Below are 72,089 nucleotides of genomic sequence, written 5' to 3' on the forward strand. Positions count from 1 at the left end.
TCCCCTGTTCTTGATGAAGAGTCTTTTTTTTAAATTCTAATATTACTCCACTTTTATTCACTCTGTAATTCTGAAAATTCTAATGTTTTAAACAATAACCCAAAATTGCTATATGCTTATAAAATATAAAAGCTATCTGACATCTAGGCTACTAGTCATCAAACTCATTTAATAGCAGAATCACATTTTAAAATTTGCTTTCTAATATGGGGAAGGAGGTGGGAGAGGAGTTCAGGATGGGGAACACATGTACACCCGTGGCAGATTCATGTTGATGTATGGCAAAACCAATACAATATTGTAAAGTAATTAGCCTCCAATTAAAATAAATAAATTTAAATTAAAAAAATAAAAATAAAATTTGCTTTCTGTTTATAATTGATATTTTCTTGAATACATACTTGAGAATAGTAAGATGATAACATTTACCTACTGTAAATACCAAATTTGAAAACCATGCAATTGTTGCTTGCATCAAATGTATTATTTGAAACAAGGAATAGTAAATGACATTTTATATCAAAATCAATTTATTTCTTCAATTTTACTCAGTTAAAAGAATCACAATGTAAGAATTTATTTAAACAAATATTTGTGACTGTTAGGATATGAAAATGACTCCCCTAAAATCCTATATAAATTTCATTAAAAATTGATAGGAACGCTTGGAAGAAGAATGGTTCACTTTTGATTGTATATTTGTTTAAAAATTGTATCACCATCAAACTCTAACAACTTACTAATTTATTTTTGAATGCTCATTTTAAGGTAGTAGCTAAATATGCTACTCAATCAATCTGAATTTTCACTATTTATCATAGTACTTCTTAAAACCTTAGTGGATATTTAAAAGTGTCTTTTAAAATATGTCAGACTTTAATAAGTATGCTTTTCATTCAAGTTTAAAAATATCTATCCTGTTTTTTAGTTTTAAAATGTTTTTCCATATAATATTTATATAATATTTTATCATGTATGAGCTTGATAACATATTGTATAGGTTATCAATAGGTTATTGATAACCTGTTGGCACATAAGCAATTTACTAAAGTAGCACAACAATCATATACACCAAGTTAAGAAAATTAGAGAGCAAAAGAAGTCAAAGCCACAACCAATGGCCAGCTTCTAATTCTGTCTTTCTTACTTAATCCAAGTAAGTAAAGAAATTACTGAAGCAATTTGAATAAATAATAATTGAATTAATGAATAAAAATAGGTCATGCTCTGATTTTCTTAAAAGACATTTATTTTATGGCCACAATTTAAAATAAGAGACAATTGCTGCAATCTGTTGAAAGATTATCACAGTTTGGGTTAGGAGTGCTATGGAGGAAATGGAGGAAACAGAATAGATACTGGATATGTTTCTGATGTAAAAAGTGAAAGTCAATCAGTCGTGTCCGACTCTTCACAACAGTATGGACTACACAGTCCATGGGATTCTCCAGGCCAGAATGATGGAGTGACTAGTCTTTCTCTTTTCCAGGGGATTCTTCCCGACCTAGGGATCGAATCCATGTCTCCCCCGTTGCAGGCGGATTCTTTTTTTTTTTTCCCTGCCGATATTTATTTATTTTTAATTGGAGGCTAATTACTTTACAGTATCATGGTGGTTTTTGCCATACATTGACATGAATTGGCCATGGGTATACATATGTTCCCCATCCTGAACCCCCCCCTTCTCTTCCCTCCCCATCCCATCCCTCAGGGTCATCCTGGTGCACCAGGCAGGTGGATTCTTTACCAGCTGAGCCACGAGGGAAGCCCTTCTGAGGTAGAAACCACCCCTTACAAATGATTTGAATCTAGAGAGATAAAAGTCAAAGATGTCTCCAGAGTTTTGCACTGGGGGCTGGACTCAGGGGGAGTTGACAACCCTTGAGATAGAGATGTCTAGGGGAGGCACATTCTAAAATGTGTGAAAAGTGGGTTTTAGAAGTTTGAGATTCAGATACTTTTAACACATTCATGGTTAGGTGATACCTTGAACATTAGGCTTGGAATCTAGGGGAAAGTTCTGGGGTAGTGTTACTTCATAGTTGTAGCATCACAGATGTCTGAATTATCAAAACAGATGCACAAAGATAATAGATCTAACTCAGCATCAAACTTCCCAAATGCTTAGTGCAAGATACAAGCAATAAGTAGGGAGAATTGTAGCCTCACACTACTAGTCTCTCAGATAGCCACCAACTCAACAGATGCAGCCTCCAAGACAAAATAATACCAAAAGCAAAGCAAAACAAAACCAGGCAAAACCAGGCATGCTTCCCACCCTGTGATGAGTTTTGATTTTGAAGGAAGAAACAGGTACTATCTATGTGTACTGGACAATTTAGCTCCAAGGAAGCAGTTTTAGTATGAGGTTTCCTGGTTTCTGTACTCCATTTAATCACACAGGTACAGTCTGCAGTTAACTTCCATTCTCCAACCAGTTTTGTCCTATACATCTCTTAATTTCATGTTTATTTTGAATGATAATTGTAGAGAAATGGTATACCCTCCTTTAAAAAATTCTTAGGTAAAAATTCCTCAGTAATCTTGAGACTATAAATCCTACTGGAATATTTACTGGTAGATTTTGTCGAGATCAGATCGCCACTTGCATGCCCAGAAGGGAGGGAAAGACCTACAGACCCGCTGTTAACTCTTTTGTTCCGGGAGTCATCAGCTTGGAGACAACATTTTAAACAATGAAATTGTAGCTACTCCCATAAAAATGTTTTCTGTCAGAGCAAGAAAGTAGGTGTTGCAGTATTCTCTTTCAGCTACTCTCATCCATGTGCAGAGTAGAGGAAGCTTTGGATTCAACAGGGTTTGGGTTTTGCAAGGTTAATGCAATAGGGGAAAAAAGAAAGGTTATTGCAATGTGGGTGTTTTTGGTGGTAATTGTCCAGTTGCTAAGCCATGTCAAACTCTTTGCAACCCCATGGACTGCAGCACGCTGGTCTCCCTTTCTTTTCCTACACCCTGGCGTTTGCTCAGATTCATGTCCACTGAGTCAGTGATGCTGTCTAACCATCTTATCCTCTGTGTCCCCCTTCTCCTTTTGGCTTCAATCTTTACCAGCATCAGCGTCTTTTCCAATTAGTTGGCTCTTTGCATCAGGTAGGCAAAGTATTGGAGCTTCAGCTTTAGCATCAATCCTTCCAATGAATTTCAGGATTGATTTCCTTTAGGATTCATTGGTTTGATCTTCTTGCAGCCCAAGGGACTCTCAAGAGTTTTTGGTGGAGGGGGTGAAAAAAATATATCAAGCAATAAAAACTTGCTTGTCACATGTCCTGAATATCTGAGACTCAAAACACAGGGGCCTTTAGTAAGAAATGACAAGAGACCTCAAACAATAACTGAAGTCTAACTATATGGGTCCTCAAAAAGAATGATAGGAAAACTTGAATAATTGAACAATAAACAAAAGTAAACTGCATTTATACTGCCAGTCAGGTTGGTTGGTAATCTCTTATTTCATGAGATATACCTGTGAAGACCACAATTCTTTAGTGCTATTGACAAAAAAGTTTAATTCACTACATTCTATAAGGAGCTTCACTGCCATTCTTGGTTTGCAGTAATGCTATGAATTATCTTTTTATATGAAAAATATATATCTAATATAAATATGATATATGTCTATACATATACAGTAGAGAAGGAAATGGCAACCCACTCCAGCATTCTTGCCTGGAGAATCCCATGGACAGAGGAGCCTGGTGGGCTACAGTCTATGGGGTCACAAAGAGCTGGACACGACTGAAGTGACTGAACACCATACATATACAGTGTGCATATTTCTGTAAGGACATGACAGAATTTACTTCATAAGATTTGCTTGCTTCCAAATTCAAACAAACATCCTCCTTTTGAAATTTCATAATGTAAAATTCTGCTACTGTAAAAATCAGTTCATCTGAATAGAAATAGCCTTAGTCAATATATCTTTTCTGACAGATATTGTGAATTTTGTTATTCCCAGTCTGTGTGGCTAAATTTAAAGGCAAAAGTAAGGTTAGTATACCAAGTCCACTTATCTCAATCGTAAATACAGAGTTCACTGGACTTCATGAAGATTATATTTACTAAGAAAGGAAGTTTTGCTATTGGGGATGAGAACAATACCTATTTAATTTCAATACTATGTTAGGCATAACTATATGCAAATATGAGAAATTGTATTATAGTCACCATCTGTTAAGTGCACCCACCCAAAACCTCATCTTGGTATTTCTCTACATTATCATACCTTCCGTAGGTAGAATCAGAGTGATGTTCCCTGGAAGCTGTGCCATAAGACAAGGACAAGTTTGAAAATTGGAGTAAAGACAGAGTATGCCTTCAGCTCTCTTAGCTTTGCTCACTGTGGAGGCTATTGCTTTGTCCACAGCATCTTTGGCAAAGATCCTTGCTGTCTGGTATCTGGCCCCTGGCCTTTTGAATGCCTAGGGTTATGCAGTGGATCAAATTATTTTGCTTAAGAAATTGTGGTGTTTGGACACAAGTAAGTCCTGGCGGTGTGTCACAAAATGTGATTTCCTGGCTCTTCCAAAAACTGTCCGCCAACAAATAGCCTATAATAAGTCCCTTTCCATGTAAGCTAGATGAAGTAGATTCTGTAACTGCATCTTGGCAAAGACAAAATAGTCATATCTATTCAGTGCTAAGCGACTGGCAAAAATACTTAGCCATATGTGGCAGAGGTAATTGTCTTTGTTTTTGCCTAGTGTGACTTCATAAACTGTGTCCAAAGAATTAGAGCTGCTAATTCACTCTTGCGCATCCTTAGATGTACTTGCCTTCCATTTATATGCGCCAGGGTGATCTTTCCTCATCATGGTCCCTTGAGTTTGTTTACATTCACTTTAAATGTCCCAAATTTATTAACTATTTACCTATGATGTGCCTCTTCTTTGCTCTGTAAAATGTTTGTTACCAAACCCCTAACTTGTCAAGATGGTTCTCCATTTGCACAAGGCTTCAGCTCATCTCACAGAACTGGGTGATCTCTGGACAACTGGCAGGTGGGTCCATGTTTTTAGCCACTTTTCTTTGTGGTAAATACATGCTGCTCATTAGACTTCCAAAATTTATGTACTCGTTTCAAGTTTATACGTTTGACCAGATTCTCTCAACCCCCAGCCCCATGTAACCACCATTGTACTCTTTTTTTTTTTTAAAGTTAAGTTTTTTTAGACTCCACATATAAGTCATATCATCCAGTACTTTTCACTTTATGTCTAACTTATCTCACTTAGCACAGTGCCCTCAAGGTTCATCTATACTGTAGCAAATGGCAGGATTTCCTTATTTCTCATGGCTCAATAATATCACATTTACAAATATGCCATAACTTCTTTATTTATCAACTATTGTTTTGAAAAAAATGTACGAGCTACTAAATATGAGCAAAGATATGGAGCTAACGTGAGTGAAAGAAGCAAGCTAGAATACTGGGAGTGACGGCAATTTGGAGGAATTACTTTTAATAGACACAAGTCTAAATTATTGATTTAGCTAAAATTAGTGGATTAGCTTAGGGTACCAGAGTTTTCCTCTATGAAGTTAAAGCACACTTTCTTAGTTGAAGAAACTGTATCATAAAAGCTGAGTTATATGGTGCCAATGAGAAGGGAACCGGGGTAATATGTTAATATTGAAAGTGAAAGTGAAGTCGCTCAGTCGTGTCTGATTCTTTGCGACTCCATGGACTGTAGCCTACTAGGCTCCTCAGCCCATGGAGTTTTCCAGGCAAGAGTACTGGAGTGGGTTGCCATTTCCTTCTCCAGTGTTAATATTCAGTTCAGTTCAGTTCGGTTGCTCAGTCGTGTCTGACTCTTTGTGACCCCATAAAGCGCAGCACGCCACGCCTCCCTGTCCATCACCAACTCCCAGAGTTCACACAGACTCACGTCCATCGTGTCAGTCATGCTATCCAGCCATCTCATCCTCTGTCGTCCCCTTCTCCTCCTTCCCCCAGTCCCTCCCAGCATCAGAGTCTTTTCCAATGAGTCAACTCTTCACATGAGGTGGCCAAAGTACTGGCGTTTCAGCTTTAGCATCATTCCTTCCAAAGAACACCCAGGGCTGATCTCCTTCAGAATGGACTGGTTGGATATCCTTTCAGTCCAAGGGACTCTCAAGAGTCTTCTCCAACACCACTGTTTAAAAGCATCAATTCTTTGGCACTCAGCCTTTTTCACAGTCCAACTCTCACATCCATACATGACCACTGGAAAAACCATGGCCTTGACTAGATGGACCTTTGTTGGCAAAGTAATGTCTCTGCTCTTCAATATGCTATCTAGGTTGGTCATAACTTTCCTTACAAGGAGTAAGCATCTTTTTAATTTCATGGCTGCAGTCACCATCTGCAGTGATTTTGGAGCCCCCCAAAATAAAGTCTGCCACTGTTTCCACTGTTTCCCCATCTATTTCCCATGAAGTGATGGGACCAGATGCCATGATCTTCATTTTCTGAATGTTGAGCTTTAAGCCAAAATTTTCACTACATAAATCTATAAATACTACATGGTACCCAAATGTTGTTGCTTTGGCTTTTTTTTTTTTTTTTCCTTAACAGACCAGAGACTGATGCACGTCATTGATTTCTGGTATTTACAATAATGTGAAATATATAGTAAAAGTTATAAAAATAGTAAAGTTATATAATTCCCTGATGTTTTGGACAAGATTAAGACATTCTCAGATAATAACTGATATGCAAATCATTTTAAATAGAAAAATCCCAAATATCCCTTTATTGAAAACATGAATCTAAGATCCACTTATGTTGAATAAGATTTAGTTGCTGTTGCAAAGTATGCATGAAAGTTTGGTTCATTTTTTTCTGCATAAAACCGTTCAATTAATCTAGAACCATTTGTCTAAAACACTATAATTCTCCCATTGAGTTTCCTTGGTATCTTGGTCATAAACCAATTGGTCACATATATTTATCTTTGTCTCTTGATTTCATGCATAGGTCAACACAGTGGCTCTAAAGGAATGTCTTATTTGTTCTGTCTACAAGGCCAACCTTATTGTAAATCAGTCAAATAATTTAATTATGTGGATTTCAGAGTTACAAGATAATTTGTTAAGTCTCTCATGTGAATGTTAAGGAAAGAATATGGCCTTAAAATTATAAATCAAAATTCTAAAAATCTACGGTTTGCTAGAGTTAAGAATGTATTCTTCTGAAGACAGGAAAATTGAAAGAAGTTGTGCATTTTTCATTGATTCAAAATATTACACACAGGTAAGAGATAACATAATTGAGTAGACTTTTTTCCAAAAAGAAATGATGCAATTGATTGTCAATTCTTTACTGTATTTGGAATAGAATTCTGCCTTTCCTAGACTCTTTCCTTAACATAAGGAGCCTGGTTGCTCTTTGGGGTTGAAAAATCAGTCATATACGAGTCTAGCAAATACAGAGAAAACATTGTTCATAAAGAGATAAAGATTAAGGCCAAATATCCTGCAAAATAGGACTTAGAAGACCCAGAGAACTGAAATCTACACCTGATTGCTGATGATTATTTCATCCTTCCTAAAGAATTAAAACATATTTAGACTTGATCACTCTATGAAATATCTCTGACACCACCACACCGCAAAATCTATTAAATGTGGCCTAATCAAGAGATCAAATTGTCAATATCCATTGGATCACAGAAAAGGCAAGAAAATTCCAGGAAAAGATCTACTTCTACTTCACTGACTATGCTAAAGCCTTTAACTATGTGGATCACAACAAACTGTGGAAAATTCTGAAAGAGATGGGAATACCAGACCACCTTACCTGCCTTCTGAGAAATCTGTATGCAGGTCAAGAAGCAACAGTTAGAACTGGGCATGGAACAATGGACTGGTTCCAAATAGGAAAAGGAGTACATCAAGGCTGTATATTATCACCCTGGTTATTTAACTTATATGCAGAGTATATCATGTGAAATGCTAGGCTGGATGAAGCCCAAGCTGGAATCAAGATTGCCAGGAAAAATATCAATAACCACAGATATGCAGATGACACCATCCTTATGGCAGAAAGAGAAGAACTGAAGAGCCTCTTGATGAAAGTGAAAGAGGCGAGTGAAAAAGCTGGCTTAAAATTCACCATTCAAAAACAAAGATTATAGCATCTGATTGCAACATTTCATGGCAAACAGATGGGGAAACAATGGAAATAGTGATATACTTTATTTTCTTGGTCTCCAAAATCACTGCAGATGGTGATTGCAGCCATGAAATTAAAAGATGTTTGCTCCCTTGAAGAAAAGCTATGACCAACCTGGACAGCATATTAAAAAGCAGAGACATTACTTTGCTGATAAAGGTCCATCTAGTCTAAGTTATGGTTTTTTCAGTAGTCCCGTATGGATGTCAGAGTTGGACCATAAAGAAAGCTGAGCGCCGAAGAGTTGATGCTTTTGAACTGTGGTGTTAGAGAAGACTTTTGAGAGTCCCTTGAGCGACTGATCTGATCTGATCTGATCTGGACTGCAAGGAGATCAAACCAGTCAATCCTAAAGGAAATTAATCTGGAATAGTCATTGGAAGGACTGATGCTGAAGCTGGAAGCTCCAATAATTTGGCCACCTGATGAAGAGCCAACTCATTAGAAAGTCCGTGATGTTGGGGAATATTGCAGGAGGAGAAGGGGAAGACAGTGGCCAAAGTGGTTGGATGGCATCACTGACTCAACGGACATGAGTTTGAGCAAGTTCTGGGAGATGGTGTAGAACAAGAAGCCTGCCATAATGCAGTCCATACGTCACAAAGAGTTGGACACAACTGAGTGACTGAACAACAACAATCAAGACAAGGAAAAAGAACGAGATAAACAAAAAATACCTAAAGTGTAAGGAAGGATTGGTTATAAATGGCAGTGATCATAGCTATTAAAATAGATTTTACAGGGAAGTCATATCAGCACTAGAGTTTCGTCTTGGTACAAGATGGCTTTACTTTTGTTTATTCCTGAATTTGCTAATGATCAATTGAAAATATATGTACAATGTAAACATATAGGCGTGTGATTGATATGCTTCGATGATTTCCTCTTTTCTGATAGAAGGGCACCCAATGATGCCCTTAGATTACAATAGAGGAAATACCTGTGCTCCCCCAGAACCTAATCTAATGTGTATTTTCCAGTCTCAAGTTTTCTACTTAACATTTTCTGTTGCTGTCAGCACCGGGGTAAGTTCTCCTTAATTATGCCTGTGAGGCAGGTCTATGAAGCTTTCACTTCTATCTACTTATTTTTTGAGCATGCCTACCAATAAGCAATGATGTGGGTAAGAGTAGAGATGGCGAGAAATTGACCCAAGTACATTGGAAGAGAAAGAAATAGTAAAAACAGAAGAAAAACCTTCTGTTGTTGAAGGGCAGAGATCATTCAATATATACTGTCAGAAAAGAAAAGAGTTTTATTATCCACCCTAGAACAGAGAAGTCTAATTTAATAATTAAAGCAAAAGAGAAAGCGCACATTAAAAGTTTTCTGAATTACAAATGTAATTTGAACATTTTGACAAAGAATGTATGATAATTTTTCCCTAATAAACTTCCAAATTTCATACTTGATAATAGGCAAACATCCCTAAAAATGTTTTCTATCTCCTCTGGTGAAAGTGCAATTACAAAATAGAAATCAAACCTGAAGTGAATTGCGTTGCTTTAAGGAATACACTTTCTATTGTGTGTACTGACATTGCTCTTTTGTGTAGGAGGTAGGAGGAGTAATTATCTCAGACTAATTTCAATGCACGATAGTTCAACTAACCAGAGAATATATGAATTATGGTATTAATATCCGTGGGAAAAAAACAAAGTAAAAAATGAACAGTCTTATTGTTGAAAAACCAAAAGAAATACCTCTTTGTGAGAATGCAGGTGGTATAAAATGGCAGACAATCAGATTTTTACTGTACAACATTTTGGAACAAAATTGAATTCTGTCACATATGGTAGTTCATTGTATTATGATCTGCTACTCTCTACGGTGTAGGTAAACCACATTTCCAGATGGCAGGAGTAAATATGGACTCCCCATGATGAAAAAACACAAGGCAATTTTAGTTTTGGCATACTACATAATTGTCGAACAGCAAACAAAGACGAGAACAAAGAGAAATTTTGGAAAGCTTATTGATTGCTTTTATTATTTCCTGCCTCAATAAGTAACACATGCTCATGTGGGATATTTTGGGAAATGGAAATATTTGGAATTCTCAGAAACATAGTAGACATAAAAGAGAAAATTAAAAATGACCTCTAGTCACACAATACAGAATGTATTGTGAGGCATTCAGGTGTCTGTGAGTGTGGCCTGCATGTTACATCCAACTCCTTTGTATGTATTTATCAAATATTTGGGACATAATGAATGCAGAGTTTTATACTGCAAATATTTGTTAAATATCATGCCATACAGTGTCTGAAAATATAATTCAATAGGTAAGTTCCATATGATATTTTTGGTAGTGTGACAGTGAAGTATATTAAGCAATCCAATAAGGTATTAATAAATAAAACTATTATCTCTACTTTATTGATGTCAAAATGGAATAAACAAGTTATATAATATCACACAGCTAGATGGTGAGAGTCTAGCAGAGCTAGCTTCCTTAATAAATAGACTATAATATATCACATAAGCTGCTGATGCTAAGTCGCTTCAGTCATGTCCGACTCTGTGCGACTCCATAGACGGCAGCCCACTAGGTTCCTCTGTCCCTGGGATTCTCCAGGCAAAAATACTGGAGTGGGTTGCCATTTCCTACTCCAATGCATGAAAGTGAAAAGTGAAAGTGAAGTTGCTCAATTGTGGCTGACTCTTAGCGACCCCATGGACTGCAGCCTACCAGGCTCCTCCCTCCAAGAGATTTCCCAGGCAAGAGTACTGGAGTGAGTTGCCATTGCCTTCTCCGATATCATGTATAAAGTTGTATAACTAGCTCAAATAATATAAAAATTCTTGAACTAGGTCTCAAAGGATTATGAGTACATTTTATGTAACCAGTTACAATAAAGTTAAAAATATCACAAACAATTTGAAGAAGTTTAAATTTTATTTAGTTCAACCAGCCATTTTTATACTTGCTTTAGAGAGAGGGAAAAAAATTCTTTACTTAATTATTTATTCATTTATTATATACTACAAGTGCCAAGAGCTATTTACATAATAAAAATGCTTCTTTTTTTTCTGTTTTGGCTGTGACAGTTATCTAATCTTAATATTTCATTTAAATGTACATTGTATTTTGTTTTTTTCTCACATAATCGGAAAATTTACTAATTATCCCTGTTGAATTTCCTTATTGTTCTTATATTTAAAATAATTCCTTTTAAAAAATGTCATTATGTTATATTTCTGGGGGAGATATGAATTAAAATATCTTTTCAAAATTAAAAAAAAGAATTTCTTTTATATTTCAAGATCTTGCTACAATCTCCTTAATTTTTCCCTAGTTCTTCACATTCATAGTTGACCATTATTGACCTCAAAACTATTTAGCTCTGAAGCAAAATCTAATTGTCATATTTTTCTAAATATTAATCATTTTTTCACGTAATTAATTGAAAAATAATTTATCCAATAATTTCTACTACTGTATATTTATTTAAATATAGAGAGAATGTTTTTCTGAGCTGTGTTTCCTGTTCTATCATTTGCCTGCTATTTAATCTGGCACAAGTAATCGTTTATTGAATATCCAGGGTTTATTTCTTTTAAGATTGACTGGTTTGATCTCTTTGCAGTCAAGGGACTTTCAAGAGTCTTCTCTAGCACCCTAATTTGAAAGCATCAATTCTTCATTGCTCAGCCTTCTTCATGGTCCAACTCTCACATCTGTATGTGTGTATACACACACACACACACACACACACACACAGAGTATCATATAAGTGCAGAAAAAAAAACACTCTAAGTTGAAAAGGATATTAAAAAAAAAAAATCCTGTCTTGGAAAACTGTCAACTGAACAACATCAGGGCAATAGCATCTCTGGGCTTCCTTTCTGCCTCATGTATCCCAGATTTAGAGCTTGAAGAAGCCAGCATACCAGCACAGACAAAATAAATTTAAAATAAATAAAAGCCTACTCTCTGTAGCCAAAGGACCAGGAAAGGGAAAATCTATCAAGGCAGGAAATCTTCAGACAATAACAGCCTGACCCCGACCAATACCAGGAAAAAGTGTGCTGAAAACCGGGCCTCTGCCAGCCGGGGCTGAATGAGGAAGGCAGACTCCCACCATTTCCCAGCTGTAACGAGGCATACCTCCTGTGGTATCAGATACATCCCAGTGGGACCTGGAAATGTCTTCCCTGCCCAGTAGTAATGAGATTCCCCCCAGCAAGACACAGACACACACACACACACACACACACACACACACACACACACACGAGAACAGTTAAGGAGCCTGACTTTCATCCAACCAATTGCACCAAGAAACCTCTCCACCTAACTCCCTCTCATAGTGTCAAGGAGCCTGGGTGGAAATCAGAACAGTCACCACTGCCCAGAGGTCACTAAACCCTCAATCACCATGCTGTTAGTGGAAGCCACAAAGGGAGTGGCAATTGGATGACCTTCCTCCTCACAACTGGGGTGCCCTGGTGGTGGATTAATGGAAAACATAGAATTTTACCCCTTGAACAGCAAATAAGAAGTGCCCCAAGGGTGGGAGGTGAGAGAGGGGTTCAAGAGGGAGAGAACGTGTGTACACCTATGGTTAATTCCTGTTGATGTACAGCAGATATCAAACTAATACTGTAAAGCAAATGACAATTAATTTAAAAGAAATACATATGATTATCAACATCCAGGAAAATATCAGCTTGGATGATGAAAAGACAATTAGCAGATGCCAGCATCATGAAGACACAGACCCTGGAATTATCTGACAAAGATATAATGAAATGCTCCAGTGAACATGCTTGAAACAAATGAAAAGTAGAAAGTCTTAGCAAACTAATAAATATAAAAAAGAAGAGCCAAAATGGACATTTTAAAAGTGAGAAATACAATTATAGAGAAAAAAAAAAAAAAAACTCCAGTGGTTGGGCTCATAAACACAATAGAGATACGAAAGAAAAACTCATTGCACTAGGAAATAGAAGTTACTCAACTTGAAAAGTAGAGAAGAAATAAACTGAAAAAAAAATAAACATACAGATCTCAATAACATATAAAAATAGAAAAGGATCTAGCATTCATGTCCTGGAGCCTTAGAGGGACCAAAAAAGGGTTGGGGCATGAGTTTAAAAAAGTGTTTGATAAAATAAAGATTGTAATTGTTTCCAACACTTACATGTTCATAAAAGTGAGTGAAATTTTAACAAGAAAAGAAAAAAAAATCTACCCTACAGCACATCATAATCAAGTCACTGAAAACTCTCAGAGAAAAACTAGTCAACAGACATATGATTTCTCATCAAAAAACACAGAGGACAGGGAGACTTTTTTTTTTTTTTGAGTGGTATTGAAAAAACAGAAATCAAACAGTTCTTAGATGAAGGATAATTGAGGCTTATTGCCAGAAACAACTCTAAAAGAATGGTTAAATCACATTTTCTAAAAAGAAAGGATATAATAGAAGAAATACAGGAGCATTATCAAGTTTGAAACTACAACAGAGTAAAACTCTGAATACATACAACAGATATTTCTCTTGATTTTTCTAAATTACACTCAACATTTGAAACACAAATTATAACATTGTTTAATGTAGTTTCCAGTACATGTAAAGGAAATATTTGAGAAAATATTATAAGTGGGAGTGAGTAAAGGGATCTAAAGTCATGTTTTATGTATTTCACTGGTAAAACACAACACCAGTAGACACTGATATCTATATTAACTGCTAGAAATACAAAGAAATACAAAGATACATACCAAAAAACACTATCAATACTTCAAAATGAAATTCTGAAAATGTTCTGTAGCCCTCAGGAGGCAGAAAAATACATAAGCAGAGAAATACAAGAGAGAGTACAAACAGAAAACATAAAACAACAAAGAAAATGCCAGTTATATGTAAGTTTTAAAAGTCTTATTAATAACATTGGAGGCAAAACACTAAATACACTTTTGATGAAACAGAGTATGGAAGAGTACATAAAAAATTACCTGTCTCAATTATAAGCTGCCTGTAAGAAGTACATTTCAAATATTACAATGGAGAGGCTTAGTAAACTAATTGAAAGGTTTAACTTGCATATATTAATCAAGAAAAGCAGGAGATTACATTACAATCAAACTTCAAAGCAAAGAGAATCACCACAAGGAACATTATGTACTAATAAAGTCCTGTGAGGAGACACATAATCCTAAAAGCATGTGTATCTAACAATAAAACTGTTATATGTAGAAACAGACTTCCATAAATAAATAAATATATATATATATATTCCCACAATTTTAATTTGAGAATGCCTTAGCATTTTCCAGAACAATTGGTAGAACTATCAGACAGCTCATAGTACACAGGTAGAAATAGAAACCTGAACATTATCAAGAAATAATACCTAACTCCACCTAACAATAGGAGAATGCACATTCTTTTCACGTTTCTAAGGATCATTTGTTAAAACAGCCCAAATCTCTCACCTAAAAAATATTATCAACAGACATAAGGTATATAAAATAATGTGGAGAGTATTCTTTGAGAACAATGGGAAAAAGGCTAGAAATCAGTGGAAAAGTGACAGAAAAATCTCCTAGGAACTAAACAAAACAATGTTGATAAAAAATTGTCAATGAGGAAGTGTCAAGGGAAATTTAAAAATGTATTAAACTAAACATAAGTGAGAATGGATCATATTAAAATGTATTAGATGCAGCTAATGCAGTGCTGAAAAAGAAATTAATAGTATTTAAAACATAGATTTTATAAAGGCAAAAATCACAAAATAATAATACAATCTCACACCACAGGAAACTAAAGAAGAGCAAAATAAACCTAAAGCAAACAGGAAAAAGAAATAATAAAGATAAGAGTAGAAATCAATAACATAAATAGAGAAAAAACTATACCGAAAAATAAATGAAACACAAAGCAGTTTCTTTGAAAGGATCAATAAAATTGACAAAAAACACAAAGCAGTTTCTTTGAAAGGATCAATAAAATTGACAAAATTCTAGAAAGACTGACACATGGAGGGAAAAAAAGGACAGTAGTAACAAATTACTAATATCAGGAAAGAAACACAGTATATCATTATATTCCTGCTAAGTCACTTCAGTCATGTCGGACTCTGTGCGACCTCATACACGGCAGCCCACCAGGCTCCGCCATCCCTGGGACTCTCCGGGCAAGAACACTGGAGTGGGTTGCCATTTCCTTCTCCAGTGCATGAAAGGGAAAAGTGAAAGTGAAGTCTCTCAGTTGTGTCTGACTCTTAGTGACTCCATGGACTGCAGCCCACCAGGCTCCTCTGTTCATGGGATTTTTCCAGGCAAGAATACTGGAGTGGGTGGCCATTGACTTCTCCATTATATTCCTGGATATATCAAAAAGCTTCATAAGAAAATCTTATGAATCCTGCATTGCAGGTAAATGCTTTACTGTCTGAGCCACCAAGGAAGCTCCTGTAAGAGAATACTATGACCAAAGTACTGAAATACACTTGACAGACGAGATGAAATACACCAAATCCCCTCAAAGCACAAGCTACTACAACTCAATACTTTAAATAGCCTTATAACTATTATAAAAATTGATTTGAAATTTTAAAAAAATTAAAAAAGAAGTACCTGTGTTTAGATGGTTACACTGAAGAATTCCATCAAACATTTAATGCAGAATTGATAATGAAACTATAGTCTCTTTTGCTGCTGCTAAGTCGCTTCAGTCATGTTTGACTCTGTGCGACCCCATACATGGCAGCCCACCAGGCTCCCCCATCCCTGGGATTCTCCAGCCAAGAACACTGGAGTGGGTTGCCATTTCCTTCTCCAATGCATGAAAGTGAAAAGTGAAAGTGAAGTCGCTCAGTCATGTCTGACTCTGTGCGACCCCATAGACAGCATCCCACCAGGCTCCCCGGTCCATGGGATTTTCCAGGCAAGAGTACTGGAATGGGGTGCCATTGCCTTCTCCGATAGTCTCTTCTAGAAAATATAAAAGAAGAGAATGTTTCTTGTCATTTTCTGTGGCTAATTTCTGATTCCATAACCAGGCAAAAAGAACAAGAAAAAAAATCCATGGAGCAGTATACTTCATGGATATAGACATAAAAAGTTTAACAAAATACTATCAAATCAAATTCAGTAATATATAAAAAATAATTATCCATCACAATCATTTGGGTATCATTCCAGAAATGCAAGACTGATGTAATTTTATAAAATCAATCAGTGTAATCCATGATAAAAAAAAAAAAAAGGCTGAAGAAAAAAAATACTATGGTCCTATCAATTGATGCAAAAACAGTTAACAAAATTCAATACACATTCATGATAAAAATTTTCAGAAAACTAGGAATAGAAGGAAACGATCTCAACTTCCTAAATAACATCTACATAAAACCAACAGCCATCATTACTTAATGGTGATAGACTTCCCCCTAATTTGCAGAATCAGATAAGGATATTCATTTTCATGCTTCAAATTCAACAGAACACTGGAAGTACTAACTAGATAAAAAGGCAAGAAAAGGAAGTAGGAGCATACAGATTAAAGAGAAAAAAAAAAAAACATGCTCCTCTTTGCTGATGATAGCCATAAAACTTTAGAAAGATTTTAGGAGAAAAATTTTTAAGAACTAGCACTTGGTAAAGTTCTTAGACGTACCAAAAACATGATTTATAAAAGGAAAAGAAATGGACTTCACTATAATCTAACAAAGGTCTGTCTAGTCAAAGCTATGGTTTTTCCAGTAGTCATGTATGGATGGGAGAGTTGGAGTATAAAGGAAGCTGAGCACCGAAGAATTGATGCTTTTGAACTGTGGTGTTGGAGAAGACTCTTGAGAGTCCCTTGGACTGCAAGGAAATCCAACCAGTCCATCCTAAAGGAAATCAGTCCTGAATATTCATCAGAAGGACTGATGCTGAAGCTGAAACTCCAATACTTTGGCCACCTGATGCGAAGAACTGATTCATTGGGACAGATCCTGATCCTGGGAAAGATTGAAGGTGGGAGGAGAAGGGGACAACAGAGGATGAGATGATTGGATGGCATCATGGACTCAATGGACATGAGTTTGAGCAGGCTCCAGGAGCTGGTGATGGACAGGGAAACCTGGCGTGCTGCAGTCCATGAGGCCACAAAGAGTCAGACATGACTGAGCGGCTGAACTGAACTGATAATCTAAAATATTTAAACTAAAATGCTATTAAGAGAAAGAAGTAAGGCAAAATAAAGAGCAGGAAATAATATTTGCAAACCATATATTGGCAAAGGACTCATATATAGAATGTATGTTATCAAAAATCAACATTGAAAAGGAAACAAATTAGAAAATGAGCAAAAGCTATGAAGGGACATTTCAACCAAGGAGGATATGTGCCTGATGAAATAGCACATGAAATGATGTTCAGTTCATGCTTCCTTAGGAACATGAAAATAAAACTATGATATCAATTGGGAAATGCAAAATGTACGGCCAGTCTTGAAAATAATTTGTAAGTTCCCTTGAAATTTAAATAGGGCTCATCAATTACACCCATGGGTTTCAACACCACCACCCGCCCTGCCCCCTCCGCCCCCGCGACCCCGGACAATTGACTTTTATCTTAGAAGAAACTTATATCCAACTTATACAAAAAATCTGAGTTTGTTGATGGAGATGAAATTCTTCTAAAATAATTAGTTATTTTTCTTAGATGTCTTAGTAGTGAGGTAAGACAGGCATTCATTAAATTATCACACAAATATATTAACAACATTTGTAGCATATTCTGTGAGGCAGAAATACATTATTCATAAGGTAATACAACAGGATTAACTGACAAAACCCAGAAAGTAAGAGAATTGTTCCTGAGGAAGAGGTGATTGAATCGATATCTGAAGGAATGTTTAAGAATTAATGTGGCAAAGAAAAGGTATCAGGGCAAAATCAAGCCCATGGAGAGATAATTGTTCCCTATAATCTAAGTGTATGAAGCAGGAGGTATCTGTGTGTGTGTGTGTGTGTGTGTGTGTGTGTGTGTGTGTGTGTACTATATCATACCTCACATGATTAGATAAGAGATCAGTTAAGGTAGGAAATAATAATGATATCATGGATAAGGCAAGGTTGATGGATATTAATGAGAAAAGTAGAGGTATTTCAAAAGACAGGAAGTGAAGAGGAAGACTGATCCAGAATCCAGAATTCTCAGTGAATGACTTTGGGTGTTGTGTTGATTTCTTGATATGTAGGATGTTTCCTGTTTCATCTGAAAAGAAGAAAAAAAATCACTGAAAATGGGAGGCACCTGCACTTCAGAGAACACTGAAGTATAAAGGGTTGAGGAATGCTACAAAGTAACCTAAGAGCTGTTAATGAAGCAACTTGTCTTTAATTTTACTTTGTCTTTTAGCTTTCAGTCATCCATGTCACTCTAAAAATAAAGCAAAAATGAGTATCAATATAACAACTAATACTACTACTTCCTGTTTAAATTTCTCTCTAGGAACTCAGGGTATTATATACATATTATTCCATCAATCTTCATAACATTGCAAATAAGACATTGACATTCCAGGAGCACTGGGAAAAAAGAATGAGTATTATAAGTGCAATAATGGTCAATTGAATCTTAGATTAGTTCTAGTAGCTCAGTGCAAGCTCATTAGGCAAAGGTTTGGTTTAAAAACTATATTTTACCAACTTTGTTATGAGTTGAACATTCATATCTATTAATTCACACTCTCTTTAGTTTCCCTGCCTCACCACTGATCACAGAGAAGATTTCTGATATAGGGCATATATTAAAGAATGGATTTCTCTTGGGGAAGAAAAACATTAATTGATTATTTTCCATGTGTTATTTTCTCCCCTTTTGATGAGTTCTTTAAGACATTCTAGTGTCTAGAACACAGAAAAGGACAAATATCGTACAGAAGTAAGGAATTATAAGTTTAATTTGGGTTTTCCTGAAGCATGCATTAGGATGAGGTGCTCCACACAAATGATTTATTATAGGAGAATTTTTGAAAGCAGCCAGAAAAGGCAAAGGGTAGAAATCCAAGCCAGAAGGAGGTGTCAGGGAAAGGTCCTTCAGAGGGCAGACATGAGCTTGATCACAGAAGAGCCAAATGTAGAATGTAAATTACACCTCTTGGTTTCCAAGGAAGAGGAGCTAGGATCTCACAGGAGGGCAGTGCCATCATTGGTTAACTGCTGCCCAGGGAGCAGGTGTAGCTATGAAAGAGGGGCAGAGATGTAAACTCCAATATATATTAGCTCCCTGTGGCTTCTGGCAAAATATCCCCAGGGGCCCAAGCCAGTCTTCTGAAAATGAAGCTGAGAAGCTGGCTTCCTAAGGAATTCGGAAGCACTGGAGATTACAGAAACGGTGAAATGATTAAATCTCCAGGAATGTGGGCAGAGTAATGATATGGTCTGCCACATGTAAACCTAGATTAGGTGGAATAAGGAAATGTAAGAGAATCACCTTGAGAATAATTGGGATTTCTGGAGAAGTAAGCAGAACAAATAAAATAGAAAAATAAAAACAGGAAAGAAAAGTACAATATAAATACAAAGACTCTCAAATCTGTAGACACAAAACACATATCTATTCAAAATAATAGAAATAATCATGATTGAAATATTCCAACAAATAACATTTATAAACTTACAGTAACCAAGTGTAAGAAGTAGGTCAAATTCATAGGAAAAGTAAAATATTTTACATTAATTTTTGAAATCTTTGTAATATTAAGTGACAAAAACAATGGAGTAATATACCAGATAGCATCCACATATCAAAACAGAAGAAAGCATTTTCAATTATCTAACATAACATAAACATTTAATACTTAACAAAATCTTTTTGAAAAAAGTATCTGAAGATAAAATCTTGCCAACTGAAAAACAAACAGAACTCAAAAATCACAAAAAAGAGTTTTGAAATGAAATGATTAATGGACTTAGGGTCTAAGATAAAAAGAAAACCATGTATTTTTATCGAAAGTATAACTATATGAAAATGTGATTGTTAACCGGTGTATTTTGGCAGAAAAATTATATGATTAAAAGTATCATAAAAGATTCAAACATGTTATATGATCCATGAAGAACTTCAATCTGTTAATAAACCCTGTGCCACAAAAATAGCCCACAGGACCCCAGATCTAGATGGCTACCCAGCTGAATCCTAAGAAGCATTTAATAAGAAAACAGTATCAAACCTATGCAAACTCTCAGTAAAAGGGGATAGAAGCTACACTCCTGAATTCAGTTTTTGTGGCTTTTGCAAACTAATTAAAAAACTGATCAAGTATGTGACAAGAAATAAATGGTATATGGGGGTTTTATAATGAATGCAGATGCCCCAAGAAGCAGAGCATGCAGATGGATTTTTGGATCATGTTTCTCATGAATTTTATGAGCACATGGAAGTCTTTTGTTCCCAGTATAAATGTGACACTAGCAATCTGTATCAAACAGTGTGGTCAGAATCCCTTATGCTCACCTTCGTAGTGGAATAGCATATTACTAGTTTACTAGAAAGAAGTGTATTGGAAGACTAAGGGAGAAAGGAAAAAACATATAGTGACTTGAACTCTCAACTATGAACACTACTGAAAAAAAAAAAAAAAAATCTTGTATGTGTTCATGTGTATGCAGACCTGAGATTACTCACCATGATTAGATCCAGTATCTGAAAGTTTGGCTTCTTGACTCATATAACCTGTTAAAGACACACCCTAGCAGCAACCCACTCCAGTACTCTTGCCTGGGAAATCCCATGGATGGAGGAGCCTGGTGGGCTACAGTCCATGGGGTAGCAAAGAGTCCGATACGACTGACTGACTTCACTTTCACTTTTCACTTTCATGCACTGGAGAAGGAAACGGCAACCCACTCCAGTGTTCTTGCCTGGAGAATCCCAGGCACAGGAGCCTGGTGGGCTGCCGTCTATGGGGTCGCACAGAGTCGGACACGACTGAAGTGACAGCAGCAGCAGCAGCAGCCGCCATGTGTAGTCACCTGATAAAATCAAATAGGCCCCTAATTTGGGGGATGGGCCTTTTTCGATACAAAGAAACAAATCGAAAAACCTTGAAAACCCAAGCTTAAAAATTAATGTCCGTCAGAGCAAGACATCTTCTAAACTAAAGACTATCATTTTGATGGGGAAAAAATAGCATGTATCTATTTTTATAAAGACCCACCACCAACATATCACATTGTTCCTAGAACCAAAACACAATCTCAGCAGAGACCAGAGAAATAAAACAACTTTCATATTACTAAGCCACAGTTGGAAAATTACCTTGTGAAAAATCAAATAAAAATCACAATAACAAGTTTAGAAAAGTTTCATTGCTTCAAAACTGGCAAAACAGTAGTTAAAACACTGCAACATTAAATTGATATTTACAAATACTGGTGTATATTTTCTTTTTTTTTGTTTTGTTTTGTTTTTAAATTTTATTTTATTTTTAAACTTTACAAATTGTATTAGTTTTGCCAAATATCAAAATGAATCCGCCACAGGTATACATGTGTTCCCCATCCTGAACCCTCCTCCCTCCTCCCTCCCCATACCATCCCTCTGGGTCGTCCCAATGCACCAGCCCCAAGCATCCAGTATCGTGCATTGAACCTGGACGGGAGACTCGTTTCATACGTGATATTATACATGTTTCAATGCCATTCTCCCAAATCTTCCCACCCTCTCCTTCTGCAGCAGAGTCCATAAGACTGTTCTATACCTCAGTGTCTCTTTTTCTTAATACATGTAATTATAATGTGGGGTTTTTTGGTGTTTCCTATAGTTTAAAATACTAATGCTAATGTACTTAGAAACTTTGGATCCATAAAAAGCTGTTTTAAACAAGATCATATTTTTGATTACTAAAGATAATCACTAATAATATCATTAAACAAGAAAAAGAAGAGCTTTAAAGAGTGCATCGTCATTCTAAAATGAATATTAGAATGACTAGCAAGGAGTAAGAAACATAAAAATTTGATGAAAAATTGTAGTTAGTATTAGAAATAAGGAGGAAATGAAGTAACTATTATAATAGAGAAGATCAAGGAGAAATCTATTCTGTACAAATTCTTCCTAGGGAAAAATAGCAGTTTTCAGGGCAAAGCAGAAATTAGAAAATGAGTCTATGGACTCCTGCTTGACCTTCTTGCCTCTTCTGATGTTGAATCTAAAGTTCACGTATCATGTCTCAAAGTCCCTGTGTGGATTAAATGGGCAAGAACATAGTACCTTGACGTTGTATGTTAGAGTGCATAGCTCTCACGATGACTCATAAATCAGAACCAGCACAGACGCATTTACACAGAGACAGCGCTAAAGCAAGGGCAAAGTTAAGCTCTACTCTCAGGGAAATCAGGAAGAATTTGAGAAAAAATTGTATATGTCAGTTAACTTATTTAGTTTTTTGCTGTTGATACTAATAATTGATACATTCTAAAAGAACTTAGACTATTTGGATTTCTAAACAGTCATAAATATGTAAATGGAACTTCTATTTTTAATATACTTTCCTAGCTTAATGGTGATCATTGGCTCAATGGATGATTCATGTGAATGTATGGCAAAAACCACCATAACATTGTAAAGTAATTAGCCTCCAATTAAAATAAATAAATAAATAAATAAAAGAAAAAAATTATTGCTATTCTTTTATTAAGGGAAACTTATCAATACATAAATCTATTTTGTCAATTAACAAAAACATTGAGACTTCCGTTTGACTGAAATATATAATAAGCAAAATGTTGCAGGTTTTAAGCTAAATACAATAAATACAGACTTTTCTTCTCTCAGAGCTGTTAATATATTAAATAACTTCTCAGGCTTTTGAAATTCTTTGATCTGTTTTTAATCTTTTATATTATTTTCATTTAATATTTATTGCACTTTCATATATCAGCTACTTTAGGAACAGTCCGCTCCATTCCAGTTTGGTTTTGATATAAGCTAAAAATGAAAAAATAAAAGAAAAGAGATACAGCAGTTTGTTAGATTATACATGGCTATATAACCTAGCTATATGAGAAAATCAGGCAGGTTTTAGTTTTTGTATCTTTAATCTCTGGTGGGTAGGAGTGTGTGACTTTTTTGGCTCACATTAAATTATATTTTGAGTTTTTGCTACTTGAGATAAAATATATACCTTTTGGGTTTTTTTTATTATTTTATTTATTTATTTTTTTACTTTACAATATTGTATTGGTTTTGCCATACATCAACATGCATCCGCCATGGGTGTACATGTGTTCCCCATCCTGAATATATACCTTTTGAAAACCAATAGGTTACAGTTTGCAAACTGAGTTTTCTTTCTGTTGATTGTATCTAAATATGTTTACAAGAGACCTACAATGGAATATTTTCCCTGGCAGATAACATATTAAATGGAGTCCAATATTTAGGACGTTTTTAACACCTGTTAACATTTGGATTGGTTCTAACTGATAAAAAAAATAGCTAAAATATTTAATTAATTTAACTCTGACTGTAGTGATTCCTGGCATTGCATCATATAATTTACTCAATACAGTTAAAATTAGGTTAGTTTTTTAATAAAGTCTATAGAAATATATCAGCCTTATTATTAAAACAGATTTACCACAGTTCATGTAAATGTTAATGTTTCCTTCTGATTTTGCAATGGAAGCATCAGAACATAATTCAGGATTGTTCTACTTCCTGCTAATTTTGAAAACATTTTAAATATGTTAATATAATATGTCCCTCGTTGTTTATAAAGAACCAGTCTTAAAATGTGTACTATGTAATGCAGGTATTTAGTGTATTACTCCAGCTACGATCAGAAACACATAACCTCAGTTGCCTTCTCAATATTCTCTTGACAGTTTCATGTAACTTTGAGTACATCTCAGCTTTTAAAGAAAAATGTCTCATTTGTATGCAACAGAGAATAAAACAGAAATAAGGAATGCAAATAATGTCTGGACTTTAAAACTTTTGTAAAATATAAAAATAATAATTAACTCATATTTAGCTTGTTAAAAACTGTGGATAACATAGATGATTAATGTGTGAGTAGATGATAGATGGACAGCCAGATAAATGAGGATCATCAGTATGTACTATAGATAATCAAGCATAGGGATAGAAGAGAGGCTTTGAGGATTAACAGGCCCAGGGTTTATTTGAAATCAAAGTGGTTGCTTTGATATTCACACTACAGAGGCAACTTTAATTAGTTATATTAAATATATTAAATGACCTTTTTCATGAAAGTTAATGGAAAAATCTTGTTAAACAGAATGAAGAAACAGACTCAAAGGTGAACAAATGTTTTGTATTGAGGATAGAAATATCCAAAATTAGCATATATGTCTATAATAATAAATAATGGAAAATATTGGTATTATAAACAGGAAATCTTCAGCAAGGTGATATTAAATATGGCATTTGTGATATGAGACAAACATGATCCCAAACTTCAAAAAAACATTTAACAGATATTTTTACTTGATCTTCTGGCTCTTCCCACAGTAGCTAGTGTCTATATATATTCTTTGAAAGTGAAAGTGAAAGTTGCTCAGTCATGTCCAACTCTTTGTGACTCCATGGACTATACAGTCCATGGAATTCTCCAGGCCAGAATACTGGAGTGGGTAGCTGTTCCCTTCTCCAGGGGATCTTCCCAACTCAGGGATCAAACCCAGGTCTCCTGCATTGCAGGTGGATTCTTTACCAGCTGAACTACCAGTGTATCCCTTCTCTGACACAAATTATTTTTATTCAGTGAGTCATATAATTTTTATTTAATATGGATTCTGAGCCAGGCACTTTACTAGGTACTGATCATGGGGGAAAAATTTAAAAAAAGAAGAAAGAAAAGAAAAAAAATATATATATTTCTTAGTTTTGGGAAACCCACATCTTTGTTAAGGAGATAGACTCCCTTTGCCTTATTAATGAACATAGAAAAATGTACTTGAATCCGTTAGCAATTGGGTAACTAAAATTAAAATTACAATGTGATAGAGAGTGTGATACTTCACATCCATCAGTATGGTTAAATTATTTTCAAGTCATTAAAAAATGCCAAGCTTTAGTATGGATACAGAGCTGATGAAATTGTGAATTGGTAAAACCACTTTGGAAAACTGTTTGGCAAAATCTTTTAAAGCTGAGCAGAACACTATAGAGCATATCATCACATCATTGGACCATTCTTTTCAATTTATATTTGGTATTAAAAATAATCAGAAGTTACTCTTTGTATACTTACATAAATTCTATTAAAACAGCAGTCTGCATTTTTACAATATACTGAAAGTCAGGAAATAAGTTACATTCAGATGTTTGCTTTATGCAGTCCTAATCATTCTTTAAAATTTATTTTTTGAATATTCCTTTTTGACAACTGTTGCTGCTTTTGCCTTCCTAAGACTTTCTCTTTGCCATTTTAAGTGCATAAAACTCATGTTCTTTTACAGTCATTAAGCTTAGAGTTTTATCTGGTTCTTCTATTTCAAAGAAATCCATTTATTGATTATAGAGCCATTATGTCTCATTTTAATAAATACATAGATTTGGGGAATTAACTAGTGAGAGTTTCAGGTGGAAATGGTATAAAATGCTACAATAGTTACATTTTTTAGAAAACATGCTGTATTCAAACAGAGCTGCTGCTCATGTATAAAAAGCAGAGATCTAATTTTCATGAATATATATATGATTATACAGGTATCAATGTACATATATAAGAATTGCATTTAAGAAGTTTATATACACATATTTTGTGTGTGTCTGTGTGTGTGTACTCATTTCATTTATGAACATGCAGAAAAAAAGAGTCAATAAAATCCTCGCCATATACTCTTACTCATCATGAAATTAACATGCTGGACAAATATTTTACCTGAGGAATTTCAAAGTGATAAAACATTAAAATATTCACTAATTAAATTTTCTGAATTATTGGTAAAGAGAACAATGGCATGGCCATTTCAAAAAATGTAGAAAAAGCTTTCAATAAAATTCTACACTAAATCTCCTAGCAACGTAACAAAATAGAGTCCTTTCTATATCATCACAAAATATTTACCACCAAGGTCAGTGCTTTATTGACTATAAAATCAAGAAGTGATGAAACATAACAAGTTCAAACAGATTTCACCCCATGTGCAAAGCTTTAATAAGAAATGTAATTATCTGGGACAACGTTGAGCTGTATAAATTATTAAATTTATACATAACTTATATGCAGAGTACATTATGTGAAATGCTGGGCTGGATGAAGCACAAACTGGAATCAAGATTGCCAGGAGAAATATCGATAACCTCAGATATGCAGATGATACCACTCTTAGGGCAGACTGTTAAGAACTAAAGAGCCTCTTGATTAAAGTGAAAGAGGAGAGTGATAAAGCTGGCTTAAAACTCAACATTCAGAAAACTAAGATCATGGCATCCAGTCCCATCACTTCATGGCAAATACATGGGAAAACAATGGAAACAGTGACAGACTTTATTTTGGGGGGAAGATGGTTAACTGCTGTCATGAAACACAGCAGATGGTGACTGAAGCCATGAAATTAAAAGACGCTTGCTCCTTGGAAGAAAAGCTATGACCGACGTAGACAGCTTATTAAAAATCAAAGACATTACTTTGCTGACAAAGGTCGGTCTAGTCAAACCTATGGTTTTTCCAGTAGTCATGTATGGATTTGAGAACTGGACTATAAAGAAAGCTGAGCACCGAAGAATTAATGCTTTTGAACTGTGGTGTTGGATAAAACTCTTGAGATTCTCTTGGACTGCAAGGATATCTGACCAGTTCATCCTAAAGGAAATCAGTCCTGAATATTCATTGGAAGGACTGATGCTGAACCTGAAGCTCCAATATTTTGACCACCTGATGCAAAAAACTGACTCATTGGAAAATACCCTGATGCTGGGCAAGATTGAAGGTGGGAGAAGGGGACGATAGAGGATGAGATGGTTGGATGACACCACCAACTCTATAGACATGAGTTTGAGTAAGCTCTGGGAGTTGGTGATGGACAGGGAAGCCTGAGGTGCTGCAGTCCATGGGGCTGCAAAGAGTCAGACACGACTGAGCGACTGAACTGAACTCAATGTCAAGCTGTATAAAATATATTAGCCCCAGTTTAAATTTTAATGGATAGTAAGGCTAAGCTGGATTCTGCTGCCAAGTTGCTTCACTCGTGTCCGACTCTGTGAGACCCCATGGACTGCAGCCTACCAGGCTTCTCGGTCCACGGGTTTCTCCAGGCAAGGACACTGGAGTGGGTTGCCATTGCCTTCTCCAAGCCGGATTCTAGGTGTAAAAAGCAGTGGGCATATAAGGATTTATTTGTGGTTCTTTTTAGGAGGAAGTAGTATTAGAAGCTGGGAGATAAAAGGAGAAAAAAGTAATTTTTACATCATATACCAGTTTAAGATAATTATAGTATAATTTCTATAAAAGGTAAATTAAGGGAGACTTACAGATGGTTGTACTTGTAGTCATCTTAAAATTGGCAGTTGCTGCAGGTGGAATTTTTGATGGTCTCCAGCACCACAGAAGGCACCCTGAATAATTTCCTTATCACCACTAACAAAGATGTAGAAATGCACACTTATGATTTATTTTATAAAACCAAGATATCATTCTTTTCCAAATGCCTCATGTATTTATCACCCTACTGCTGTTCTACCAAACATAATCATTCAGTTGCTTGCATTTTTGCTAGTCTATCAATATCACTGAGTACTTCAGAAAACATTTAATTATAACAAGTAGCCTAGTTTGCCTTCAAGTTCTTGAATACTGTCATTCACAATGCTTTCACTTCCTTTTACAAACTCCGTGGATGACTAGTTGCTATGTTTAATAAAAGAACTAATTCTTGTGTCCTAGATGTAAAGTAGAACTCATAAAAATATTCTGAAGAACATGACTTTTACAGATCATTATTCTCTAATATTACTTTATGGTATCTTAGTGGACATTTGCATTTGACCACTACTTTTATCTCAGGTCTTGTGCACATTTAAATATAAATGCATCCACTTGGGCTGTATGCACGTAACATTACTGTTCAGCTCATAATTTTTCTCATTTGTCACTGATTTAAAAAAACTCACATGTTTTAGACTTATAACTATTATTTTAATATAGATACAATTTTATAATAATATGTGTATTTTCTAACCTGGGTACTCTTTTTTTATTGCCTTTTTATCAACTTTAAATAAATAATTATTTTGCTATGGAAATTTCTTTAGAAGAGCAATTCTTATCATTTTTTTTCTTTTTAATTTTATTTTATTTTTAAACTTTACAATATTGTATTGGTTTTGCCAAATATCGAAATGAATCCGCCACAGGTATACATGTGTTCCCCATCCTGAACCCTCCTCCCTCCTCCCTCCCCATACCATCCCTCTGGGTCGTCCCAGTGCACCAGCCCCAAGCATCCAGTATCGTGCATCGAACCTGGACTGGCGACTCATTTCATATATGATGTTATACGTATTTCAATGCCATTCTCCCAAATCATCCCACCCTCTCCCTCTCCCACAGAGTCCAAAAGACTGTTCTATACATCAGTGTCTCTTTTGCTGTCTTGTATACAGGGTTATTGTTACCATCTTTCTAAATTCCATATATACGCGTTAGTATACTATATTGGTGTTTTTCTTTCTGGCTTACTTCACTCTGTATAATAGGCTCCAGTTTCATCCACCTCATTAGAACTGATTCAAATATATTCTTTTTAATGGCTGAGTAGTACTCCATTGTGTATATGTACCACCGCTTTCTTATCCATTCATCTGCAGATGGACATCTAGGTTGCTTCCATGTCCTGGCTATTATAAACAGTGCTGCAATGAACACTGGGGTACACGTGTCTCTTTCAATTCTGGTTTCCTCAGTGTGTATGCCCAGCAGTGGGATTGCTGGATCATAAGGCAGTTCTATTTCCAGTTTTTTAAGGAATCTCCACACTGTTCTCCATAGTGGCTGTACTAGTTTGCATTCCCACCAACAGTGTAAGAGGGTTCCCTTTTCTCCACACCCTCTCCAGCATTTATTGCTTGTAGACTTTTGGATCGCAGCCATTCGGACTGGCGTGAAATGGTACCTCATAGTGGTTTTGATTCGTATTTCTCTGATAATGAGTGATGTTGAGCATCTTTTCATGTGTTTGTTAGCCATCTGTATGTCTTCTTTGGAGAAACGTCTATTTAGTTCTTTGGCCCATTTTTTGATTGGGTCATTTATTTTTCTGGAATTGAGCTGTAGGAGTTGCTTGTATATTTTTGAGATTAGTTCTTTGCCAGTTGCTTCATTTGCTTTTATTTTCTCCCATTCTGAAGGCTGTCTTTTCACCTTGCTTATAGTTTCCTTTGTTGTGCAGAAGCTTTTAAGTTTAATTAGGTCCCATTTGTTTATTTCTGCTTTTATTTCCGATATTCTGGGAGGTGGGTCATAGAGGATCCTGCTGTGATGTATGTCGGAGAGTGTTTTGCCTATGTTCTCCTCTAGGAGTTTTAAAGTTCCTTTCTTTATCCTATTAAGTATTTATAATTGACTTGAAATAACCTGAAAATTACTAAATCAAGCTGTATTTGTATTTGCACTGACCATAGAAACCATAGCCAGCCAATTACTGACTAATTTATTCATTCAGTAAATCATCACTGACTCCTTACACTGTTCTAGCACTAGAGTCTGGAGAATACAGTAGAGAATAAAACAGAGTTATTGTCCTTATTGAACTTATGAAGACAATAGGTAAGAGAGAAAGAAAAAAGGTTTCTAATAGAGAGTATCTTAGATCAATAATTTTCAGATAAGGAATCAGTTGAGAGACTCCACTAATCACATGTGATGAATGCAATGAATTTAAAACATTTAAAGACTGTGAACCTGGTTGCTTTGACTCAGGGAACTACTATTATCCAGATGATAGGACTTTGTACTAGTCTTTTAAACATATGGATAGACTCACTTTCCTTGTTTTAAAACATATCAGTGGAATGAATGGACTCAGATGTACTGCATGTTTCCAATTTTAGCATTGGTGAGTAAGGATAAATACATTAGTGCTTGAGAAATTAGAATTTATCTAAACTACCCTATCCAAAATAAATTGAATTTCATTTATGTAACAGTGTATCTGTATTTTTACATAAATATTCCAGATAATCATCTGAGGCGTTTTTTGTCCTTGCTGAGTCTCTAAGTCATGTCTGACTCTTTGTGACTCATGACTGCAGCACACCAGGCTCCCTAGTCCTTCACTATCTCCCAGAGTTTGCTCAGTAGCCATAGACTTGACTGGAATGACTTCTGTCGGTAAACAGATGTCTCTGCTTTTTAATACGCTGTCTAGGTTTCTCATAGCTTTCCTTTCAAGGTGCAAGTGTCTTTTAATTTCACGGCTTCAGTCACCATCTTTAGTGATTTTGGAGCCCAAGAAAATAAAGTCTGTCACTGCTTCCACTTTTTTCCCTTCTATTTGCCACGAGGTGGTGGGACCAGATGCCATGATCTTAGCTTTGTTTTTCTTTTAGTGTTGAGTTTCAAGCTAGCTTTTTCACTCTTCTCTTTCACCCATTGGAGGGGGTGGGGGATGTTATACCTATTTCCTTATTTTCTAGAATTTTCATTAAAAAAATGAAAGATCATTTTTATGGATATGCAAAGTAACTTCAGAATTACCTAATGACATTTAAATAAGCAGTAGTTATCTGTAGTCTGGCATGCTGCAGTCTACGGAGGCGCAAAGAGTTGGACAAGACAGGATTTAGCAAGTGAACAACAGCAACAAATTATCTGCAATGCAAAATAAAAGATATATCAACTTACTTCAGGCTATTGTAGTGTTAACTTTGGTATTCTCATACTATCAAGTCAAACTATAGGGATAGACTTAGAATTTCCTTTAGCTCAAGAAATTCTGTTCTGAATACCAATATTGCCTACTATCTACCTTTCTAGATTCCACAGGACATGTCCTAATTATTAGTGGTCTCAGCTAAGATGTGTATTAATAGATGTGACATATAGTAGGCCAGTACCTACTACAAAGCACAGTCACAAAAATTTGTTGCATTAAAGCCCTAGATAATGCTGTAAACAAAAGGAAGATTGTTCTGGTTTGAAAAGTTGTTAAAATATGCATCCATGAATCAAAAATAAAAGTACATGGTCAGGCTTCCCTGGTGGCTCAGTGGTAAAAATCCCACCTACCAATGCAGGAGACACAGGTTCAATCCCTGATCCAGGAAGATCTCACATGCTGTGGAGCAAGTAAGCCCAGGAGCCACAGCTACTGAGCCTGTTCTCTAGAGCCTGGGAGTCACAATTACTGAAGCCTGTGTGCCTAAAGAGAAGCTCTGCAACAAGAGAAGCTACCACAGTTAGAAGTCCACACGCAGCAAGGACACAGTGGCGTCTGCTCGTCACAACTAGAGAAAAGCCCGAGCAACAAAAAAACCCAGCACCGCCAAGAATAAATAAATAATTTAAATTCTAAAAAACAAACAAACAAAAGACATGGTGAGGTGAATCTTTTGCTAATTATTATGAGCTGAATTGTGCCCCTCTCTCCAGCTCAAATGTTAAACCCATAACTCCCAATATAATTATATTTGGAGACAGGGTCTTTATAGAGGTAATTACGGTCAAACGAAGCCATTGGTGTGAAGCCCCAATTCTTAGGAACAGGGGCTTCCCAGGCGGTGCTAGTGTTGAAGAACCCACCTGCCCAAACAGGAGACAAGAGACCCAGGTTCCATCCCTGGGTTGGGAAGGCATGGAGGAGTGCATGGCACCCACTCCAGTATTCTTGCCTAGAGAATCCCATGGACAGAGGAGCCTGGCAGGCTACAGTCCATGGGGTAGCAAAGAGTTGGACAAGACTGAAGCAACTGAGTGCACAGGCAACCTTTATAACAAGAGGAAGAGACACCAAAGTTTTCTCTGTATGTAGAGAAGAGGCCTTGTGAGGTCACAGCCAGAAGGTGGCCGTCTACAAACTAGGAAGAGAGGGATCATCAGAAACAAAATTTGCTGTCAACTTGAACATAAACTTTCAGCCTCCAGACCTATGATAAAATAAACGTCTGCTGAATTTAAGCAAACCAGCCTGTGGTATTTTGCTAAGACAGCCAAGTTGACTGATACATTGACCCACACATTCATTTACATTAAAAAGTATTACGTATAAATATAATTAGCTATTCTTTTGTGTCTAATTACTAAATGTATTCTACTTTAAAAAGGCACATGAATCTACTATGGCCGTGAAAAACAGTATTTTGTAAATTTTCCAAAAACAAAAACAAACAAAAGGACATAAGCTAGTGCACTATGGGATTTCCAAGCTGGCTGATAGAACTTCTTGATGCGGACGTGAAGAAGGGCTCCAGGGACTAAGTTTGGATTTGATTTAGACATTGGCAAATAGAGGGCATTTTGGCAGTTGGGTTTTGTGGTAGAAGGATCTGTCAGAGGGAACAGTATAAACAAAAGTGTGGCTGTGAGCAAACAGAAAATATGTTCAAAACCAGCAAGGAACCTAATTGGTGTATCTTGGGCTCACTCTCCTTCACAGCAGCGGACAAGAGCTTATGCATTCAGTGTTTGGCCTGCTTTTCTGTTTCAGCAACAACAACCATTTAGCACTCACACTCACACAGACACTAAATATTTCAAAATCGGATTGTGCTAGTGCTTAGGTCTGCCAAAACTAATCAAACTGCACACTTTAAACATGGATTCTTGTTGTATTTTCTACTTTAACGCATTCTAACTTCTCCTACAGATTCAGATGTCTTAACTTTACGTATGCCTAATTCTTAGAACATTTACAATTCTGTAAGTTCTAAAGACTAAAAGAAATTACATAAAAGTGGATTTTCGTGCTCAAATACATAGTACGTCAAACTCCATACACGTATATTTCTATTGTCAGGAATGTACTAGGGAAATTACCCAAGTCCAACTCAGAATCATTTTTCTTAATCTGTTAATAAAAAGAAAAGCATGAAGTCTCTATCGAATGCCAAAAGAGGATTCACTTCTGTAATTGCTACTTTTGTGTTAGAGAAGAAAGATGAAGCAAAACAAATTGTAGGAAATCACATCAAGTTTGCACAAAGTCAAGTTTGAGACTTTGAGATTAAAGGAGAGTGAACTTTATTCAGCAAAATTATCAGGGAAAGAGTTACATTTTTTTAAAAATATTGTCAGTGTCTTAAAATACAGATGAGAAGTGAGAGAAATAAGATTAAGTCTTAAGTATTAACATCCTAAATAAGAAGTTGAAGTAAAATGTATCTGAGACATAGATGAATGTATACAGTTTGGCCAGCATGTTAGGTTGAGAGAGAATCATGAGAGACAATTTTCAGTGACTGGTTGGAGGTAGATTGTGCAGGCTGTTAAATGCTTTGTGGAGATAACTATTTAAATGGAAGGACATTAAGATTTATGAAAGAGTTTTAAGGGTAATAGTTGAAGGAAAAAAAAAAAAAAAAACAGGAGATTTCTAAAGTGTTTCTGAAATAACAGGAAAGAGCTTGTACCACAGTAGTAGACATATGGATTTAAAGCCTAAGAGAACCAGATGTGTAAATGTACAATTCATCACGCAAGAAATACTACTTGAATTCTTCATGTGTGAAATATCACACAGAAAGAAAATCTAGCAAAAACAGACAAAAATCAGAGGCAGAGTCTTCAAATGCAATGATGGTTAGGAAAAATATGGAGAAAGAGGAAGCTGAGAAAAATGATGAAGACAGAAATCGGGAAAATCCTCCCAAGCATCTACGTTTCCTTTGTTAAATCTGACATTTGATAACAGCATACAGAATAATAACTTGTTTACTCTTTCTTTTATTAAAGATCAAAAATATTAATGAATCTTAGATTGTGGACTTTTATATGCCTTCAGCCTGTAATACACATTCCTGATTTATACTATATCACTCAAGTTTGCAAAGCTATATTACAACAGGACAAATTAAAACACAGTTAGCTTGCTTAATTGTAGTTCAATACAGATCATTAAAATCATTTAAAATCTCTTCTGAGAACAATAGATTTAAATAAGTCATTGTCATAGCATTTACCTGGATGCTTAGTCACTCAGTTGTGTCTGACTCTTTGTGACCCCCTAAACTGTAGCCCACCAGGCAATGCTCTTTCAACAAATGAAAGTATGACAATGCAAGATGATTTTGAGAGAGATACTAAAATAAATAGTTATTACAGAATGAAAGGGAGAAGAGAGAATAATCTGACGTAAAATATGGTTGGCTACTACTGGCAGTGCTTTGATTAAAATTTTGGACTATTTTAAAAAGTTTAAAATTGAATTTAATCAAATTAGCCAAATTTCCTCAGTTCTTTCTTAGTCCATATTAATTAATTTCTTAGGTCCATAATCCAGTCCATAATAATGCAAATTAAATATCTTGGTCATGAAAATTAACACCCTGGATATGCAGGCATTTTGATGATGATTACTTCAGATTTTTTGTTTGTTGAACTTTGGTATCACCAGTTATTTCCAATAGACAAGAAAAATAGCCAAGAATTACTCATTATTTAGTAATTAAAATAGGGCTGAAAGTGATGATTATATGATGCTTGGTGGCTAATAAGCTTCTTGCATTTTATGCTATTCTGCTAGGAGTTTTTCAAACTAACACTTGTTAAATTATTATATTTGACTGCATATAAATACATTACTAAATATAAAAGTACAATGCATGGGTTGAAACTTTTAATGAAATTTGTCTATTACAAAATCCAAGACATTTTAAAAGTTTGATACAGATATAAAACTAAAAAACATGTAAAAAATCATAAAAAAAGAAAGAGGGAATATGAAGATCAATAAATTAGTAACCAAGCATTTTTTGTCCTTCTTGTCTATCACCATTTGTGAAAGTCCATAGCATTCTCAAGACATTGCTAATTGTGTTTTGCCTAACTCTAGGGCGGGATGATTTGAGAGAATAGCATTGAAACATGTATATTATCATATGTGAAACAGAACACCAGCCCAGGTTCAATGCATGAGACAGGGTGCTCAGGGCTGGTGCACTGGGATGACCCAGAGGGATGGGATGGGGAGGGAGGTGGGAGGGGGGTTTGGGATGGGGAACACATGTACACCCATGGATGATTCATGTCAATGTATGGCAAAACCCACTACAATGTTATAAAGTAATTAGCCTCCAATTAAAATAAATAAATTAATTAATAAATACTTTGGTGACTCTATTTGTTCAAATTTCTTACAATTTTTTCAATCTTTAAACAGCATTGGAAACAAATGTGATGACTAAACTTCTCTCTACAGTGGTTGAACTAACAAAATGAAAATATTTTTATTGAATTATTTCTAAATAATATTATTTTATAGAAAAGTGATTCTTCCATCCTGATCCTTTTATGTCCTTTCAAAAAAGATGTTTCTTAATTGTGTCAATTAGAACACTTAAATATGCTTAAATTCATCTAATGTCCATCTTGGAAATTTTAGAATTAAGCTTAATATCTATTCACTTTCCTATACATCTTTAACACCAGATCTCTTCTGTCTAAGATTTATTAGAAGACTATTTCAATTTTTACAAGATATATATATTGAAGTGTTTATTTTTAAGATTGAGTAAATGATTCTAAATTATTTCCAATTAATGAGACATTAGCTGTATACATCTCCTCTCAATCACTGGAATATTTTCCCTTTCTTCAGAATAACTTTTCTCCAACTGCTATTTATTTTTTATTAATTTATATTAAAATGTATTTTTGTAGACTACTGTGTGATTTTCTCTTGCTTCTACACAGAATCCAGTTAGAGGCTTACAAAATTGCCTTCTACATCTACAATTTACAGCACAGTTTGATGCTGAGCATGTTGAAATCTCAAATTTCCCTGAAATATTTGCTTTCTCCTTGTAATAGAAGCACAGACATCCCTTGTCTATGGACCACACACTCTCACTTAAAGCAGGTGCTCTCTAAATGATTTCTCAAAATCCATCAGTTTTTGTCTCTTATTACTAGAGCCAGTACTTATAACTTAGTTTAGCCAAAGCAGAGAAAAACAAAACCTGCTCTGGGAAGATACGACCTTATCACCACAGAAATGTCTGGAAATATCTTCCATAAGCAAGCAGCATTTATGGGAACATACATGGAATGTAGAATTAAGGACTACATAAAGGAGATCAAACCAGTCAATCCTAAAGGAAATCAATCCTGAATATTCATTGGAAGGACTGATGCTGAAGCTGGAGCTCCAATACTGTGGTCACCTGATATGAAGAGATGACTCATTGGAAAATATCTTGATACTGGGAAAGATTGAAGATAGGAGAAGGGGATGACAGAGGATGAGATGGTTGGATGGCATCATTGACTCAATTGACATAAGTTTGAGCAAACTCCAGGAGATAGTGAAAGACAAGGAAGCCTGGCATGCTGCAGTCCATGGGGTAGCAAAGAGTGAGACACAACTTATTGAATGAACATGACTTACCAATTGAACAACAGTAAAAATACGCTGTTAAAAAAAATAAAGAGAAGGAGGAGGAAGAGGACAAGTGGTTGCTCATGAAAAGTCTGGCAAAGATTCCTGCAGCTGGGACCAAGAGTTTGCTGGATGGCACTTAAAACATGGATCCAGGGAGAGTCCTTATTAAACTAAACAGAAAAATCAGAACCGTCTTACATCAGTGTCCAATAAGGGAGCATTCAACTTCATGAAGTGGGAATATCAGGCTTGATTTATATTTGGCCTGAGAACCCACCATCTGATACACTTATTTGGATGGCCCCGAGAACCCCCTATTTTTATTAAGGCAAAAACCAATACACTATTGAGGAAGTCAGCAGGAGTCCTGAGAAGTTTAGGACTAGTTTTCCTCAGTATGCCAGATATTCTGTCCCAGAAGTAGGCTCAAAAATAGTAGTGGGAAGGATGCCCTCTGGCCCTGTACCAAAAGGACAGAGAGGAAATGCATCACGTAACAGTACAGATAAGGTGGACATCATTTCAAAATGACCATCCAGGCCTGAGTGGGAAGCAGGATCTCTTGACCTGCAACAATTTATAGCAGTAGTTGATCGGTCTTGAAGTCACTAGCGTTCAGATAGACAAATGGCTAATGACAATGTTGCGTGATTTATACAAGAAAACAAAAAAACAGAAGCTGGCAGACGGGTTAATGAGTCAGCCACTACAATGAAGAATGATGGCCTCTTACCCAGTTTCAGATTTAAATCAAGTTCACTGACCCAGAATGAAGAAAAGGCCACAGCAACTTGAGGTGAGAGGCCGCAAAACCATAATAAATATATTCAGTGTGCATTCCTTCCCAAAGAGCTTCTAAAGTTGCCCACCAAGGTAGAAATCACTGAGGAGAGGAGGCTTCCCAGATTTTCAAGGTCTGCTGCTTGCAGGGACTGATGTGGAGTTGACACTTAGAGACCTAAAATTCCATCGTGGTTTTATAATGAGAGTGGAAGTAAAAAAAAGCCAGGAGATAAGTAGAGTTTGGGCACAGTTCAGTGAATCTTATAGGTTCAGTGTAACTACCTACCATGGGGTAGGCAAAACAATGCCCCTTCCCAAAAGTCCTTGTTCTAATCTCTGGAACTTCTGGAGCCTTACTCCATGTGGCAAGCAGGACTTATTTGATGTGATTAAAGTAAAGCCTCTCAATAGTGAGATTACCCTGGTTTATTAGAGAGCAATCAATGTAATTCAAAGAGTCCTTATAAGGAAAAGATGAAGCAGAAGAGGCAGAGTTAAAGGAATGGAAGCAGAGTTAAAACTGACATTGTTGTTGTTCAGTCACTCAATTGTGTCCAACTCTTTGCGACCCCATGAACTGCAGCACACCAGGCTTTCCTGTCCTTCACCATCTCCCAGAACTTGCTCAAATTCATGTCCATTGAATTGGTGATGCCACTGAAACATCTCATCCTTTGTCATCCCCTTCTCCTCCTGCCTTCAATCTTTCCCAGCATCAGGGTCTTTTCTGATGAGTTGGCTCTTAGCATCAGGTGGCCAAAGTATTAGAGCTTCAGCTTTAGCATGAGTCCTTCCAATGAATATTCAGAACTGATTTCCTTTAGGATGGACTGGTTGGATATCCTTGCAGTCCAAGGGACTCTCAAGAGTCTTCTCCAACACCACAGTTCAAAAGCATCAATTCTTTGGCATTCAGCCTTCTTTATGGTCCAACTCTCACTTTCATACATGACCACTGGAAAAACCATCGTTTTAACTATATGAACCTTGGCTGGAAATGCAATGTCTCTGCTTCATAATGAATGAAGGAAGAAATTTCCAGAAGATAGAAAGGCAAGAAAAAAAAAATTACCCAGAAACTTCAGAAAGGAACTCATCTTGATGTCAGCACCTTAATTTTGGACTTAATAAGACCCACTTGAATTTCTAACCTCCAGAAATGTAAAATAATAACTTTGTTTTTGTTTTAAGATGCAAATTAAGTTACAGTAGCAATAAGAAACTACCTTACAGTTATTTTATTTTCAAAGTATAATGGGATAGATACACTTAACCTGATGGAAGCCTCCCACCAGTTCCCTGGCCTGTGAAATAAGGGCATTACCTTGCAAAACATCAAGTGAAAGCCCATTAAATGCTTCCCTCCCCTTACCCACCACCTAATACACACATGTACACCAGTGACAGTAAGTCAGAAGTAAAGTCACAGAAATTAGTGCACCTTCGAATATTTGAAAAATGTAGTGAGAGAGGCTTCTATCTTCCCCTGTTTAATTTACCTCTTTGGACACTGTAGAAACAGATGGATCCTGCTCAATGGCTGTGCACAATGATAAGCGTAAACAGGTCATAACTCAATGGCACTTGCTGTCCTGGATGTTTATGCTCATGAGAGCAGAGAAGCATGGCTTCAGACACCTGGCAGAATTTAGTAAATATTTTCTTCTTAGTGCACATGAAGATCAAAAGCAAGCTGAGAAGAAAATCTTTGCTCTCTGGACTCAGGGATACTTTGTTCTACTTTCTATAATCATACTGTATAAAGGGATTTTAATTATGTAGACCTTAGGAAGAACACTCGGAGAAGGCAATGGCAACCCACTCCAGTACTCTTGCCTGGAAAATCCCGTGGACGGAGGGGCCTGGTAGGCTGCAGTCAATGGGGTCCCTAGGAGTCGGACACAACTGAGCGACTTCACTTTCACTTTTCACTTTCATGCATTGGAGAAGGAAATGGCAACCCACTCCAGTATTCTTGCCTGGAGAATCCCAGGAACGGGGAGCCTGGTGGGCTGCTGTCTATGGGGTCGCACAGAGTCGGATACGACTGAAGCGACTTAGCAGCAGTAGCAGTAGGAAGAACACTATGCTAGTTAATATATTGATGTGCGTGTACATGTTAAGTCACTTCAGCTGTGTCTGACTCTTTGTGACTCCATGGACTGTAGCTTGCCAGGCTCCTCTGTCCATACTGGAGTGGGTTGCCATGTACTCTTCCAGGGAATACACTGATGACAAGAAGCAAATTCCTGGCAGACAGGAATGAGCGAGAAAGACACATGAATGCAGGGGTAGGAGATAAGACCCATATTTGGTGAAGTATTCAGGATCTTAGTTTCCCCAAGGCATGCTAGCACGTCACTTCTTTATAAAACTTTAGATGCTGTACCTCATGCCTTCTTCGAGTGATAACAAGGCACAGAGTTTGCTGGCACTTCAAACATTTTGGAAGCAGCACACAGTGCACTTGGGAATAGAACTTTGATTCACTTTTTCAAAAACTCAGGAAACTGCCATTTACAAAAAGGTAGCAGGAAAAGGGAAGGCAGTGGAAAAGCTTCAAGCTGCGGTAGAAGCTGTACCGCTCCTCCGGGCGGGTGGTTCCAAATACAGAGTGATGGCAGATGTATTTAGAGTGTGGAGGCTCTGAAAACACAGAATTGAGGAATCAACACAGACTCTCCAGGATTCTGTTGAATGGTCATGTCTTCCAAAAACAGAACTGCTCAGCTTGAAAAACCGCTCAAGACTTCTGATTTCAGTAACTGCACGTAAAGGTCTGGGAGGCTGTCTCTCCCATTACGAAAACCAGCAACAGCAGGAGAAACTAAACATGAATGAATTTTCTTTTACCCATCACAGAAATGAGTTTGGAAGGCAAACAGCCACCCTGAAATCTGGAGAAGCACGTACGCTCATGGTGATCTAGCAGCTGAAATCTGCTTATCTGAGTTGGAAACCATTGGAGCTATAAACTGCTGGGAAAACATAAGTGGTAATTTTGACAAAGGGGTGGAGGCTGATTGTGGACTAGTGCTAAAGTAAGAAATTCCTAGAGGAGCCACCACATTTCCCTGAGCTTTCCCTTCATACACCCCACATGGAAAAATTCCCTTTGAGGCCCCACAGAGAAAAGGAAAAATAGTTGTAAATATACCCAGAGCCATCTTCACAGCAAAAGCCTATGCTCTAGGAAAAAATAATTCACCAGACGTACCGAAGCGTGTTCTGAAACTTCATTCCAGATGGCTGTACAGAACATCTCTCCACTCCAGCCCCTTTCAGCCATCCTGCCACCTCTAAGTGTGACAGCAACAACCTATTAACCTGGGGTTGAGACTTTAATAATATAAACTAATAATACTGCAGCCAGCTAAAGGAATAGGGGGTAATTGACACAAAATTATATGAGGGAAGAAGAGAGAGAAAAACTCAAGTCACTAGCAAAGACAACGCAACTATTCATTCATTTCAGTCGCTCAGTCGTGTCCGACTTTTTGCGATCCCAAGAATTGCAGCACACCAGGCCTTCCAGTCCATCACCAACTCCCGGAGTTCACTCAGACTCACGTCCATCGAGTCAGTGATGCCATCTAGCCATCTCATCCTCTGTCGTCCCCTTCTCCTCCTGCCCCCAATCCCTCCCAGCATCAGAGTCTTTTCCAATGAGTCAACTCTTCGCATGAGGTGGCCAAAGTACTGGAGTTTCAGCTTGAGCATCTTTCCTTCCAAAGAAATCCCAGGGCTGATCTCCTTCAGAATGGACTCGTTGGATCTCCTTGCAGTTCAAGAGACTCTCAAGAGTCTTCTCCAACACCACAGTTCAAAAGCATCAATTCTTCGGTGCTCAGCCTTTGTCACAGTAGCCTTGCCTAGATGGACTTTTGTTGGCAAAGTAATGTCTCTGCTTTTCAATATGCTATCTAGGTTGGTCACAACTTTCCTTTCAAGGAGTAAGTGTCTTTGAATTTCATGGCTGCGGTCACCATCTGCAGTGATTTTAGAGCCCCAAAAAATAAAGTCTGACACTGTTTCTCCATCTATTTCCAATGAAGTGAAGGGACCAGATGCCATGATCTTCGTTTTCTGAATGTTGAGACTTAAGCCAACTTTTTCACTCTCCACTTTCACTTTCATCAAGAGGCTTTTTAGTTCCTCTTCACTTTCTGCCATAAGGGTGGTGTCATCTGCATATCTGAGGTTATTGATATTTATCCCGGCAATCTTGATTTTAGCTTGTGTTTTTTCCAGTCCAGTGTTTCTCATGATGTACTCTGCATAGAAGTTAAATAAGCAGGGTGACAATATACAGCCTTGACATACTCCTTTTCCTATTTGGAACCAGTTTGTTGTTCCATGTCCAGTTCTAACTGTTGCTTCCTGACCTGCATACAAATTTCTCAAGAGGCAGGTCAGGTGGTCTGGTCTGCCCATCTCTTTCAGAATTTTCCACAGTTTATTGTGATCCACATAGTCAAAGGCTTTGGCATAGTCAATAAAGCAGAAATAGATGCTTTTCTGGAAGTCTCTTGCTTTTTCCATGATCCAGAGGATGTTGGCACTTTGGTCTCTGGTTCCTCTGCCTTTTCTAAAACCAGCTTGAACATCAGGAAGTTCATGGTTCATATTGCTGAAGCCTGGCTTGGAGAATTTTGAGCATTACTTTACTAGCATGTGAGATGAGTGCAATTGTGCAGTAGTTTGAGCATTCTTTGGCATTGCCTTTCTTTGGGATTGGAATGAAAACTGACCTTTTCCAGTCCTGTGGCCACTGCTGAGTTTTCCAAATTTGTTGGCATATTGAGTGCAGCACTTTCACAGCATCATCTTTCAGGATTTGGAATAGCTCAACTGGAATTCCATCACCTCCACTAGCTTTGTTCATAGTGATGCTTTCTAAGGCCCACTTGACTTCACATTCCAGGATGTCTGGCTCTAGGTGAGTGATCACATCATTGTGATTATCTGGGTCGTGAAGATCTTTTTTGTACAGTTCTTCTGTGTATTCTTGCCATCTCTTCTTAATATCTTCTGCTTCTGTTAGATCCATACCATTTATGTCCTTTATCGAACCCATCTTTGCATGAAATGTTCCCTTGGTATCTCTACTTTTCTTGAAGAGATCTCTAGTCTTTCCCATTCTGTTGTTTTCCTCTATTTCTTTGCATTGATCACTGAAGAAGGCTTTCTTATGTCTTCTTGCTATTCTTTGGAACTCTGCATTCAGATGCTTATCTCTTTCCTTTTCTCCTTTGTTTTTTGCTTGTCTTTTTTTCACAGCTATTTGTAAGGCCTCTCCAGACAGCCATTTTGCTTTTTTGCATTTGTTTTCCACGGGAATGGTCTTGATCCCTGTCTCCTGCACAATGTCACGAACCTCAGTCCATAGTTCATCAGGCACTCTATCTATCAGATCTAGGCCCTTAAATCTATTTCTCACTTCCACTGTATAATCATAAGGGATTTGATTTAGGTTATACCTGAATGGTCTAGTGGTTTTCCCTATTTTCTTCAATTTAAGTCTGATTTTGATAATAAAAAGTTCATGATCTGAGCCAGTCAGCTTCCCGGTCCTGTTTTTGTTGACTGTATAGAGCTTCTGCATCTTTGGCTGCAAAGAACATAATCAATCTGATTTCAGTGTTGACCATCTGGTGATGTCCATGTATAGAGTCTTCTCTTGTGTTGTGGGAAGAGGGTGTTTGCTATGACCAGTGCACTCTCTTGGCAAAACTCTATTAGTCTTTGCCCTGCTTCATTCCGTATTCCAAGGCCAAATTTGCCTGTTACTCCAGGTGTTCTTGACTTCCTACTTTTGCATTCCAGTCCCCTATAATGAAAAGGACATCTTTTTGGGGTGTTAGTTCTAAAAGATCTTGTAGGTCTTCATAGAACCGTTCAACTTCAGCTTCTTCAGCATTCCTGCTTGGGGCATAGACTTGGATTACTGTGATATTGAATGGTTTGCCTTGGAAATGAACAGAGATCATTCTGTCGTTTCTGAGATTGCATCCAAGTACTGCATTTTAGACTCTTCTGTTGACCATGATGGCCACTCCATTTCTTCTGAGGGATTCCTGCCCACAGTAGTAGATATAATGGTCATCAGAGTTAAATTCACCCATTCCAGTCCATTTCAGTTCGCTGATTCTTAGAATGTTGACATTCACTCTTGCCATCTCTTGTTTGACCACTTCCAATCTGCCTTGATTCATGGACCTGATATTCCAGGTCCTATGCAATATTGCTCTTTACAGCATCGGACCTTGCTTCTATAACCAGTCACATCCACAACTGTGTATTGTTTTTGCTTTGGCTCCATCCCTTCATTCTTTTGGAGTTATTTCTCCACTGATCTCCAGTAGCATATTGGGCACCTACCAATCTGGGGAGTTTCTCTTTCAGTATCCTATCATTTTGCCGTTTTCATACTGTTCATGGGGTTCTCAAGGCAAGAGTACTGAAGTGGTTTTCCATTCTCTTCTCCAGTGGACCACATTCTGTCAGATCTCTCCACCATGACCCGCCCATCTTGGGTTGCCCCACGGGCATGGCTTAGTTTCATTGAGTTAGACAAGGCTGTGGTCCTAGTGTGATTAGAGTGACTAGTTTTCTGTGAGGGATGTCCTCTTGCAACACCTACCATCTTACTTGGGTTTCTCTTACCTTGGGTGTGGGGTATCTCCTCACGGCTGCTCCAGCAAAGCGCAGTCACTGCTCCTTACCTTGGATAAGGAGTGTCTCCTCACAGCTGCCCTTCCTGACCTTCAATGTGGGATAGCTCCTCTAGGTCCTCCTGTGCCCCTGTGGCCACCGCTTCTTGAACGTGGGGTTGGTCCTCCCTGCCGCCGCCCCTGGCCTCCGGTGTGGGGTAGGTAGCTCCTCCCATCTGCCGCCTCTGGACTCCCGCGTGGGGGTGTGGGGTAGCTCCTCCCGGCCGCCACCCCTGACCTCGGACTTGGGTAGCTCTTCTCTGCCGTTCCTGTGCCATCGCAGCCTGGCACTCTCGGCTGCTGCCCCTGACCTCAGACGTGGGGTAACTACTCTTGGCCACCACCCTTCAGGCATGGGATCCTCCCGGCTTCTGCCCCTGACCTCGGACGTGCGGTAGCTCCTCTCCACTGCTCTTAGTGCGCTGGTCACAGCCGCCCACGCTTAAGTGCCAATGCAACTAAGAGACTGATAATTAATCAGATCGTTATTGAATACTCTATTGCACTACCCCTACCATCACATCACAGGCTCCAGTTTAACAACAGTGGGTTAACTGTGGTGTTGGAGAAGACTCTTGAGAGTTGCTTGGACTGCAAGGAGATCCAAACAGTCCATCCTAAAGGAAATCAGTCCTGAGTGTTCATTGGGAGGACTCATGCTGAAGTTGAAGCTCCAATACTTTGGCCACGTGATGCAAAGCACTGACTCATTTGAAAAGACCCTGATGCTAGGAAAGATTGAGGGCAGGAGGAGAAGGGGACGGCAGAGGATGAAATGGTTGGATGGCATCACCAACTCAATGGACATGAGTTTGGGTAGACTCTGGGAGTTGGTGATGGACAGGGAGGCCTGGCATGCTTTGGTTCAAGGAGTTGCAAAGCATCAGACTGAGCAACTGAACTGAACTGAACGTGAAAAGAGCTGAAACACACAGACCCTTTCCTAGAACCAAGGCCCACCTTGAACATAAAATTACAAGATATAACCAAAGATAAGGAGATAATGGGCATAAGCCCACAAACTAAACATCCAGCTCAGACTCAGGTATGACACAGATGTTAGAAAGATCAGATAAGGAATTAGAATAATTATTTTTTAATGTATCAAGTAGTCTGAAGAAGAAAGTAAATAACATACAAGAACATACAGGTAGTATAAACTTAAAGACTAAAGTAAAAGTGAAAGTGAAGTCTCTCGGTCATGTCCAACCCTTTGCGACCCTATGGACTGTAGCCTACCAGGCTCCTCTGTCCATGGGATTTTCCAGTCAATAGTACTGGAGTGGATTGCCGTTTAAGGAACTGGTAGAAGTCAAAAATCTGTAACTGAAATGAAGGCTGTCCTCAAGCATGACGTGATCAAGCAAAGAACAGTGAGTTTGAAGATATGTCCATGGGAAATACCCTAAACTGAAATGCAAGGGGGAAAAAGAGCAAAGAAAAAATGCTTAATACCTGGGAAAGTTCAAAAAGTATAACACCATACAAGGAACATTAAAAGGAGCAGACAGAAAATAGAGCAGAAGAAATATCTGAAGTAGCAATGGCCAACAATATCACAAAATCGACTAAACGGTTCATCTAAAAAGCTATAACAAAAGTAAGAACAGATGTCAAACACACATATGCAAATGGACTTTTATACAAAATATCAATCGACAGCAACATGCAACAATTCATTCTTAAGAAAACAAGTCATTCTTAAGCACACAGTGGAACATTCATGGAGACAGGTTATATTCTGGGCCACAGAACACGTCTCAACAATTTTTTTTTTTTAATCATAAGAAGTATGTTCTTAGACCACAGTGGAATTACTCTAGAAATGAATAACAGAAAGATAACTAGGGAAAGTTTTAGAAAGTAAATAATATACTTTTACAAAACATGTGATCTCAAATGGCAATTTATAAAAATTGAACTGAGTTAAAATAAAAATGTAACATCAAAATTTGTGGAATGCTGATAAACAGTTCTTAAGGGAAAACAAACAGCATTAGAGGCACATAGAAGAAAAAAAATAGAATGAAGTAAAAGTCATATCTAAACTTCTAACTTATTAAACTAGAGAAAGATGAACAGTTAAACAGAAAGCAAGCAGAAGAAGGAAACAAAAATCCTTAGAGAATATATCAGAAACAAGCCAGAGAAAGACATACTGTATGGTAACATGTGGAACATAAACACACAAAAAAACCACATTGAACTCATTGACACAGAGTATAGTGGTGATTGCAGGGACTGAGGTTGGGGGTGATGAGGAGAGATTCATCAAAAGATGCAGATGTCCAGTTATAAGATGGATCCATTCTGAGGATCTCATGTATAGCACAGAGACTATATTTGAAATGTGCTAAGAGAATGGATTTGAAGCATTCTTACATACATACCCTCCCCCAAACATAACTATGTGAAGTGATGGATGTGTTAATTAACCTGATTGTGGGAATCATTACACAATGCTATCTGTATATCAAATTAAGATGTTTAAATATATTGCAAGTTTTCTGATTATAACTCACTAAAGTGCAAAATAAAATAATGTTTACATATTTTAAAAAGCAAACAGAGAAACAATAGAGAAAAATGATTGAAATCAAAGTGGATTCTTTGAAAGTATCAATAAAATTGATTAAATTCTAGTCAGACCAACCAAAAAAGTAATTTTTAAAAAAATTACCAAAATCAGAAATGAAAAAAGAGTCATCCCTACCATTCCCATGGACATGAAAGATTAAAAGTGAAGTTAAAGTGTTAAGTTACTCGGTTGTGTCCGACTCTTTGCAACCCCATGGACCGTACTCCGGCAGGTTCCTTTGTTATGGAATTCTCCAGGCAAGAATACTGGAGTGGGTTGCCACGCCCTTTCCCAGGGGATCTTCCCCACTCAGGGATTGAATCCGAGTCTCCTGCATGTTCTTTACCATGTGAGCCACCAGGGAAGCCCCTGGAAAGATTAAAGGAATAGTATAAAACTCTCTATGCCTACACAAATTTTTTTTTAGATATATATATATATATATAAATATATATAAATATATTTAGATGAGATGGAACAATTTCCTGAAAGACATAAACTGCCAAAAGCCATCAAAGGAGAAATAGATAATATGATAAGTATTATATATATATCAGAGAAATAGAAATAGCAGTTAAATCCTTCCAACAAGATGGATCTTCTGTTATATATAAGCCCTGGAATTTCTTCAGAGTGGGGGAGCGCTTTGGGGGCCATTACTTGCAAGGCTGATAGCTGGGAGGGGGATGAGTGTGCCAGCCTGTGGTGCGGACATGGGCAGGGCACACATACCATCTCCTACTTATACAACTGAGGGGGAATTGTCACATCTCCAAGGCTCCCTTAATTGTGTGAACATGGTGATTTTTCTCAGTTTTGTCTGCTCTCACCATGGGGTGCCCAATCCACGTCAAGTTCCAAAATCTTCCCTATAGACTGTAAAGTGGGTACATCAAGGAGACAACGGGATACATAAATCTGGAGCTTAAATAAATTCTGGGGAAGAAAAGAACAATAAAAAACACTATACCCAGAAGGCCGAAATAAGCCCAGATCAGACTCTTACTGTAACTATTAGCAACGTTTTTTCTCTCACACACACACACAAAATAATAATAATTCTGCATACATATTTTCATTTTAAAATTTCTGTGACAACTCTTTTATTTTCTTACAAAGTGTGCAATAATTTTGAATGCCATGAATAGTTGATGACAGAGCTGAGGCAATCATCATCTAAGTGACAGCATATCATTGAAAATCAGTGAGACAGTGAAGATTCATGGCTCATCTGCAGTGGGATGAGGGATTTTTGATATGAGAAAGATGGCTTTAAACAAAATTTTTAAAAAATAAGATCAGAAACCAAGGCTCTTTTATAGTAACGCCAAAATTATTCAACACATGCTTTAAAAAAGCATATACAGAAAACGCATAATGCAGAGGATTTTGTTATTATGGAAATTGACACACAAAGAAACGAATATATATTTATAAAAAATAACTATAAACCAACACCAGTTAGAAAAAAGTTACCAATTAATTATTGGGATAATCTAGTTTATGCCTATTAACCAGATATTGTTTAAAAACATTAAGAAGGGTGTTTGCTTCCTTTGTTTTTAAATTATTTATCAATAATGATTGGAAGTGTGAACTCTTAGAGAGCAAAACAATTGAGAACATCACTTTAGGCGTCAAAGCATGAAGCCTCTATATATTTTGTGTCATGGGTGACTAACTTCATTTCCTCAATTTTGCCATGATATCCATTAATAGAAATCCCTGGTGGCTAAAGGAAATCAATCCTGAATATTCATTGGAAAGACTGATGCTGAAGCTCCAATACTTTGGCCACCTGATGTAAAGAGTTGACTCATTAGAAAAGACCTTGATGCTGAGAAAATTAAAGGCAGGAGAAGAAGGGGACGATAGAGGATAAGATGGTTGGTTATAGGGTCAGATGACTGGCAGGCTACAGCCCATGGAATTGCAAAGAGTTGGACATGACTGAGCGACTGAACAACAATTGGTGACTCAGACAGTAAAGAATCTGCCTGCGATTCAGGAGATCTGGGTTCAATCCCTGAGTCAGGAAGATCCCTTGGAGGAGGGAATTGGCTACCCACTGCAGTATTCTTGCTGGAGAAGTCCATGGACAGGGGAGCCTGGCAGGCTACAGCCCATGGGATTGCAAAGAACCTGACATGACTGAGTGACTGACCCTGTATGCAATAGGAGATTTTACCAAGAGGAAGAATGATTTAAAATCTAGATGAAGTATATAAGACTGCTTTTATTATTTTAAAAGAAAGATTATTATTTTTAAATGGTTTTTGGCCACATAGTGTGGCATGAGGGGTCTTAGTTCCCCTGGCCAGAGATTCAACTGGGCCTCCTACAGTGGAAGTGTGGTCTCTAACCACTGGATGACCAGGGCAGTCCCAAAAGAATGAAAATTATGAACAAATATACATTGCTCATGTAAAGTACAAAAGTACAGTACAAACTTTAGCTATTTCATTATGTTTGCCAGCTAGCTCCAAGGTTCTAAATATTGCTCCAAGGAGGCAATATTGTTTATTCGTCTAATAATTTTCAAGCTTTTTATTAGTTTTGATTAACTATTTTCCTTGCTTACTTGACCAAGGTTTACCTTTGTTCAGGATTATAGAGTGGTCTTCAAAGATGCCATTTAATTTTATGGCAATCCTCTTATTAAAGAATATGAAATCTCAAGCTCCATTTCTAACCAGACACACAGTCATTCAATAGAATAATAGGTGCTAGTGGGACTCTGGGCCACTAAGGGGTCAGAGCAAGGACACCGAACATGCAGTCCTGTGACAAAAGAGAGGACATTTGTAAATCTTATCATCAAGCAACCAACCAGTGATCACATACATAGCCTAGGAGACCTGGGATCCCCAAATACTGAAACAACTTCAATCTGTCTTTCCTTCAAGAAGAGAAGAGACGAAGTACAGATTTGCCTTCAGTCAAATTTCAGCTGTTGAAGAGAATGGTTACCCACTCCAGTATTCTTACCTGGAGAATTTCATAGACAGGGGTGCCTGGTGGGCTACATTCATGGGATGGCACAGTCAGACACAACTGAGCGACTGACACAACATGGAATAGATTCTACCAAGAGCAAGAATAATTTAAAATCTAGATGAAATGCATTAAATATATATATATTATATGTATATAAATATATATTGCCATGTTTAGATAACATATTTTTGGTATAAAACCTTATTTTTCCTCAAAACCACACAATATAAACAAATTTTCTAAAATTTTAGTGCTGTAGACAGGAGGAAGGAAAAAAGAGCCCACAACTGAGGGAGGCAGAATGATGCCCGTACCCCCACATGCAAACTGCTGGCCTTAGAAGCTCATCAGGGCTTACCTAAATGATGATGCTTTGAAAAATTATGGTATTCTGCAGGACTGAACCCTCTGGGCTTTATTATCTTATAAGGAACTCATGTTTGGTGGGTTTGCTGCTTATGGTGCCATTATATTCAATGTCCTCCCCAAATACAAACATTTTAAAAACTGCATTTAAAAACTTTTTAGTTGTCCAAGAGGATCTGGATTAAGGATTGTTGTGATTATTTTGCTTTTTGTCTGGTATTATAAGAGGGACTAGATATTACGTTATTCCTAGGGGTTGATGATATATTCTTTCATATTCCCAGTAACGTAAACCTCTATAATTAGCAGCACTACAGTTTTCATGAATATAAAGAAATTATATGCATACTATATGCATGCATATATGTATAGATATATTGAATATATAAGTCTGAATCACAATAACTCAGCACCTGTCCAGAAGTGGTATCTTTTCCTGTTCCCTCATTGCCCTCTCGGTGTCCAAATCTTTTCAAGTTTCCTAAGCCACTCTCTAAGAAAGAGGCTTGTCTTTGGGGACTTTCTTGAGCATGAATAAATCTTCTTGACACTCAAGAATCACCAGGTGTATTTAGATATCTGACCTTCATTTTTTTGTAATATTGAATTACTCATGGGCTATGAGGAAACTGAGTTATTTTGTCTCATAATTTTCCATTTTCCTTCCTTCTATCATACATTAAAATTATTTTTATCTAATTCAGTTTTATTTCATTTTATAGCATTGCTGTATTTATTTAATAGCAATGAAACATCTTTCTCAATTGCCCAATGCAAAGAGTTCCATGCTGTTTCAGATAGTTATTCACTCCTTTTTTTATGCTTTGTTTATGCTTGATTAAATAGAATCCAAAACCTTTAAAAGAGCATGTGATTTTCATAAAAGCAAAGGAATACATGTCCTAATATTTATCAGGAGAATGTTCTTAGTAAAAAGCCACATCTCAGCTCCTCACACATATGTATTACCATGATGTCAAGCCTAAAAAATACAAAGTTTTTGTTCACAATTATAACTATTCATCCTTATACCAAGTATTTATTTAAAATATGTTCTAGATATTGTATTAAAACTGAGAATTTAAAGCTAAGTAACCAAAGTAGTATAAGATGCTGTGAAATTAATAAGAAGGTAGGCTTTTCAAAATATGAGACATCAAGTTAAAAGTGTGAATATTACAGTATTTCAGAGAAAAATCTCTTACTAAATGATAATAAGGATAGCTAAGGAATGGTAGAATTAAAAGCACTAAAAATGATCCAAGCAAAAAATTATAAACATCTGGCTTTTGACATTGACATTGGAGAGTCTAGTGAAACAGGACAAGCTCACAGCAGCACACACAAGCTTTACTGGGCGATGCCTTTACAATTGTGTGTGTGTGTGTGGAGGGGGTGTCCCTCAGATCTGGAGTCAGTTCAGAGGAGGGAGCGCTGGTTGGGGGGAGTGGTCTATGCTACTCAAAAAGAGAGGAGGGCAGGGACCTTCCAGGGGAGAGGGAGATTGGAAAACTGAAAAGGAGACTCGGCTGTCTAGGTGACACCCGTCAGCAGCAGCTTCGATGGGAGTCTTTGGGTCTAAGTTTGAAAACTGAAATGCGGTGCAGCTTAGACTCCTTGTAACCACAAAGCCTTATTTTATCAGTGCCTTACAGATATTGGGTGAGATTTCCCATTATGTGAAAAGCAGTCAGGTTTTAAGTGTCAAAACATTTGCCTGTTTGGGCTCATTTTGAAATAACTGGATGTGTAAAAATTGGAGTGTCTTGGAGGTGGGCTTTTGGACTAATAATGGGTCTCAGCCAGCATTGAATAAATAATGAGGGGCTGGTATACTGAGCATATATAACAACACTTAGCAAACTCACTTATGGAACCACAATGAATACATACGGGTGATTTATTAGATAAATGGCCATGTGCTACTTAAATATATTTTCCTTTAGAAGTAGGATTTTAATTAATGCCAATTTTCTGATGTTACTATTTTATCTTCTCTTGTCTGTTGGCCTTCTGTTGTTTGTTTTTTTAAATATACTGTATCTATTTACACATGACGTTTTTTGGTTAAAATTACCAGTGCTGTCCAAAATATGTCAATATTTTTATATTAATTACTTCTAAAATGCAATATATCAACAATAAAAATTATTTGTATCATGTGAAAGTCGAAGTCAGTTATCCATATTAGAGCTTTTATACATATATACATATGAATGAGGAAATGGCAATCCACTCCAGCACTCTTGCCTGGAAAATCCCATGCATGGAGGAGCCTGATAGGCTACAGTCCATGGGGTCGCAAAGAGTCGGACATGACTGAGCGACTTCACTTTCATATAGAGACACAGAGAAAGAGATGGAGAAAGACAGATGTATGTGGATGAAAACACATCGTTGTTTAGTCTCCGTGTCTGACTCATGGACTACAGCCCGCTAGGCTCCTCTGTCCATGGAATTCTCCAAGAAACAATACTGTACTTAGTCGCTCAGAAGTGTCCAACTCTGCAACCCCATGGACTGTAGCCCATCAGGCTCCTCTGTCCATGGGGATTCTCCAGGCAAGAATGCTGGAATGGATTGTAATTTCCTTCTCCAGGGGATCTTCCCAATCCTGTGATCGAACCAGTGTCTCCTGCATTGGTGGTGGTTTAGTCGCTAAGTCGTGTCCAACTTTTGTGACCCCATGGACTGTGGCCCTCCAGGCTCCTCATCCATGGGATTTCCCAGGGAAGAATACTGCAGTGGGTTGCCATTTCCTTCTCCAGGGGATATTCCTGATGCAGGGATCAAACCTGGGTCTCCCGAATTGCAGGCAGATTCTTTACTGACTGAGCTACCAGGGAAGCCTGCATTTGTAGGTGAGTTCTTTACCACACCAGGGAATACACACATGTAAAATAACATGGAATAGTCATTACTTTCAAATTTGTGTGGGGCTTATTTCTGCTTTTATGTTTTCTTTAGTAAATAAAAAAATAAATTTGATTATTTTATCACTTTGGAAGAGAAGTGAACGTATCTAAAAAATTTACATTTTTCTCTAACTTCTTGAGCAGATCCAGAGGAGGCAATGGCATCCCACTCCAGTACTCTTGCCTGGAAACTCCCATGGACGGAGGAGCCTGGTAGACTGCAGTCCATGGGGTCGCTAAGAATCGGACACGACTGAATGACTTCACTTTCACTTTTCCTTTCATGCATTGGAGAAGGAAATGGCAACCCACTCCAGTGTTCTTGCCTGGAGAATCTCAGGGACAGAGGAGCCTGGTGGGGTTGCATACAGAGTCAGACACAACTGAAATGATTTAGCAGCAGCAGCAGCTTGAGTTGTTTGGTGTATAGTCACGATTTCAATTTTTGTCTTTTGTCACACAAGGTTTCTGTTTCTGCTTTAATTAACACCACAACTCAGCAAAACTGTTAAGAAATAGTAGAAAGGATGAAGTTTTAGCAGATGTCAAGAAAATTAATATTGTAAGATTTTCAGTTCCAGAAAATCTAAGGAACAACTTCTTCTACTCCGAGAATCATATTTCTTCAATGCTGAGTGGATAAACTAGAACGATTCTAAAACTGAAACACATTTAATTGTCAATATGTTGTTTTGTTCTGCTTCACAGCTTTGTTGATCTCACAAAATTTTGCTTTAAATTTTTAAAGTCATTTTTCCACTTAGCAAAATGTTGGAAATCTTGCTGCAAATGTCATTTACCAAACTAAAACATACCAGATGTAGAAGAAGATAGGGAATAGACAAATCTTCTAAGAAACCTCTTATTTACACAGATTTTTTTCCTCTGGGAAACAAAAAAGTTTGGTCACTTTCTCATATAAGACCAGTAATAGCTCTTAGTATGGAATTTCCCATTTCCAAAAGACAAGGAACTGACTACAATGATCAGTACTCAAATCTCAGTCAAAGATAATTTTCCTGGAAAAGATAGGAGTGATTTTTTTGTAATAGAAATTCAGACGACCCATTTAACTCATGGGACCAATATCCTCCTTTTATATAGTAGTTAGACATTTTGAGTTGTTTCAGTATTGCGATTTAAAGAGAGAAACTTGTGTAGATCAAATGGACCATATGAATAAAGATGTTATAAATAAAGACAGAGGTAATTAGAGAATCCAGAATTTATAAAGATGTGCTATTTATTAATTAGCATACAATAAGGAAATTATAACCAAAACAAAATGGCATTGCAAACATTTAATTTCCGACATACAGAAAACGTTTTCATTTACCAAACTTAAGAATTAATGAGGTGTCAGTGAAGCAATATTTGTGATGTATTTTGCAGAAAAACTCAGTAAACAGGAAACATTTTTCAGGTTGAGACTCAAAAGGACTTGACAGAAGAGGAAGTGTTAGCCAGAAGCTAAAGAATAATTTTAACAATTACAAGTTAAAAAAGAGTAGAAGAAAGTGTTGTCCTACATTGTTTTAAATGTATTTGTATCATATCATAATTTACCACTCATCAATGAGACAATAAAAAGAAGCTTCAGAGAAAAGAAAGTGAATTATCATGATGGGTTGTTCAGTCACAAATGGGAACTGTTCACTTCATGTCTCTACTTCTGCATTTGTAAAATATTAAGGTGTGTAACAACAAACAGATATACATTTAGAGTGACAATGCTGTGTATATATATTCATCATTTTCATTAAATTACCTTTATATTGCTGAAAATCGAAACTGTTAAAATATTTTTCAAGTTTGTAATTTCAAGCTAGTGGAGATTTTACATATTTGAGACTATTTTCACTGATCCACAGAAAAGATTAATGTATAGTGATTAACTTCCTATTATAGGGGGTCAGTATTTTCAATTTTGTAAATGGAATCCAAAAGTTATTTTTAAAATTACACAAGTTACAATTTTAATGTGTTTGGCTTTCTCTTTTCTTCTAAAGAAAATTATTCATGAGATTTATGGTTCTAAATATCATCTTATCAATGTTTTCATGCTTAATAGTCACAGAAATTAAATGGCTTACTTTCTACATGACCTGAACACTAATTACATAGTGTATACATTGGGGAAATGTGCATGTTAGTAGACATATTTAATTGGTTACTAAAAAAGTGTTCTAATATTTTGTGTACTCTCAGAAAATGTATACAAGTTAAAGGCTATCAGTAACTACTATAATATAATGTAAAGAGATTTTCAAAAAATATTGAGATAAATCTCTGTGGAAAACTAGATGGCATACATAGATATTCTTTAAAAAAGTAAAGGTTTTACAAAATTAAATATGAGAGAAAAAAAAGCATGGGAAAACTTTCTCTTTTATAAAATAAAATTAACAATGTGAAATACTTGTGGTTTGTAGACACTTTGCAAGAGGTGTGTCTTTACAAAAACACTATTACAAACGGGTTACAAATTACAAACAACCAAAATGTATTACATGTTGACATGATAAGCACTTACATCCTTTTTGCCTTTATTTAAAAATCTGTCAGTAGTGTCAAAAATATTTCTTCTCAGATCAGATCAGATCAGTCGCTCAGTCATGTCCGAACCTTTGAGACCCCATGAATCACAGCACGCCAGGCCTCCCTGTCCAAAACCACTCCTGGAGTTCACCCAGACTCATGTCCATTGAGTCACTGATGCCATCCAGCCATCTCATCCTCTGTCGTCCCCTTCTCCTCTTGCCCCCAATCCCTCCCAGCATCAGAGTCTTTTCCAATGAGTCAACTCTTTGCATGAGGTGGCCAAAGTACTGGAGCTTCAGCTTTAGCCCAGGGCTGATCTCCTTCAGAATGGACTGGTTGGATCTCCTTACTGTCCAAGGGACTCTCAAGAGTCTTCTCCAACAGCACAGTTCAAAAGCATCAATTCTTTGGCCCTCAGCCTTCTTCACAGTCCAACTCTCACATCCATACATGACCACAGGAAAAACCATAGCCTTGACTAGACGAACGTTTGTTGGCAAAGTAATGTCTCTGCTTTTGAATATGCTATCTAGGTTGGTCATAACTTTCCTTCCAAGAGGTAAGTGTCTTTTAATTTCATGGCTGCAGTCACCATCTGTAGTGATTTTGGAGCCCAGAAAAATAAAGTCTGACACTGTTTCCACTGTTTCCCCATCTATTTCCCTTGAAGTGATAGGACCGGATGCCATGATCTTTGTTTTCTGAATGTTGAGCTTTAAGTCAACTTTTTTTCACTCTCCACTTTCACTTTCATCAAGAGGCTTTTGAGTTCCTCTTCACTTTCTGTCATAAAGGTGGTGTCATCTGCATATCTGAGGTTATTGATGTTTCTCCCGGCAATCTTGATTCCAGCTTGTGTTTCTTCCAGTCCAGCATTTCTCATGATGTACTCTGCATAGAAGTTAAATAAACAGAGTGAAAATATACAGCCTTGATGTACTCTTTTTCCTATTTGGAACCAGTCTGTTGTTCCATGTCCAGTTCTAACTGTTGCTTCCTGACCTGCATACAAATTTCTCAAGAGGCAGATCAGGTGGTCTGGTATTCCCATCTCTTTCAGAATTTTCCAGTTTATTGTGATCCACACAGTCAAAGGCTTTGGCATAGTCAATAAAGCAGAAATAGATGCTTTTCTGGAACTCTCTTGCTTTTCCCATGATCCAGCAGATGTTGGCACTTTGATCTCTGGTTCCTCTGCCTTTTCTAAAACCAGCTTGAACGTCAGGAAGTTGACGGTTCACATATTGCTGAAGCCTGGTTCAGAGAATTGTGAGCATTACTTTACTAGCGTGTGAGATGAGTGCAATTGTGTGGTAGTTTGAGCATTCTTTGGCATTGCCTTTCTTTGGGATTGGAATGAAAACTGACCTTTTCCAGTCCTGTGGCCACTGCTGAGTTTTCCAAATTTGCTGGCATATTGAGTGCAGCACTTTCACAGCATCATCTTTCAGGATTTGGAATAGCTCAACTGGAATTCCATCACCTCCACTTGCTTTGTTCATAGTGATGCTTTCTAAGGCCCACTTGACTACACATTCCAGGATGTCTGGCTCTGGGTCAGTGATCACACCATTGTGATTATCTGGGTCGTGAAGATCTTTTTTGTACAGTTCTTCTGTGTATTCTTGCCATCTCTTCTTAATATCTTCTGCTTCTGTTAGATCCATACCATTTCTGTCCTTTATCGAGCACATTTTTGCATGAAATGTTCCTTTGGTATCTCTGATTTTCTTGAAGAGATCCCTAGTCTTTCCCATTCTGTTGTTTTCTCTATTTCTTTGCATTGATCGCTGAAGAAGGCTTTCTTATCTCTTCTTGCTATTCTTTGGAACTCTGCATTCAGATGTTTATATCTTTCTTTTCTCCCTTGCTTTTTGCTTCTCTTTTTTTCACAGCTATTTGTAAGGCCTCCCCAGACAGCCATTTTTCTTTTTTGCATTTCTTTTCCATGGGGATGGTCTTGATCCCTGTCTCCTGTACAATGTCACGAACCTCATTCCATAGTTCATCAGGCACTCTATCTATCAGATCTAGGCCCTTAAATCTATTTCTCCCTTCCACTGTATAATCATAGGGGTTTGATTTAGGTCATACCTGAATGGTCTAGTGGTTTTCCTTACTTTCTTCAATTTAAGTCTGAATTTGGCATAAAGGAGTTCATGGTCTGAGCCACAGTCAGCTCCTGGTCTTGTTTTTGCTGACTGTATAGAGCTTCTCCATCTTTGGCTGCAAATAATATAATCAATCTGATTTTGGTATTGACCGTCTGGTGATGTCCATGTATAGAGTCTTCTCTTGTGTTGTTGGAAGAGGGTGTTTGTTATGATCAGTGCATTTTCTTGGCAAAACTCTATTAGTCTTTGCCCTGCTTCATTCCATATTCCAAGGCCAAATTTGCCTGTTACTCCAGGTGTTTCTTGACTTCCTACTTTTGCATTCCAGTCCCTTATAATGAAAAGGACATCTTTTTTGGGGTGTTAGTTCTAAAAGGTCTTGTAGGTCTTCATAGAACCGTTCAACTTCAGCTTCTTCAGCATTCCTGCTTGGGGCATAGACTTGGATTACTGTGATATTGAATGGTTTGCCTTGGAAACGAACAGAGATCATTCTGTTGTTTTTGAGATTGCATCCAAGTACTGCATTTCAGACTCTTCTGTTGACCATGATGGCCACTCCATTTCTTCTGAGGGATTCCTGCCCACAGTAGTAGATACAGTGGTCGTCTGAGTTAAATTCACCCATTCCAGTCCATTTCAGTTAGCTGATTCCTAGAATGTTGACATTCACCCTTGCCATCTCTTATTTGACCACTTTCAATTTGCCTGGATTCATGGACCTGACATTCCAGGTTCCTATGCAATATTGCTCTTTATAGCATCAGACCTTGCTTCTATCACCAGTCACATCCACAGCTGGGTATTCTTTTTGCTTTGGCTCCATCTCTTCATTCTTTCTGGAGTTATTTCTCCACTGATCTCCAGTAGCATATTGGGCACCTACTGACCTGGGGAGTTTCTCTTTCAGTATCCTATCATTTTGCCTTTTCATACTGTTCATGGGGTTCTCAAGGCAAGAGTACTGAAGTGGTTTGCCATTCCCTTCTCCAGTGGACCACATTCTGTCAGATCTCTCCACCATGACCTGCCCATCTTGGGTTGCCCCACGGGCATGGCTTAGTTTCATTGAGTTAGACAAGGCTGTGGTCCTAGTGTGATTAGATTGACTAGTTTTCTGTGAGATGGTTTCAGTGTGTTTGCCCTCTGATGCCCTCTTGCAACACCTACCATCCCAATTGGGTTTCTTCTACCCTGGGTGTGGGGTATAGCTTCCACCTTACTGATTTGGCTTATGGTTTTAATTTTGTAATTCACTAAAATGTTTCACATAATAAATATAGAAAAGATACCTTATAAACACCATGGCTTCTCTTTCACAACAATTTTTCATGAAACATATGATTTGACTGAGTTATAAATATATTACCACAAATTTATGTGCTCAGTTGGGCTTTCCTGGACTTCCCTTGAATTCTTGAGAGTCTCTTGGACAGCAGGAGATCAAACTAGTCAATCCTAAAGGAGATTAACCCTGAATATTTATTGGAAAGACTGATGCTGAAGCTGTAGCTCTCTTTGGCCACATGATGAGAAGAGACAACTCATTGGAAAAGACTAATGGGAAATAGTGAAGGCAAAAGAAGGGGGAGACAGCATCACTAACTGGTTGGATGGTTGGATAGCATCACTAACTCAATGAACACACATTTAAGCAAACTCAGGGAGATAGTGGTGAACAGAGGAGCCTGGTCTGTGCAGTCCATGGGGTCACAAAGAGTCGGACATGACTTGGCAACTGAACAACAGCATTCATTATCTTACAGTTCCAAAGGTCACCTGTTTAACACAGCTCTCAGTGTTTTAAAATCAAGGCGCTTGCTGGGCTGTATTTCTAGGTGTTCAGAAGAAAACCCATTTTCCTGCCTTTTTCCACTTCTAGAGGATTCCTGCTCTCTTTGACTCATGGATTTATTCCTCCATCTTCAAAGTTAGTCTTTTCCATGCTGCCATCTCTCTGGTTCTTCGTCTTCCACCTCTTCTTTCATTTGCAAGGGCTCTTGTGGGTATAATAGGGTCATCCAGATCATCCAGGAAAATATTACTATCTTAAGTTTAGTTGTTTATAATTTTAATTATCTTTTGCTCTGTAACCTAACAGAGTCATAGATTCTATGGGTTAAAACATGGACATCTTTGGAGTGGCCATTTTTCTACCCACCACAAGATGAAATGTTTGGTTATGATGTGATGAGTTTTTATGTTTTCTACCTGCAAACCATCTGTAGTAACTCCCATGACATGTTTTGTTTGTTTTAAATTAATATATCCATGGCCAACTACCATGAAACTAAAATTAAAGTGATCCTGTGAAGGAGAAAATAATTGGGTAAAGGTAGAAACACATAATTTTCACATGATCTGCACTGAGCACAATTAAAATGATAATATTAAAAAAAATGATAGCAGCACTTGGTCCCTCAGGATTAGGTAATGCACATTCTCTCATTATTTGTTGTTGTTGTTTAGTCACTAATTCATGCCTGACTATTTGTGACCCCATAGACTGTAGCCGGCCAGGCTCCTCTGTCCATGGGATATTCCCAGGCAAGAATACTGGAGTGGGTTACCATTTCCTTCTCCAAAGGATCTTCCCAAGCCAGGGATGGAATCCATGTCTCCTGCATTGACAGGCAGATTCTTTTACCATTGAGCCAGCAGGGAAATCCCTCTCTAAGTATATAATAATGTAAAACCACACCATTGTGTCTAGCACTTTTCTATATGTTTTAAGAAATATTTAAATCTCATCTTGATATGGACTAGGGATTGCCAGATATGAGTTACTGGTCCTTTCATGATTTTACCAAATTTCATTTTATGTTAATAATTACCCAACTAAATAAAGTATATGGGCAAAAACTAATGATCCTGAGTTTTAGGAGAAAACGTGACTAGTATAACAAAGTTTTTTTCAATAACTAAAGAGATTTAGTATCTCTCAGAAGAAGCTGCACAAGATCCAGTTGCAGAGTTGATTAAACCGTGGCTCAGCAGCAGTGGCAGGAGCACCAGATGGAGTATCACCACCATCATCACCAAAAGACCCAGGTTTTACTGGTGGAAGTATGCATCACAGGATGGCTACAGTAGCTCAGATATCACCTCTCTATGCACCAACCGGCAGAGACCATTTTTCAAACATTTTCACCTATACTAGCTTAGAATAATCAGTATTTATCCTATGAAACTGGACTTCCCAAGTGGCACTAGTGGTAAAGAACCCACCAGCCAAAACACGAGACGAGAGATGTGGGTAGGATCCCTGTGTCAGGAAGGTCCCCTGGAAGAGGGCATGGTGACCCACTCCAGGCTTCTTGCCTGGGGAATCCCATGGACAGAGGAGCCTGGCAGGCTACAGTCTGTGGAGTTGTATAGAGTTGGACAGGACTGAACTGACTTAGCATGCACACAAGCATCCTACGAAACTAGGGATGAGGCCAACATTCACAGAACCGATGGAAGAGCATATAAGCAAAATTCAGGTTCTGTCATCAGGAAAGAAGTAAAGCATGGCTTTGTTGAGGCCCCCAGTTGTCTGTGATAACCATGGTAGTACGAATCAGCATGAGAGTGTGCTCATGTTTTAGTTTCTACAGTTATTTGATATTTATGTTTTGAGATTTTACTTTAAAACTTTTCTAAGTTCATAGTTTTCAGTTTCATTGAACTCAATTAATTGTTGAGTTTATATGATCTGCAAACCATGGTGGTTTTCTCAAAAATATATATATTTTGTAAAGTAACAGAATGGAAACAGGAGCATATTGATTTTTGTGCTTGTAACATTAGGTTCATATACTTCAAAACTAATGGACTATTGGCAAAACATCCCAATTATTTGAATATGGCATTTAAGAGGTTGAGTGTTCAGAAATAGAGTCAAGGGACATGCTACAATTACTGGTAATGTAAACCTTCTAAAGGTGATTGGATATCTTTGAGATCTCGAATTATCCAGAATATTAAAGCTACTATTTTGCGGTATGTGCTAAACATATGTACATACACTTATATGTATGTTTGATATGTCTATAAACACTGAATAGGAAAACAAAAATGTAACTTACAAATATTCTTACTCAATCATTTTAGGTAAATTATCACATTAAATGTATTTATAGAAAACCAGCTAATACATACTATAACATCCCACACTAGTCACCATAAGGACTTTCGAACTGAGCACAGTCACTGCCTGATCTGTTAAATTCAGAGTCTGTAGCAGCTCTGAGAGGACAGGACACACACAGTTCCCAGAAGGCAGGCCCAAAAGCGAGTCTACTCCAGTAGACTCAAAAGTCAAACGAACTGGTTTACATCAGAAGCGTCTTTTAGCTTAATTATAAGAAATAAATATCGATGAAGTGTTAATTCATTCCTTTAACATGTTAATTAAATTAGTAAAATGCCGTTATACTCTGAGGAAAATGGTGGCCTGGAGACCTTATACACATTAATGTATTTAATTCCCTGAACCTTTCTGAGGGGCACTTCCATTTGAGGAAGCTGACCATTGACACATCCGCACACGTCACACAGCAGCTGAGCTTTAGAGGTCAGGTGTGATGCCAGTGGGCTTGGATCCTGAGGTCATGTCTTTTTTTAAAAGTAATTGATTGTTCTTAATTGGAGGGTAATTGCTTTATGGTATGGTGATGGTTTTTTGCCAAATATCATGATGTTGGCCATAGGTATACATGTGACCCCCCATTCTTGAGCCCCCCTCCCATCTCCCTCCTCACCCTATCCCTCTATGTTGTCCCTGAGCACCAGCTTTGGGTGCCCTGCTCCATGCATCAAATTTTCACTGGTCATCTATTTTGCATACGGTCATGTGTATGTTGCAATGCTAGCTTCTCAAATTATCCCACCCTCGCCTCTGAGGTCATAGTCTTGAGTATCATTTTTTTTCAGTCTGGCTTCGCAGCTTCTTCTCATGCAATAATTTCTGGTATTTTTTAGTCCCTAACACCACAGTTTTTGCTTAAAAATTAAAATTATGTTTAATTCTCTTCTATGAGAAAAAAAAAAAGAATTATGCTTAGTTCTCTTCCCCTGAGATGTGGAAGCCACGAGAAGGTTCAGGATAGACAGTTGATGGAGGAATTAGAAAAAGAAACATAATAATTGTTCTCAAAATTGATTTAAGAAACTAACTAAAAACCCAGACTATTGAACTCTACTCCAGATCTACTGGATGTATTGAAATCTCCAGTTTATTCAAGTCCACACAGACTCTGAGACTCCCTACTACATTTATGTTGCTGCTTTGCCTGTGGCAGATTCTGTGAATGAACTCAATGAAATGTGGCATCAGCTCTACTTCATCTAAGAGCCGTACGATAAACAACAAAATTACCTCAGTCAGTTTTGGGGGAAAGAAAGCCCAAAAATTGCTATCTCAAGGTACCAGGTTTTTTTTTCCCCAACGAGGCAGATACTCCAAAATTTGCTGCTATTTTCTTATTTTCAGATACCAAGTCAGATTACTTGGGGGAAAAAAAAAGGTTGGGGCAATTAGATAAATTCCATGGGTATGCATTTTTCAAAGATATATTAGATGTATATCTTCAGGTTTCCAGAGAAAGGTAAATAAATTTGAGACACTTGAGCAGGACTTAGGAACAAGAGTTGTCGTGCTTATTCAATTCTGAAAAACAACCGAATTTTAAAATGTTATGTCTGGTCTTCTAAACAACATAATTTAAATTTGCCCTTTTGGTCAATATTCATTTACATATGAATTAAACATATTGCTTACTTATTTCACTTTTAAATATTTTATTAAAGATGTCTGCTGCAAACTGTATATATCAGATTTTTTCAGCAATAAATATAGACTTAAGCCTTGTCTCTAAGAAAATTGTTTACCAAAACAGTGTAAGAATAATATGTTCATTAAAAAATGAAAATCCTACTGAAGTACCTTAAGATTTCTAAGCAATGAAATTTGTCAACATAGAGTCATTCTCACCACTATAATTTACCCCTTTTAAAACACATATTTGAAATATTTACTGAGGTTATTTTCTTTCTTTAATATAAATTTATTTATTTTAATTGGAGGTTAATTACTTTAAAATATTGTATTGGTTTTGCCCTACATCAACATGAATCTGCCACGGGTGTACACATGTTCCCCATCCTGAACCCCACTCCTTCCTCCCTCCCCATACCATCCCTCTGGGTGGTCCCAGTGCACCAGCCCCAAGCAACTAGTATCATGCATCAAACTTGGACTGGCGATTTGTTTCATACATGATATTATACATGTTTCAATGCCATTCTCCCAAATCATTCCACCCTCTCCTTCTCCCACAGAGTTCAAAAGACTGTTCTATACATCTGTGTCTCTTTTGCTGTCTTGCATACAGGGTTATTGTTACCATCTTTCTAAATTCCATATATACGCATTAGTATACTGTATTGGTATTTTTCTTTCTGGCTTACTTCACTCTGTATAATAGGCTCCAGTTTCATCCACCTCATTAGAACTGATTCAAATGTATTCTTTTTAATGGCTGAGTAATACTCCATTGTGTATATGTACCACCGCTTTCTTATCCATTCATCTGCTGATGGACATCTAGGTTGCTTCCATGTCCTGGCTATTATAAACAGTGCTGTGATGAACATTGGGGTACACGTGTCTCTTTCAATTTTGGTTTTCTCGGTGTGTATGCCCAGCAGTGGGATTGCTGGGTGGTATGGAAGTTCTATTTCCAGTTTTTTAAGGAATTTCCACACTGTTCTCCATAGTGGCTGTACTAGTTTGCATTCCCACCAACAGTGTAAGAGGGTTCCCTTTTCTCCACACCCTCTCCAGTATTTATTGCTTGTAGACTTTTGGATAGCAGCCATTCTGACTGGCATGAAATGGTACCTCATTGGGGTTTTGATTTGCATTTCTCTGATAATGAGTGATGTTGAGCATCTTTTCATGTGTTTGTTAGCCATCTGTATGTCTTCTTTGGAGAAATGTCTATTTTCAGTATATAAACTCAGTCAATAAAATCTTGTCATTTTGGCTGTTGCTTCATAATTGAAAAGTCCCCATATTTCTAGATACTATATAGAGCAGCAACATGGAAAATAGCATTTTAACACTAAATCTTTTGAAATGAAATAGCTAAGGAAAAGAAAACATGATCAAGTCAGACGATGAGACCAGTGGGGTAAAAAGGAACACTGGACAGGATATAAGTAGAGAAGATGTCAAATCGTGACTCAAACCCATAATGGTGATGGAAATTTATTCTCCAAGCTCCTGAGTTTCTTCTTGCATTAGTCTGCATGACTACTCAGTTCACATTTTTTATCATTCTTCGGTTCAGTGTCACTGTGGTAAAAAATAAAACAATAGTAACTTAAGCACACAGGATATATTTATTATTCAATCACTAGATGGCAGTAAATGTGCAACTCTGAGGGGTGACTCGTCTGTATACACAGGAAAAGCTCAAAGCACAGGCCAGACTATCACTGTGTGACAGCTTGCCTTCAAAGGTTAGCTCGAAAGAGAATTTATATGATCATAAGAAATCACCACAGAGTATAATGAGAATAAAATATTGTAGCTCAATAATATAGGAAGAAATATCTTCAAATAGTAATTTAAAATACTTTATCTGGGGTAAACAGAGCTGCTACCTTCCCATTGAAAACTGCAGAGAAGAAATAAATAAAAGCCATAGATCTGGACGTGTATAAAAGGGTGCAAAATACCACACACATTACTTGCTTCACACACACACACACACACACACACACACACACGCACACACACACACACACACACACACACACCAAACTACCAAGAAGGTAAATAAATTCAAATTAAATTATCCCATTGAAAGCAATGGTACAAGAAATCCTGTTCCAATAGTTTTAATGTGATCATATCTGTGTTGTCCATAGTAGTACACTCTTCATAAATGGAACAAGTTTCCCAGCGTATCCATGTAATGAATGAGAAAGGAAATGAGAATTCTGCTAAATAAATTTCTATTCCAATTTCGTGTAAATTCTGCTTGTCATCAGTCACTTATCACTTAATTCACAGCTACATATATCAGCAATATAGTCACAATAATTTGTCCCTCTTTCATCTAAGGGCTTCCCTGGTGACTCAGTGATTAAAAAACCCACCGACCAGTGCAGGAGACACAGGTTCAATCCCTGGGTTGGGAAGATCCCCTGGAGAAGAAAATGGCAACCCACTCCAGTACTCCTGCTTGGGAAATCCCATAGACAGAGGAGTCTGGTGTGTCACAGTTCATGGGATAGCAGACAGACATGACTTAACAACTAAACAAACAACACCAAATTGTTTATCTAAACCATATGCGATAGAACGGTGACAATTTAATTGTCATTATTTGTAGATTAGTGCTGCACTCAATATGCCAGCAAATGTGGAAAACTCAGCAGTGGCCACAAGACTGGAAAAGGTCAGTTTTCATTCCAATCCCAAAGAAAGGCAATGCCAAAGAATGCTCAAACTACCACACAATTGTACTCATCTCACACGCTAGTAAAGTAATGCTTAAAACTCTCCAAGCCAGGCTTCAGCAATACGTGAACCGTGAACATCCAGATATTCAAGCTGGTTTTAGAAAAGGTGGAGAAACCAGAGATCAAATTGTCAACATCCGCTGGATCATCGAAAAAGCAAGAGAATTCCAGAAAAACATCTATTTCTGCTTTATTGACTATGCCAAAGCCTTTGACTGTGTGGATCACAATTAACTGTGGAATATTCTGAAAGAGATGGGAATACCAGACCACCTGACCTGCCTCTTGAGAAACCTGTATGCAGGTCAGGATGCAACAGTTAGAACTGGACATGGATCAACAGACTGGTTCCAAATAGGAAAAGGAGTACGTCAAGGCTGTATATTGTCACCCTGTTTATTTAACTTATATGCAGAGTACATCATGAGAAATGCTGGGCTGGAGGAAGCACAGGCTGGAATCAACATTGCTGGGAGAAATATCAGTAACCTCAGATATGTAGATGACACCACCTTTATGGCAGAAAGTGAAGAAGAACTAAAGAGCCTCTTAATGAAAGTGAAAGAGGAGAGTGAAAAAGTTGGCTTAAAGCTCAACATTCAGAAAACTAAGGTCATGGCATCCGGTCCCATCACTTCATGGCAGATAGATGGGGAAACAGTGGAAACAGTGGCTGACTTTATTTTCTGGGCTCCAAAATCACTGCAGATGGTGACTGCAGCCATGAAATTAAAAGACGCTTACTCCTTGGAAGGAAAGTTATGATCAACCTAGATAGCATATTCAAAAGCAGAGACATTACTTTGCCAACAAAGGTCCGTCTAGTCAAGGCTATGGTTTTCCCAGTGGTCATGTATGGATGTGAGAGTTGGACTGTGAAGAAGGCTGAGCACTGAAGAATTGATGCTTTTGAACTGTGGTGTTGGAGAAGACTCTTGAGAGTCCCTTGGACTGCAAGGAGATCCAACCAGTCCATCCTAAAGGAGATCAGTCCTGGGTGTTCATTGGAAGGACTGATAATGAATCTGAAACTCTAGTACTTTGGCCACCTGATGCGAAGAGCTGACTCATTGGAAAAGATCCTGATGCTGATAAAGATTGAGGGCAGGAGGAGAAGGGAGCAACAGAGGATGAGATGGTCAGATGGCATCATTGACTCGATGGACATGGGTTTGGGTGGACTCTGAGAGTTGGTGATGGACAGGAAGGCCTGGCGTGCTGCGGTTCATGGGGTCGCAAAGAGTCAGACATGACTGAGCAACTGAACTGAAAGAAGAATATATTTTAAAATATTTTGAAGTATATATGTATATTGTATTTCAAAAAATACATGCAGGCATCTTAGATAGATATACGGACAGACAGGGAGGCTTCTAAATCTCTTTTATAGCTCAAGTGTTGACACATATCAATGTTGGTTGAACATTATTGACAAGGGTAATTTTTAGATAGTAAACTGCATTTATCATAGGAATTGTATTGTTCTCTACAATTTATGGCAAGTGAAAAGTTTTGTAGAAAAGAGGTCATGGACACATGAACTCCACTAAGCATCAGATTTGGCTTGAAGAGACTGGTTGACCAGTTCTGTCATTTGTATAAGCCCTAGAAACAGGAATGGGAAACACTTCAAGCTTCCTAATTTTGAGCCTTGCTTGAGTAACATACTGACAATGGTTTGTACCAAAGAAAAACAAACTCAATGCTTCATTCATAGAAATTCCAAAAATAATTAACATTTATTTGTCCTTCTATTTAAAACAAAACAACCCCCTCTAATGTTGCTCACTATGGTCTCAGTGTGTTGGAATATTTTCAGGCACTATTTTAATTACCTGCTGAGTTTTTTCAAAATATCTAGCCTATAATCCCCAAAATACTTTTGAAACATTCTGGGTGGGGAAAATAGAGAATGAAAAACAAATGGGACCATGAAACATGTGGCTTAGTGGACTTTTGAGTTCAGGCTAGTTTCAAACCTCTAATTGAGTGATCTTATAAAAATCATTTTATCTCTCTGAGCCTCACTTTAGTTTAGTTTTTGTCTAGAAATAAGTACCACATGATTGTTGTGAAGATTAAGGAAATGTTTATAAAATACAGCTACAGAACCTGAAACATAGAAATACTAAATAATCGAATCAAGAGATCAAACCATTGTTCCCCCGGTGATCATTTCTGGTTGTAAATAGCTAATGAATATCAGAACATGAAATTTTCTCTGCATTAGATTGACTGCCACCAGTAAAGTGCATGGAGTTAATTTAGAAATACTATTCTGGGTCTCAGACTGTGCTCAATGAAGAAGCAGAATTGGTTCTCAGAGGATAGGAACTCAATAAGCTTCGTAATGAACAGAAACGAAGGAGGCAGGAATTGAGCCCAGTAATGAAGAATGAACTGAGTCCCTCAGAAGTCATTCATTCACCATATATTCATGCCAGAGTATTTGTTGATTCTTTAATATCATCAGACTCTGTGATAAGTCCTACACAATTAGCTTGTGTAATCCTCACAATAACTATGTACAATTTGAGTGATTATTCTTACTGTATCCATTTGGAAGAAGAGAGTACTGAAGCTAATAACCTTTAAGTAACTTGACCATGTCATCCTAAAGCTAATTCAAGACAGAATCAGTTGGTCAGTTCTGATAATACAGTACAAATGTGATGAACACAAGGAAAGTGTTAAGCACCCAGCTATGTTAGAAAAGGTATATCATTCCCATAGGTATTGGGTAAAGTAAGGAAAAACTTTTTGGAAGAGGTGACTTATAGTGTTTTGAAAAGTAAGTAGGAGTAGTTCAAATGAAGACATTGCAGTTATGAGATAGGATGAGCTTTACCAGTAGTTATAAGTCCCACTTGAAAGTGAAAGAAAGTGAAAGTGAAGTCGCTCAGTCATGTCCGACTCTTTGTGACTCCATGGACTGTAGCCTACCAGGCTTCTCCATCCATGGGATTTTCCAGGCAAGAATACTGGACTGGGTTGCCAAACCAGGGGTTTTAATCCTATAATTAATTTTAAACCATTTTATTTCAAGAAAGGAGAATTGTGCTTGTTATATAAAGGTATTTTATAAACATGCGACTTTTTTAGTATTTAGCATCAACTATGATATTCATATTAATATTTGCTAATTGATTAATAATAATTACATTATATAACCACAGTATGTGGGACATTCCTTGGCTTAAGCAGTCTCACATTCCAAAGTGACTATTTGAATTATGCTGGTCAAGTTGGACTGGAAAACCTAAAAATACAAAGAATAACCCCAAAGTCATAAAAACACTATATCCTACTGGCAAGAATGCTGTCCCAAATGTAGTAAAATAAATATACAGTCTTAGTAAAATGAAAGAAAATATAGGCTTTTTTGTTCAGAAGGCATAAATACTTTGAAGATACACACACACACACACAGACACACACACCCCTATCTATATATATTAGGTATCTTGTTTAACATTAAAGTTTGTGAGACTTACCTTGACTTCTATAAGTGGAATGATTTAGTCCTCTAAATTCCAACAACAGTAAATACTATATATATATAAAACTGTGTTTTCTTCTTTGTATTTAAATTATATATGCTTTACTTCTCATGCTAAAATTGCTGGCTCTTTGAAAAAATATTTTTTGAATCATTTTATTTTTCTCTTTCTTTTTTGGCTTATAGGAGATTTTTAATTAATATTTATCAAATTAATGATTATCTCCTGTGATGTTACATGGAAGATATGAACAAGATATAAAAAAAAAGAATCTATGCAGTCAATAAACTTCCTGATTTTTCTTTTGTAAGCTAAATTTACAAAAACCAGACCAAGGGGGAGTCAAGCCCATTTAATACCAGAAGAGTTAAAATCCACGGATTCCGTGAACTTCATCAGCTTTATGATAATTTCTGCAGTATCTAGTATTCAGTTTGGTAGAGTCATTATTTAACAAATCTTAATTGAGAAAACTCTATGTGCATGGTGGAATATTATACTATCATGTCATTCTCCAGCCTACTGGGGCAATTGTCTTACCAAAAACAGGGGTGGATTTTATGTAACTTATTACATAAAGAACATATGCTGATTTCAGCTGTTACTAATTAAATGGAAAAACATCATCTTTCTTAGGTAGCCAATAATGATGTGAACCATTCATTCCTTCTATGAGCCAGTGCAAAGAAAATGAATGTTTAACTTAGTATTATACAATTGTATAAGATCTATTTAGGATTTCTACATACATTGAAAATTCCCTTTACCTTACAGAAAGGAGAAGGGGGGCAAACATAGAGTTTTTGTATATGTCTTTAAAAATGTAGATTTCCAACATGAATATCATCCTTGTCCAAGGAGTCAAGTGGTTTTCTCTTTGGGTTAGTTAATGCAACGCAGAGAAAAATGGTTAGGCAGTCACTTCCTCTACGTAGAATCTGGCAAAGGCATTTTCCCTTAACAAGTCTCTGCTTGACTGCAAATATTGTTCAGTTTCTAATGCAGATTTGCTTCTGTATTAGTAATAAAGAAACCAGTTATCCAAATAGGCTTCTTATTTCATAGTGGTTAATACCAGGACTTAGGATCTCAGAGAATGCCATGGTCTGTAGCTTGCAGGATGATATATTTAATATCATTGGTGAGCACTTTTCAGTTGGTGAGCAAAAGTCACCCAAGAGACTGCATTCTTGGGTGCTCACTTAATTACTACCTTTCTTGTTGGGATTAATAAAGGCTTCTGGGTGGTGAGAAAAACCATTACCTTACTGAGGTCAGGTTATGTTAGGATTGTGTGTTCAAAACTAGTATGTGTTTAAAGACATGTAAATCTGAACATCACAAGCCTGAAGAGAAAGCCCTTTACTGAGAGTATGCAATTATACAAATATTAGGAGTGTTGTGTTACAGACTATTAAATAATTTGTGAAGTTAAGGTCTCAAAATATTAAGGATTTCTGACTCTGTAGGGAAGGCTACATGGCCTACCTTTTTTTCAATGTACCATTTCTGTTTGAAGTTTGAGATGAAAGACTTCTTTAATGTTTCCATCAATCATATTTGAGGACTTTTAGATAATGCTATCCAGTTAAATCAACCTTAAATCATAAGATAATTTTAAAAGTGTTAATATGTTCTCTAGACCTAGTTTTGATTCCTGGTGGTTTTTTCTGTCAAATTAAGATAATTTTTGGAAGCACATTTTAAAACATCACCATTTTCCCATGATATGTGTATTATGCAATTATTTTTTGAGTAACAACTAGAAGTGAATAAGATCATGCTTTACTATATTTGAACTCTTTCTCCTTATTTAAGTAAAAGAATTAGAATGTTTGATCGGCCCATTCATAACTAATACATAGTCACAGGTACAGCAAATTCTTTCCAAATTTAATCGCCATATACATTAGTTCAAGGAATCAGATCACAGAATTCTTTGCATTTTTAATAGAAAAACCCTGATTTACCATAACTAAAGGAGAAGGTATTAAAACAGCCACATCAAACACTGCAACGTATGTGTTTTATTCCTCTTAACAACCTCATGAGTTTTAATGACATCTTGGTTTTACTTAAGTAACCTGAATATAAAATATAATTAACAGTCTACACATCAGAACTCAGCTCACCTCATCCTGATTCCATCTCATCTGATTACATACAATAGACAGGTATATTTACACAGATAGATGAAATTACATAACCTCTAAAATTTAGAGAGATTGTAGCAATATGGAAAAATGAAAAGAGCATTTGAACTTGTTAAAATATATGTTTTTGTGTGCAAATAAACGTAAATATGTGAACACGAGTGCAAAATGAAGCGTAGTCTTGGTGCTGCAAGTGCATCTGGACGCCCTCTGGCTGT

The sequence above is a fragment of the Bos indicus genome, chromosome 24 (genome assembly GCF_029378745.1).
Source record: "Bos indicus isolate NIAB-ARS_2022 breed Sahiwal x Tharparkar chromosome 24, NIAB-ARS_B.indTharparkar_mat_pri_1.0, whole genome shotgun sequence".
NCBI lineage: Eukaryota > Metazoa > Chordata > Mammalia > Artiodactyla > Bovidae > Bos > Bos indicus.